Genomic DNA, 72,089 nt, shown 5'->3' with positions numbered 1-72,089 from the left:
GGTTTTCCTTACAGTTAGACTGGAGTTTAATTTAATTTTAATATACCATTCAATGTCCTTGAATGGTGCATTAGAATTCTTCATAGAAACAGAACCAACAGGATCTATGTACATCTGTATCTATATATCTATAGACAGAGGTGGTGGGGAGAGAGAGAGAAAGAGAGAGCTTTATGTTAAGGGACTGGCTCCCTCAACTGTGGGGGCTGTCAAGTCTGAAATCTACAGGGCAGGCTGGCAGGCTGAGGCCTCGGAGAATGGATGCTGCAGCTCACTTCCGAAGGCAGGGTCTGGAGGCAGAATGGGCTCTTCAGGTCTTCAGGAGGATCTCAGTCTTTTTCTGTTTTTTGTTTGTTTGTTTTTTGTTTTTTTGTTTTGAGACAGAGTTTCACTCTTTCACTCAGACTGGAATGCAATGGCGCGATCTCGGCTCACTGCAACCTCCACCTACTGGGTTCAAGCGATCCTCCTGCCTCAGCCTCCCATGTAGCTGGGATTGTAGGCACCTGGCACCACACCCGGCTAACTTTTGTATTTTTATTGGAGGCGGGGGTTTCACCATGTTGGCCAGCCTGGTCTCGAACTTCTAACCTCAGGTGATCCACCTGCCTCGGCCTTCCAAAGTGCTGGGATTACAGGTATGAGCCATCATGACGGCCCTCAGTCTTTTTCTCTTAAGACTTTTGGATTGGATGAGGCTCACCCACATTATGGAGGATCATTGCCTTCACTCAAAGTCAGATGATTTAAATGTTAATCATACCTCAAAAGTACTTCCCAGCAGCATCCAGATTGGTATTTGACCACGCATGTGGACACCATAGCCCAGCCAAGTGGAGACGTCAATTAACCTCTGTCGAGGGTGGCCACACAAGTGTGGTTCCAGACAAGAGGCAAGGGAGGGAGCAGGGGTCGTGGGTGGGAAGGAAGTTCTGTCAGTAGCAGCACCGCCCAGTTCAGGAACAGAAAGCTGCTGCCTGGTTGTTAACCTCTGAACTCCACGGCTGCTGGCCCCAAGTGGAACTGCTCCTTACTAACTGCAAACCAAACATGACATCAGCCCCTTACAGTGCAGAGGCTGCGGGGAGATAATATTTGTAGAAATTCTTTGATTTCCTGGAGAAAGGTCAGAATCTGAATTGATGGGAATATAACTTCAGAATGTGTAGACTCTTGTCGGGTGTGGTGGCTCATGCCTGTAATCCCAGCACTTTAGGAGGTTGAGGAGGGTGGATTGCTTGACTTCAGGAGTTTGAGACCAGCCTGGGTAACATGGTGAAACCCCCTCTTTAAAAAAAAAAAAAAAAAAAAAAAAAATACGAAATGGAAAATACAAAAAAAAAAAAAAAAAAAAGATAGCTGGGGTGGGTGGTGCATACCTGTAGTCCCAGCTACTAGGGGGCTGAGGCAAGAGGATCACTTGAACCCAGTAGGTTGAGACTGCAGTGAGCCAAGATGGTGTCCCTGCACTCCAACCTGGGTGACGAAGTGAGACCCTGACTCCTGTCTAAAAAAGAGAATATGTGGACACTTTAGCTGAAGGGGATACACACAAAGGAAGTGTTCAGTGTGAATTATGAGAGCCCTAGGACTCTCTGCAAGTTTTTGTTTTTGAGACAGAGTCTAGCTCTGTCGCCTAGGCTAAAGTGGCCCAGTCTCAGCTCACTGCAACCTCTCCCTCCGGGTTCAAGTGATTCTCGCCAAGCCTGGCCTGTTATGTGGTTTCTTAAGAAGCTACTCCTCCAGTTCCAACATGGTGGCTCACACCTGTAATTCCAAAACTTTGGGAGGCCAAAGTGGGCAGATCACTTGAGATGAGGAGTTCGAGACCAGCCTGGCCAACATGGCAAAACCCCATCTCTACTAAAAATACAAAAATTAGCCAGGCGTGGTGACACGCACCTGTAATCACAGTTACTGGGAAGGCTGAAGCAATAGAAGAATTGCTTGAACCTGGGAGGCAGAGGTTGAAGTGAGCCGAGATCACACCACTGCCCTCCATCCTGGGCAACGGAGTGAGACTCTGTCTTAAAAAAAAAAAAAAGCTACTCCTCCAACATTTCTTAATTATTTCCTGAGTGGTCCCTGGAGGCTCCCTCTCCCCACTCTGGGGATGCTCAAGTAGTAATAATTGTCCTGCCTTGCATTAATATTGAGCATTCCGATGGCTTCCATGAGTATGATTCCATTCTTCTTCTGTGATCTCCCTAGGACTAGCACATTCAGGTGGTCCTAAATAAGGAAGGTTTAACTGTTAAAAAAAAAATAGAAGTATATCAGCAGAATGAGTTTGATTGCAAATAACAGCAAATATCAGCTTGACACGGCTTAAGCAATAAGTGTTTGTATTTATTGGGTAGCAGCACATGCAGAAGTGCAGACAGGGGAGTGCCAAGTCATCTAAATGGAGGTGTGCTTGGGTAGCAAGCAGGGGACATGGGGACATGGACTCATGTGGCTTTGCATGATAACTGGGTTATAAGGACCAACTTTAAGCCTACATGTCAATCAGTCTATATGAGGTCGGACGGGTTTGTACTGCTCGCAGCCTCTACAGGAGCATTTATACTGGTTTCCTTTTTTTCTTTCTACCTGTAGACATCTTTAAGATAAACAAATTGAACACCATTATCTATGGTAACTTGTGCCATGCTGTCTCTGTTCCTGGAGATCAGATAGAGTCTGGAAAACAAAGAAGCACATGGTCCTGATACTAAGATATAAACATGCCAACAGCTTGCATTAGTATTTGTGGAATGGATGAGTGAGTCATGATCTATTTCCCCAAGCTTCAGCTGGGTGTGTTTTTCATGTAACCATTACTCATAAAGTGTAAAGGTCAATTAAGTTGGGAAGGAGAGATTTTTGTTATTCACGCATAGGGCACTCAGGTATGCTTCCCTGAGCTTCCCAGAGCATGGCTTTCCTGAGCTCATTCCTGCAAAGGCCGCACCTATTCATGAATGTTGACTTTGACCAGAAGGTAGAGACTGTATATGTGAATTGTGTGTGTTTGAGAGTTTACTAAGCCTCTTAAAATTTGAGCTGAGAAATTCCATAACGTGTAACTTCAAATATGTCACTGAGTTTGAGTTAACCATAATGCATAAAAATATTTCTAAGACTTGTAATTGTTTCTGTTTATCTACAGAGTTTGATGCATATGTGAGCATTTATTTACTTATCCAAAATTCAGAAGTTCCAAGAAGTATAAAAATGGCTGAACAGTGGTAAGAATTTTAGAAACCATAGAAAAAAAAGCTGACATTATTAGGGAACAAAACAAATAGACTAGGAGATAAAAATATAGTTTTGTGTTTCTGAAGCTGGCAGGGTCCCCAGTGAAAGGAAGGAGGTATCAGGATGGGAAGAATGATAACCACAGCCTCATCACACGGGAGCACGGCTGCTTCCACCAATGGGGGTGCGTGCTCACAGCTGCAGGCGCTGCACCCACAGCATGATGCTGAGACACGAGGTCAGCACGTCAAATAACTACAACTACATTATTGTGGAAGGCAGAATAATGGCAGCACCCCTCCCCACCCGCACAAGATGTCCATGTCCTAATTTCAGGAACCTGTGAATGTGTTATATGACATGGTAAAGAAGAATTAAGTTTGTAGATGGAATTAGAGTTATCCATCAGTTGACATCACAAGGGGCTTTAAAGGTGGAAGAAGGCAGAAGAGACAGGCTGGGCACGGTGGCTCACACCTGTAATGTCAGCATTTTGGGAGGCTGAGGTGGAGGACTATTTGAACCCAGCAGTTTGAGACCAGCCTGGGCAACACAGTGAGACTTCGACTCTACAAAAATAAAAAATTAACCAGGCATGGTGGTGCATGTCTGTGGTCCCAGCTACTCAGAAGGCTGAGGTGGGAGGATCACTTGGGCTCAGGAGGTTGAGGTTGCAGTGAGCTATGCCACAACTGCCTTCACCCTGGAGTGCAGAGCAAGACCCTCTCCCGCCCCCTTGCCCCCGCTAAAAATAGAGAGACAGTAAGAACAATGAGATGTGACAAGATATCGACCCTCTGTTAAGGCCACCAAAAATACAAAATACAAAAAACATACAGCCCTGCCAACACCTTGATTTTAGCCCATGTCAGACTTCTGACCTTCAGAACTGTAAGATGATAAATTTGGTTTCTTTTAAGCAGCACATTGGTGGTAATTTGCTACAACAGCAATAGAAAACTGAAAAAATTATATTAATAATTTTGAAGATGGCATATTTTTCAGGTCGAATGAATCATCATTTTGAATGAGACTTGAATCCAGAAGAAAATTTACATAAGGAAAGGACCTAACTGAAAACTTAAACATGAAAGTTCTTGGTGGCTGTGAAGGTTTTTCCTGGGACTGGAAATACCCTGGGCTCCCCTCGCCTTTGACGTCAACCTAAGTGGAGGGCCATGCCTCGAGCCTCTGGGGAGACAGGTGTCCCTATCAGGGTCTTCAGGTGCGTGCTACACTTCAGGTGTCTGCAATGACCTTACCCAGGCCTATAAGCTCCTTGGGAACAGGGAACATATTTGTCTAATTTTCAGGACCAAATGCAACATCCAGTCTCTAACTGTGGCTAAATAGATGTTTTTTGAATGAATATGTCCAGTGTCATTGATGGAATATTCTGACAAGTAGAAAGATCACAGCTGGGAAGAGGGGGTCTGGGTGGAAGCTGGGAAATGATTTTTTGATTTTTTACAGGAACAAAACTTTAGATAAAGCAAGTTTCAAATCATCTTGGCTTTGTTGTGTTTCTTTTTTCTTGTCTTTTTTTGGGATGGAGTCTCACTGCAGTGGCATGATCTCAGCTCACTGCAACCTCCAGCTCCTGGGTTCAAGCAATTCTCTGCCTCAGCCTCCCAAGTGGCTGGGATTACAGGCACCTGCCACCACACCCAGCTAATTTTTGTATTTTTGGTAGAGATAGGGTTTCACCATCTTGGCCAGGCTGGTCTTGAACTCCTGACCTTGTGATCCACTTGCCTCGGCCTCCCAAAGTGCTGGGATTGCACTTGGCCATTGTGTTTCATCTCTGCAGAATTGGACTTCTGTGCTCAATTCAATGAAAACACTCAGGGACACATAATGGGATCACAGACTTACTTTCAAAGCATGTTCCCACACATATTAACAATTGCTCAAAATTATAACATCTGTTTAAAGTTGAATCAACCTGAATTCTCTATTTACAAAAATGGAGTTTACATAAGAGAACGGAAACCATGTACAGATATTTAGCATGACACTTCTGTTTACACCATTTCGACAAATAAAAAGAAATTATTGTTCGGGTAGAAATATGCATTCCAAATCTATTTAATATGAGACCCTTCAAAATTAGGAAATGGAACAACATTTGTTTTTGAGACGGAGTCTCGCTTAGTCATGTTGCTCCGTGCAATGGTGCGATCTCGGGTCACAGCAACCTCCGCCTCCTGGGTTCAAGTGATTCTCCAGCCTCAGCCTTCCAAGTAGCTGGGATTACAGGCACGCACCATCATGCCCTGTTAATTTTTGTATTATTGTAGAGATGGGGTTTCACCATGTTGGCCAGGCTGGTCTTGAACTCCTGACCTCAAGTGATCCACCTGCCTTGGCCTTCCAAAGTGCTGGGATTATAGATGTGAACCACCACACCTGGCCAGAAATGGAACAACTCTTAATGAGTGACATGAGCTACCAAACAAAAGAACACTATGTGAATTCCAGGGTCCAGGGTCCTAGAAGTGCCTGGAGCTGACCCCCAGCTCTCCAAGTCCGTACACACGTGCCCTGGATGCTCAGGCCACAGACCCTGTTGCAATGGGAAGAGAGAATTTCCTCTTGCAGGAAAGTAGGCTACAGAGACAAAGAGTGGTGGGTGGTGGGAGAGGCTTCGACACACCCTGGGCCCAAGCCTCACTGGTGATGCTGGGAGGGTATGGGGAAAAGCCATAGGGGATTCTGGGGAAGGTCACAGGGATGGGGGTGACAGCAAGCTAAGTGGTAGCCAGTGGCGAGGTCCCTGGTGGTTGAGTTTTATTGGGAATGAAGCTGGACAGGCAGTGACCCTAAGGCCCAGCTGGTGGTGGCAGAGCTGGGAAGGGAATTTAGGGAACTCATTCCCTTGGCTCCATGCCTGGGGACACAGCACAGGAGAGGCTGGTGGGCGGGTTGACCTGCTGATGGCCCCTTTAGACCCATGTCCCAGCTAGTCCCCGGGACGCATCCCCTTGGACCTGACTCCTTGGGGTTGAATTTCCCGGACCTGCTCTTCCTCTTTCACCGGGCCAGGCTTTAGCATCTTCATCTCAAGGAACGAGGAGGTTTGGGTGACCTGCTTAGCGCCAGGGCAGGACGTACACCACCCGAGTCACATTCTGCTGGTGTCTTTAGGCAGGAAAGCTCACTTCACAAGGAGATTGTGTCACCGGAGGTGACAGAAATGAAGACATCAAAGCAGCCCTCAGGGGCATGCAGGAAGACGCAGAGGATGGCCCGCCACAGGGCCCTCCCCATCCCCCTCCCAGGTTTTACCCCAGCCACTCTACCCCCTGCCTATGGGCCGGGCGGGGGGGCGGGGGGTGTGCCACCCCTCACACTCTGGGATGTAGAACTCCACCTACCCACAAAACCCACTTCCTCAGAAGCGTTAGGGCTGCCTTGGTACCCCAACTGCAGGTGTAGGGGGTGAGACTGAGGGGGGGCAGTTAGGGCTGAAACCAGCAGGAGGGAAGCAAGCCCGCCCAGCTTCGGGTTTCTTGTGAACTGTCAGGACCTGCCTTTGGAAGTGGTCCTGAGAATGCTGGAAGAAATGAAAACGATGAAGATGACCAAGATGAAGTGAGAAAGTATGCATGAATCACAGATCTTCCTTCCCCCATGAGGTCCCCCTGTGTCTACTTAACAACAACGAGAAAAAAAGGTCACACAAGCACACTGAGAAGGGAAACGCTTTGTTTTTCTGCACTCTCTGAGCCCATCAGACGATGGAACTGCTGAGCAATCTGTTCTGCCACTCAGCATTGATGGATTTCAGGGCAGAGTAACACTTTGGAAATGGAAGTTTCTCTTCTACTCCCCAAAAGAGGAAGACACAGAATCCAAGAAAGGATCCTTGGCTCAGGAAATCACCTGCCATCGGTGGCTCGGGGCAGGTGGAGCATCAGCATCTAACCCGTGGGAAGAACTTCCCCACTGATCAATAGGCCCCTTTGCCCAATCCCCATAAGTCCCCAGAAGTTTCCAGGAGTGTCAACAGATGGGGGAGGGATCGGCCGCTCTCACCCTCCAAACTGTGAGGGTTTCTCTTCCCATTTCTCTAGGAGGCAGTGGCCACGTGGTTGCCCAAAGCAGATTTCAAAAGAGAGGCTTAGAAGAGGCTTCTGAGAGTAGCAACCCTCCCACTCAGGGTGGAACCAAGTTCAGTGAGCGCCTCTCCCCAGACAGCTGAAATTGATGCAGAGGTGAACGCCTTCTCCCTCGGAAGCAGAGCGAGAAAGATTCTTGATTACACTGAGCCTGTGGAACAGTTCCCACTGTTGAAGAGCCAAGATGTGTGTGAAGCACCTCTCAATCATTTAAGACTTGATTGTTTAAAATGAAGCTGGGCGGGTTATTCTCAGGGCAGATGTAAACATGGACCCCATTGTTCACACGGTTCCCTGGCTGGCACCACCAGCCAGGCGCTGCTGCTTCTGGGTTCCAGGTTGTCTGGCAAATCCTTCTACCCCCACCTCTCCCTTCTAGATTTTTCTGAGCTGCCACTTCCTCTCGCCCTCCAGGCAAGCAGGGCCTGAAAACCCCTCTCAGAAAGGGGTGCATCAAACTCATTTGACACACACAAATTCTCTGAGGGAGAATCCCTTGACAAGCAGGTTCTGAGGCGCTGGGGCTGGGGCTTGAGAGCCTGGGTCTCTAACACACCCAGGGGTTGCTGATGGCTGGGCCACACCTGGAGTGGCCAAGGTTTTAGAGCGTTAGTTACGGTGAGTCTCTTTCTAGCTGGGCTGTCCTCTTCATTTCTGATCAGTTTCTCAAAAGCTGCTGACTGTTTGCTGGAAGGGAGGCTGGACTCCTCCGCCCCACTTTCCACCCACGCCTTCCCTTCCCCTCCGCCCCACACCCATGTATCTGCTCCCTGGTCTGTTTCCTGTGCATCGTTAGGACGTTGCCTTCATTCATGTCACCTTTCTGTTGTTGTTGTTGTTTCTGAACTTTAGTTAAGATAACTAATTGCCACAGACAAAAACCAGCTCAAAATAATTTAATCCACACTTTGAGAGAGGGAGAAAGAAATACACCGTGCAGAGGAACCTGAGGAAAGAAGAGAATCATCCAGTCAACGACTATTCCAGGCATTTCCCTGAGAATGCAAACGTCGACCCACCTCAAGCCCTCCAGGAACTTGCCGTTTTTACCTCGTCACAGTGCAGGGTCACACCAGGAAGTACCCAAAGAACTCAGTGTGATCCTCCGGAAGCCTCACCCCTCATCTCCATCACGCTTCTGCTACACCCAGTCTTTTTCTCAGCATGAGTATTTTACATATTTCAGATCAGTGTGTAGTTTAAAATCTGCTTCTTGACATTTTTACTTAATACGTTTTTAACTGTCACTAAAAATTCCTGTAAGAAACGCCGTAGAGCGGCTTCGATTGTATGCATGCGTTGGCATTTACTTCACCGTTTCCTATTGTTGGAGACACAGAATCCAACTTAGGATTCGTTTTGTGGAACTTTTACGTTTTCTTTTTCTTTCTTTTTTTTCTTTTGAAACAGTGTTGCTCTGTCCCAGAGACTGGAGTACAGTGGCGCAATCTTGGCTCACTGCAACCTCGGCCTCCCAGGTTCAAGGATTCTCCTGCCTCAGCCTCCCTAGTAGTTGGGATTACAGGCGCCTACATGGGAGGCTGAGGCAGGAGAATCCTTGAAAATCAACCCTGCTAATTCTTGTATTTTGAGTAGAGATGGGGTTTCACTATGTTGGCCAGGCTGGTCTCGAACTCCTAATGTCAGGTGATCTGCCCGCCTCAGCCTCCTAAAGTGCTAGGATTACAGGCCTGAGCCACCAAGCCTGGCCTGTTCTGTGGAACTTTTGAAACCACAGAGATGCATGCATGCTCACATCTCATGGACACGACCCGAGTTAGATGAAGTTACCTTTCACATACGGAAGTAGGGGAGACCATGTTTTCATTTGTCCACTCACTCACTCAGCAACTTCCATCGCACAGTCCCCATGTGCCACATGTTCAGAGAAAGCTCGTTGTTCGCCTGAAGACTATTAAGAGGTTAAATATTCATCAGTCCACTTCAAGCTGGTCAGTCGTCTTTGAGCATGGGAGGTAAGAGCTAACTTTGCTGCAAACCACTCAACACAGAAACCAGCAAGAGCTTCCACATGCAGCCCCGTTCCTGGAGTAACAAACACAACATCCGCCACTGCAGACCCTGGCCCGACACAGAGCGTCCCCACATTCTTAGACGCAAGGACTAAGGAGCGGGTCAGGGTCTGTTCAGAAATTGTTTTCAGGAAGCTGGCCCTCCGAGGCCAAACAGTGGGAGGTGGAGGGGACTGGACTTGAGCAGGAAGAAACATCCTCATCCATCCTCATCCTTATGGAAATGAGTGTCCCTGTTCCCTGTCTTCATCTTCAGGTGCCTGTGGTACAAGTCCACGTGGATGCCTGCCTCAAGCTCATCCCACAGAAATGAGGCATCTTCCTCCCCTGTACTGTGGCACGTGCCAGCTGTAGCCCCCGTGGAGAGACACGTATCTCCCACCTAGTGGATCCACTTTAGCCTCCACTGTCTCTGGGTTCCTCTCTCCCTTTCTCCTCTAGGTCAGCAGGTGACAGGCTCGCCTCGCTTGTGTCTTCCAAGGAACAGAGACTCTAGCATATCTGCCCCTCAGTGGGCCAGCCTGGCCTGGCTGTCTCCTGCTCCCTCAATGGTTTCCCGGAAATACCTACTGGTAGGTGGGGGGTGGCCTAATTCTTGACAGAGACTCCTTGGTCTTTGATTCTGGTGAGCTGTGCTAGTCCCCATGCAAACACAAAGACTCTGTTACCTTTGGGGGGCCTTTTGCAGAGCCTGACAGCTGGACTGGTGATCCAGGCAAGCCTGCATTTAGCTGTGCTCTTGCCTCTAAGGACCGTTCCAATGTGGGGCCATGATTCAGCTTCTTTGAGCCTGAGAGTTTCCTCTCTACACTAGAGATAAGGATGCCCACCTCCCAGGGCTGTTTCAGTGATCGGATCTGTAAAGCATTTAGCACGATGTGTAGGAAGAACTCAGTAAATAATATGAATGCTGTAATTACTGTTATTCCTCAACAGGCTTCCAGGCCTGCCTGCCCTGAGTCCCCTTGGTCTTCCCTGTTTTATCTCCCCAGCTACAAGAGAAGTGACTTGCTCTCCACCCCTCTGTCTGTAAAAGGGATAGGCCATGCCCTGCATTTTGGTACCCAGTGTTCCACTTGGTTTACATCAGAGAAGGAAGGATAATATTAGAAAGTATATATATATATATGGGCCGGGCACGGTGGCTCACGCCTGTAATCCCAGCACTTTGGAAGGCCGAAAAACAGTAATGGTAGTCAATGAGGTGTTAGTGGCAAGACAGGTTATGGGAGGAGGGGAAGAGGAGGCTTGGCTAGCAAAGGTGGTCTTGTTATGTAGATGAAACCTCACAGGTAGCACCTCTCTGAGAGGATAGACCATGAATGTTTCTTTCAGATCTTTAAAGGTGTCAGAATCTCCTAAATTAATGTTTCCTACATCAGGAGGACTGGTTGCATTTCTGCAGATTCTCTAAAGATCTACAGATGCAGATTTCCCCCACAAAAGACAACTTTGCAGGGCCACTTCAGTCTGCCACTCCTGTGGCAGCCATCTTGAAATATGTCAAAAAGGTGTGTTTGGGGGTAAAATATTCTGATTTCCTTTAATGTGTAATGGTATATCCAGAAAACTCCGGAGAATTAACTGAACGTCTTATAGAATTAATAAGAGGTGACCACTACAATACAAACATGGGAAAGAGAACAGCTTTGCATCAGATCAGCACAGGATGGATGTGGGAGAGGAATACGGTTCTCAATCGCACCAAGTACAGAAGCTTAGAACAGCATCAGTAAGGCACACTGGAAAAAAGGAAAACTAGAAATTGTAATGAGACATACAGAATAAAACTTGAATAAGTGGAGTAATGCATCACATTCCTGATGTTGCAACAAAATAAAGTTTTCTCAAGTTACTTTATGAGTAACAAAACCCAAATAAAATCTCAAACCAACACTTCCTCTTGATAAAATCATTCTATAGTTAGCTTGAAAAAATAAATGACTGCTCAAGAGAAATGGGAATGCTTTTACACAGTTGGTGAGAATGTAAATTAGTTCAACCAGGGTGGAAGACAGTGTGGCGATTTCTCAAAGAACTAGAACCAGAAATACCATTTGACCTGGCAATCCCATTACTGGGTATGTACCCAAAGGATTATAAAAAATTCTACTATAAAGACACATGCACATGTATGTTTATTGCAGCACTGTTTACAATAGCAAAGACGTGGAATCAACCCAGATGCCCATCACTGATGGACTGGATAAAGAAAATGTGGTACATATACGCCATGGAATACTATGCAGCCTTAAAAAAAATGAGATTATGTCCCTTGCAGGAACACGGATGAAGCTGGAAGCAATCATATTCAGCAAACTAACACATGAATAGAGAACCAAACACCACATGTTCTTTCTTATCCATAAGTGGCAGTTGAACAAGGAGAACACATGGACACAGGGAGGAGAACATCACACATTGGGGCCTGTTAGAGGGTGAGGGGCAAGGGGAGGGAGAGCATTAGGACAAATGCCTAATGCATGTGGGACTTAAATCCTAGATGGCAGGTTGATAGGCGTAGCAAACCGCCATGGCACATGTATATCTATGTAAGAAATCTGCACATTTTGCACATGTATCCCAGAACTTAAAATAAAATGAAAAAGAAAATAAATGACTACAAATGTATGTGTGTATGTACGTACGTATGTATTTTAGACAGTCTCACTCTTACCCAGGCTGGAGTGCAGTGGCTTGAGCGTGGCTCACTGCAGCCTCAGCCTCCTGGGCTCAAAAAGTCCTCTTACCTCAGCTTCCCATGTAGCTGGAACCACAGGTGCACACCACCACTCCCACCTAACTTTTTAAAGGGTCTCGCCATGTTGCCCAGGCTGGTCTGGAATTCTTGGACTCAAGTGATCCTCCAACCTCAGCCTCCCGAAGTGTCAGATTACCAGAATGGGCCACCATGCCTGGCAAATAGGTGTTTTTTTTTAAAACAAAGTAAAAAAATGTTACTAAATTCTAAAACTTAATAAAAAGAAAAGAAAGTCCTCATGTTTCTCACATAGGAAAAGTCAAATCAACAGAACTAAAGACATAAGCCAGACACAGGCCAACCACATGCAATAACATATCATTTTTTAAAAGAGTCATCACAAACTAATGAATAAAGATTATTCTATAAATGGGGTGTGATAATTGACTGTTTGAGGGATAAAATTAGCTCTTCTTTCATGCCATAGGAAAACTAAGTCCCAAATGCATTTTAAAACAAGAAAACCACAGAGAATTAGAAAAAAATACTTCTGGCATATATTTAAAAACAATATAGTGGATTATATATCCACAGTACATAAAATTCATTAGAAAACAAACATGAGGGCACATTGGTAACAAATCTGAAAGACAAAGGTTAATTTCCCTAATAGAGAACCCATATAGGCTGGATAAGGAAAGGGTAGTAATATGAACTCAATGGGAAAGGGTGTCCACAGCTATGCTGGGAGGCTTCTGAGGGTCAGAAACCACTGATGTAGATGTGAACCAGCCAACTTTGCTGGAAAGAAATCCAGCAATTGGTATCAAGAGCATCTGACAAGCTCATAGCTTTTTGACTCAGTAATCCTGTTCCGGAAACGCACCCTAAGGAAAGCTGAAATGAGAACGGGGTTATGCACCCACCCCGTTGATGGCTGTGTTATTTTTATGTAGAACACATGGCAGCCGCACTAAGTGACCTTCAAGGGAATGTTTAAGTCAAGTATGAGACATCCACTAGAGGGAATAATTTTTTGAAAGCCACTTACATTTTCCTATAAAAAACTTTAGCCAAAATGTGACGATGGGTATGATACAATTTTAAGTAGAATAGAATACAGCACTGTGTAACAATGGGATTTCACGTAAGAACAAAGGCACAGGAGGAGGTGGAGGTATGTGAATGGCCCGTGCAGGTGTGTGCTGGGCCCAGAGACTATGGTGGAAATGCATGCATCTCCTTCTCCTCCTGTATATTGCTAATTTCTTCTTTTTTCAAAAACAAGTATATACTGCTTTTATCATAATCAGTAAAGAATAAAATATAATCAAGTTTGGAATATTATGGGGACAAGAACTCAAGATAATTGCTTGAGCAAAGAATGGAGTCACAGCTGGAGTTGACTGTGGGGCACGTGAGTCCACGTGTGTGTGCAGGTGTGTACAGATACACCACAGCACTCCAGATTTTAGGATGATAGAAACCTGAGCACACTCACTGGGAGTGAGCAAGATTCCATTGGGTAGGGAGAAGCTGAAAAAGAGTGCTAGGCTGGCGCAGTGGCTCATACCTGTAATCCCAGCACTTTGGGATGCCAAGGCGGGAGGATCACCTGAGGTCAGGAGTTCGAGACCAGCCTGACCAACATGGAAAAACCCTGTCTCTACTAAAAATACAAAATTAGCCGGGCGTGGTGGTGCATGTCCGTAATCCCAGCTACTTGGGAGGCTGAGGCAGGAGAATCGCTTGAACCCAGGAGATGGAGGTTGCAGTGAGCTGAGATCAGGCCATTGCACTGCAGCCTGGCAACAAGAGGGAAACTCCGTCTCAAAAAAAGAAAAAAAGAGAAAGGAAGAAAGATGATGCTAAAGAGAGAAAGACAATAAAGGCACACCCTACAGGACATGAGAAATGGAATCAAGGTTTCCTGTGGAGATATTGCCAGAGGGTTGGGACCAGAGCAACTCCATCTTGAATAGGGGCTGGGTAGAATGAGGCTGAGACCTACTGGGCTGCATTCCCAGACCATTACGTTATTCTAAGTCGCAGGACGAGATAAGAGGTCAGCACAAGATACAGTTCATAAAGACCTTGCTGCTAAAGCAGTTTGCAGTAAAGAAGCCGAGTAACACCCACCGAAACCAAGATGGCGACGAGAGTGGCCTCTGGTTGCCGTCACTGTTGCCAGCTCCATGACAGTTTACAAATGTTATGGTGACATCAGAAAGTTACCCTACATAGTCTAAAAAGGGGAGATATCAATGAACCACCCTTGTTTAGCGTATAATCAAGAAATAGTCATAAAAATGGGCAACCAGCAGCCCTCGGGACTTCTCCGGCTATGGAGTAGCCATTCTTCTATTCCTTTGTTTTCCTAACAAACTTGCTTTCACTTTACTCTATGGACTCCCCCTCAATTAGTTCTTTCTTGAAATCCAAGAACACTTTCTTGGGGTACGGATCCGGACCCCTTTCCGGTAAGAGTATCAGCCATGACCCCTGCAGGAGAAACAGTGTTTTTTTCTCCCAGAGACTAAAAAGAGATACCGATTTTCACAGACCTCTCTGTCTGTGATTTCCAAGAGCGCCTTCCATGAAGGTGCCCCCTGTCCTATCCTTCACTCTGTCCCATTGACCTTCATAGCATTCAATCCCACCTGACTTTTTATAACTGTATTCTCTGTTTCCCTCTGCCCTGGCGGCCCCAGAGTACAGAGTCCAAGAAAGGACAGGACAGCTTCGTCCATCCATCCCCTGCTGTCCCCTGCTGTCGTCTTCCGCAGCGTTGGGACGTAGGAGCACTCAGTAAGTGCTTGTTGAATAAAAATGCTTGTGTTTTCTTTCCTTTTCCTTCCCCTATTGGATTCAAACCAGGGGATTGCTGGCAAAGACTGGGAGAAACTCATGGTGGTAGTGGGGTGACTGGCCACTGCTAACCAGGCAGAAGGCTGAAACCGGTGGATTTCCTACGTTAATTTTAGGTGGAGTTAGTGTTTTCCTGGAATGGGCTGGGGGAGGCCTGCTGTTCTTTTCAGGGTCTCTGCACACCAGTGGCTGGAGCCTTTGGAGGATTCTCTTCCCAGATTTCAGAGTTCTGTTATCTCTGTCCCCAGCAGGGCTGTTTCTACTTCCTGACTCAGTGCCTCCCCACCCCTCCCTCTGACACACACCCAGAGTGCAAAAATCCATTTCCTTTGCCCGACTACGGCTTTCCAGGTCTCCACAGGCTTCACTCCTTAGTCTTAAAATCCTTTTTGATTCTTTAGCAATCTGCCTGTCTTCAGCTAAATACCACATAGGTGACTTTAATATGCATTGTGAAAATCCATCTCGAGTGCTTCCAGAATATAAAAATGTGACCAGATCCAATGGAATCATTTCAGAAGTAGGGCAATGCCGAGAGGCTATTTTTATACTCTGCATTCTGGTGGTTTGGTGACCTGCCTGTCTCCTGTTTTCCTGCCCAATGCCGATGCCGAAGGACTTGGTTCTCGGGTTTTGGGTCAGTTCATGGTGCTCGGTAGAGCCCAGCATGGCCCCGGTGAGCTTGGTGTGGGGCTTTTTTTCTACAGAGGAGCAAAGGTGGAGAAGTTTCAGGAGGCTGGTGAGCAGGGATACTGAGAGGAGGCTCCACTCTTGCAGAGCAGAGACCTGGAAGTTGCTGTGAGGGCCGCAGGAGGGCGGAGGGGTGATGAGCGGCAGAATCAGGCTCCTCCCAAGCAGGCGGGTCTGGGGAGACCACACCAGAATGCCTGTGGCTCTGCTCCCGCTAAGTCTCTGCTCCTTCTCCCTTGCATAACAGAGCCCTGGAAGTTGGCCCTGGTTGGTGTGTTAGATATAGTGAACCCCAAGTTTGTCTTCAAAGAATCAGTATGTCAGTATGTTCAGCTCTCTTATTCTGTAATTCTCTGTTTTAAAGTTTAATTTCCTTGTAGTTCACATCTGTTCCCCCGGCCCCCGGCTCCGTCCTGACTCATCCCGGTCACCTGCTTCAGTCAGTCACCTGCTGCAGTCACCTTCTTTGACCTAGGTCACCCCTGGCTACCTGCTCTGACCTGCCCATAACTGTCCTTCCCTCTAAACCACCCACCCTGCCACTCCAGCTCAGACCCCTGCTCTCTTTAAAATAGCCAATCGGGATTAGTCTAGCTTGTGCGGTCTGACCGTAGCCAATAGGGGAACAAGACAGTAGTAGGGGCAACCCCCATCTACTAAAAGGCATAAGTACCCCTTTTCCTCCTTGTCCAGGCGTGTGGCCACCATGGCTCCATCTGTGAGCCACACCCTTCTATAGAAGTAAACTGCCTTGCTGAGAGGATTTATCTTCCAGTGCTGTTTCTTTTGCAGCATCAAAGTTTTATTTCTAATACTTACGTGCACTTGGGCTGCCCCACAGGAACCCGCAGGCACTGCACAGTGTAAGGGGGAGCCCTGGAGTCCCTGTCCTGACTGTCCTGAGCCCAGACCCCACACAGACACCCAGTGGGATGGCCCAGTGGCTTGACATCCCACCACAGAGAGGCCACTCTGTGGCCAGGTCCACCTGCCCTCTCCCTCCTTGACTTGTTCTTTCTTTGTCAAGCACTTCACTGTCTTGAACTGTCAACATGTTTCTTTTACTATGACCTGCCCTCCATCCAAATGTAAGTACCACAAGGACAAGCATTTGTTTTTGTTTACTGGTGTGTCCCCAGCTCCTAGAATCACCCTTGGTATATAGTAGGTGCTCAATAAAGGTTTGTGGAGGGAAGAAAGGAAAGATCAAGGGAAGTCAAGAGAGAGAGAGAAGGGGAAAGGGTGGGGTTTGCTGGTTCCTCCTTGAATGATACCACCTGCCCTGGGAGAAGCTGAAAGCCCCGCATGCTGTCCCTCCATGGTGACAGGGACCATCCACACTGTGGCCTCTGACTCAGCTGCCTCCTTCCATGGGCATCAGCCTTGGCTCTGAGCCTTGCCCCAGCCTCTGCTCCCTGGGGGTGCTCCTGCTGACAGTACCCGAGGGAACACCGCCAGCAGAGAGTGTAAGAGGCAGACCAAGTGAGGACCTTCCCGCATGCATAACCACAGGCACCATGGCACTGCTTCTCCCAGGGGAGGAGAGGACAGGGGAAACCAGTGTCTCTTGTATTTGGCTCCCATAAATTCTCCTCATCTGTCTGCATTCATGGGCTGGGAAAGACCTCAAAACGGGCTGCAGTTCTTCTCCTTCTGTTTCGGACACATCTCTTTCAGGACCATAGCAGCTCTGCTCTTCATATCCCACGCTGGGGACAGGGATCCCTTATCTGCACTGTTTTCTCTGTCCCTAGGATGTGCGTGTCCTTTGTCAGCAGGTTCCCATCACCCAGCCCTTGCTCCCTGCACGGGTTGGTACCCAGTGAATGTGTGGTGGCTCTTCGCGGGTTGAAGAAGAGAGGGCAGAAGAAAACCTGTCTCCTCAACTTGCTTTCCTGCAGTGGCTTTTCTCAGCTTGAGTGCTTCCCTTCCCAGCTGACCACATATTAGGCCTTGCTTTGTGCTCCATCCATTCAAAACAAAGCGTCCAAATGGTGCTCCCCTTGGGGATTTACTTTAGAACAAAGACAATTTTCATTGGCACTCTTTTCTCCTGCTCCTGGGCTCCTTCCCCTTCTTGTGAACTGGGCCCCCTTCTGAAGTAAGACATGGACACCCTGAATGGAAATTGCTCGATTAATGCGCGTGCATGTCCGCACTGGTGCAGGGCACCTGCTTTTCTGGGACAATTGCCATCTGGAATCAGACGACTTCCTCATTGTGTGCCTATTTCTGGACAAAGAAGAGGAGAATTGGACGAGAAGCAGACCTCCTCTCCCACATCCTCCAGCCGCCTGGCAGGCCTAAGACACTCGCTCCAGCTCAGGTGGTTTGTGTGGCTCCAGTGAGTGGGGCAAGTGTGGCGTGTCACCCCAACCTTCTGCGTAACAGCATTAACAGATCAGACACTCAGGTCTGGCACAATATGTCCTGAAAGGCATCTCTGGGTTCCCCCTCCAGGGCCTTGGGTGCTGCCCTGCCTCCTCTCTTGATGGCTGCCTCCCCCAACCACCACCCTGCCACCACCAGAGCAGCAGAGTCCCCGTCAGTAGCTTTCAGGTGCTGGAAGGAAAGTGGGACGCCTCTCCCTGCAAGTAAGGCTACCTTTGGTCTCTTGGCTCTTGGCCAGCCAGAGGCCCATCTGTGGATAGCAGCTGTGGGGAGAGACGTGGTTTTGGAGATGGGGAGGGGAGTCAGATGCTGAGACCTCCACCAGCGTCTGCTAGTGAAGGCTTTACTACTTACAACACTCTCGTTTTCTACAATGAATAGATTATGCTATTAAAACATTAAAGTGAAACATAAATCAACTGCACAAGAAACAGGAAGCTCAAAATTTAGATTGGACCAAGTCTTTCCACCTAGGGCTGGTCTAGGGATAGAAGAAAGACTGATGTTTTTGGTGGGAGAGGAAAGGAAGGTGAGAGGGCTGTGCTGGAGAAGTCAGCACCTGTTGGGGCTGCGCAGTCAGCAGGGAGAAAGCTTGAGACTGGGGGATGAGCTAGGATAACGCTCTGGGACAGAACCTGCTTCAAGCACTCAGGTGAGCAAAGGGAGCTTGTTTGTATCGTAAACAAAACACCATACATAGAGAAGCGTAACATTTCCAAGAACAAACATTTGGAACACAGAGAATTTCAGTTCTGCTCCCAATCTTGTTATTTTAGAATGCGATAAAATATTTTCGTGTAAGGTACTGGTCTGGAGTGATTTATTTTAGAAATATCAGATTCTGTTAAGTTTTATAAATTGTTTTTAGGAGTGATTGTACAAATGGTACAATGTTTTTTATTAATCCAAGATCTAAATGCAAACACAATTTAATAAAATTAGAGACGAGGAAAACTATACATGGGGAGACCATATTACTCTTGACAGGAAATCACTGTGTATATGCAATTATATTTATATATTTATCATTGTATCTATCATATATAGGTATATGATAGATACAAATTTATATATATGATAGATACAAATTATATATATAAATTGGGGAAAGATACCATACACCTAATCAAAGGAAAAGTGATAAATTGGAAAAATATTTTCAGCACGTATGTCAGACAAAAATATTCATATGCCTATTGTACAAGATCTCACAAACTGATAAGAAAAACCCATGATCAATTACAAGACAAGGTCAAGGGGAAACAGCTCACGCTTCCCTTGACTTGGAGATTGTTCAATACCAAGGTATTCCATCCCATCCATATGAAGAGTTGGCTTCACAGGAACACTTTGAATCCTTCTTGGTAACATGAGGAGAGGCCTGGCCCAGGGCACTGGGGACCCACAGTGGGATGGAAGGGAAGACTCTTTGGAGCACCCTGACAACGGGCAAAGGGGATCTGAAGGAAAGGTTTTCAGCAATGAAGTCACGTAGGGATCAGGCATCTACCAGGAGAATGTGGCTGAGCAGGAAGCAAGTGTACATTCTGGAATGTAATTGAGAAAGTCAAAATCGGTGCTCTTGTTCCCTTGCCTGCAAAAATAATTCCCTTTCCCCCGTTCTCCTCATTTTCAGAGCCTCTGCCATTGCACCTCTGTGCCCACCTGGGCTCTCTCAGACTCTCGCTGTGGGATTATCCTCATTAGCACCTTCCCACCATCAGCATGGACAGGAGGACGCATGTGCAGGACCGCATGAGCCTAAGACGAAATGGTGGTTAGGGGTAAAATTCCCACAAGACCAATGTGTGTTTCCTACATGAGGAGGTGGCCAGGGAACGGTGGCCACAGTCAGCAGGAAGCCTGGGTGACCATGTGGCACAGTAGGGCCGGTAGGACCACCCAAGGCCATAGACAGTGCTTGTCTTTACCGATGTGATGGGCGCCCATTGCTTAGTTGATGGACCAGACAAATGCCAACACCCTTAAGCCTGCAGCACTGCCCGGCTGATTTCTCAGCAGAAGTGGCTGTGAGGTGACAACCTGTAGATTCATGGCATTCACCCATGCTCACTATCTCAGCAAGGGCACTGCTGTCTTTCCAGAGTGTAAGTCAGAGGCCCATATTCATCCTCGACATCACCCTCTCCCTACGCCTCAGAGGCAGAGTGACCACAGAGTTTATCGTCCAAACTGGACACTTGTGGGAGTAAAAGGAAGATGACTTAGTCCACGGAGGCTACTGTAACAAATGCCACCAACTGGGTGGCTCATGAACCACAGGCATTTCTTTCTTTCTTCCTTCCTTCCTTCCTTCCCTCCCTCCCTCCTTCCTTTCTCTTTCTCTCTCTTTTTTCTTCATTTCCTTCCTTTCTTCCTTCTTTCTTTCCTTTCTTCCTTCCTTCTTTCTTTCCTTCCTTCCTTCTTTCTTTCTTTTCTTTTTGACAGCATCTTGCTCTGTTGCCCAGGCTGGCATACAGTGGCATGATTATGGGTCACTGCAGCCTCGAACTCCCAGAATCAAGTGATCCTTCCACCTCTGCCTCCTGAGTAGCTGGAACTGCAAGTGCATGCCACACATCCAGCAATTTTTAAATTTTTGGTGGAGACAGGAATCTCACTATGTTGCCTGGGGGCTGGTCTCAAACTCCTGGTTTCAAGCGATCCTCTCACCTCAGACTCTCAAAGGGCCGGGAGTACAGGCGTAAGCCACCTTGCCCAGCTGACATTTATTTCTCCCAGTTCTGGAATCTGGGAAGTCCTAGATCAAGGTGCTGACAGACTTTGGGTCTGGTGGGGGCTGCTCTTGGTTCACAGACAATCATCTTTTCACAGTAACCTCACATGGCAGAAGGAACAAGAGGTCCATCTCTGGCCTCTTTTCTAAAGACACTAATCCTATTCATGGGGGCTCTGCACTCATGACTTCATCACCTTCCAAAAGCTCCATCTCCAAACACAGCTCCTTGTTGATTAGGTTTCAACATATAAATTTTGTGGGAACACAAACATTTGGACCCTAGCAGAGTAATAATAAATGGTTACGTTGTAGCTACAGGTAACTGTAGACTGTTTCAGCAAATCAAGGTGTAAGGTTGCCCAAATCAGAGCCAAACCATCACATGGATCTGTGAACTTTGCCTTAGAAAAATCTCTCAAATCTATCCCTTTTTCTCCACTGCCACCAACACCACCACCACCTCCATCCCAATAACCATCATTTCTTTCCTGGACTGATGTCCACCCAGGCTTGTACCGGTTTCCAACCAAGTGATTATTTCAGATGCAAATCTGACCATGACAGTTTCTACTTCACCACTTTCAATACCCTCCAAGACTCCTCTTTACTCTTAGGATACAATTGGAAGAAACTGAAAGGTCTTAATGCCTGTTTCCTTCACAAGGATGCCTCCCAGTGAAGACAGAGACCCTGACTATTTGCTCACCATGTTACCTTTAGCATCTGCTGTGTACCAGTGCTCATTAAGTATCAACTAAATGACCGAATGAGTGAACCGATGAATGAAGCCATCATGTTTCCTGGGCCTGCAGTCTCTGCTGTAATGGAGAAGACTGCTTAATGTGCATGATGAACTCATGTGTATTGAGTGTACACGTAATAAAAATACCCCTTATCTAAAGCTACAATTTTGCGTCCACGGATGGCATCCCCTGTCATGTGTCTACACTGTTCTTGTTTCCACTGAACTTTCGGTAAGAATTTGGCTATTTGTATGGTATCTTCCGCTTTCCCCTCCCCTCAAATTGGTTATTTAGTTCCATAGCTTTAAGGGATTATTTGAATTCAAACAAAACGATAAGCTCCTACTTTTGTTTCATTCTTTGAAAAGCAAATTCTAGATTTCACAGGAAAAAAAAAATGTATTTATCTTCCAGTTAGCTTTCTAAAGGGAGAGCTAGCAGGAAGTAAAGGAGGTGAAAATTACCAACATTCCATTTTTATTTAATTCATGTTACACAGACATAGTAGCATTTCAACAGACGAACAAATGCTACTATTATGTACGAAGCTTAACAATACAAGGTGTTATTATCAGAAATCTGCGTAACATTTCTAGAAGAAATAAAAGCTACTTTCTAACTCCAGACCACCCATTTCAATAATAGCAGCATTTGCTGAGGCGGCTTGATCGTATGCCCATGTGGTTAAGGAGCACGCATGTGTTCTTAAACACCAAATGCTTTCACAGTTTTGCGGGAGCGAGGGAACAGAATTCAGCAAAAATGTGTATCTAACTAATGCATGGTTTTGGCTCCAAGGTAAAATATACTGTCATGAAAACCATTTAAGAATAATAGCTTACATGCTTTTGATAGGAAATGTTTTGGGCTATGATTCTTGACATATCATGTTCAAATTAGCTATGGAAATAGCTGCACATGTGCTGGGGTGTTTTCCCCCGTGAGGGTCAAAACCTTTTCTTGTTGAAAACGTACGAGTTACTCTGTACCTCTAGCCATGGCAACAACCCATAAACACCAAAAGACGAGGCAGAGCCAAGCAGAGGCCGATGGCTCCGGGTTCCTGCAGATCTGTCCTTGTTGTTCGTCTCCTGTCCAGACGTCACAGCCGTTAGTACCTGCAGGTGCCACCAGATTGAGACAATGAGCCCATAAGCGTCTGAGCCCGTAAGCGTCATCATCAAAAAGCACAGCAAATGCAGGCTGAAGAAGCAAACTCTGTAACTGACAATTATAGTAGGCTGAATAATGACCCCCAGAGAACCAGGTACTAACTCCCGCGTCCCATCAATGTTACCTTATATGGAAAATAGGTCTTTGCAGGTATGATTAGGTTAAGGGTTTTGAGATGGGGAGATTATCCTGGGTTAGCCTGGTAGTCCCTAAATGTAATCACAAAGGTCCTTATAAAAGAGATAGGGCCGGGCACCGTGGCTCATGCCTGTAATCCCAGCACTTTGGGAGGCCGAGGTGGGCGGATCACCTGAGGTTGGGAGTTCGAGACCAGCCTGACCAACATGGAGAAACTCCGTCTCTACTAAAAATACAAAATTAGGTGGGCATGGTGGCGTTTGCTTGTAATCCCAGCTACTGAGGAGGCTGAGGCAGGAGAATCACTTGAACCCAGGGGCGGAGGTTGCAGTGAGCTGAGATCGAACCATTGCACTCCAGCCTGGGCAACGAAAGCAAAACTCCATCTCAAAATAAATAAATGCATAAAGTAAAATACAAAATAAAAGAGAGACAGAAGGAGATTCAACACACAAGAGAGGAGAAGGTGATGTGACCACACAGGGAGAAATCGGAGTGATGTGATCACAAGCCACGGGATGCAGCAGCCCCCAGGACCTGAAAGAGGCGAGAGATGGATTCTCCCCTAGATCTTCAGGAGGAAGCGCTGCCCAACCCACGCCTTGATTTTGGCCCAGTGAAACTGATTTTGGATATCTGGTCTCCAAACTATGAGAGAAGAAATTTCTGTTGCTTTTTAGCCCATCAAGTTGGCGATGATTTGTTACAGCAGCCACAGGGAACAAATACAGCAACTCACCAAGGCAAGACTCTGAGATTGCAAGCAAGGGAAATCGTCTCAGGCTAACTTTAGCAGGAAAGCAACTCACAGGACATTGACTGAAGGACGCAAAGAATCAAGGATGTTCAGAAGGACAGGGCCAGGCATCTAGACAGAAGGTTCCACTGGTGATGTTGTTAGGGAAGCTGCACCAGAATGAGGCAAGCTCCAACAACATGTTCCTGCCTAATAGAGACACTTCTACATGCAGGCACCCTGCAAAGACCCTTCCATACCTTCTAATCCTCACAAAAGCTTGTCATGGCAGTTAGTGACGGAAGAGAATCTTAGGACTCTGAGTCTTACAGCATCAGATCTTTTCCCATTGCATCAACATGCCTCCTTCTAGAAGTGCAAATAAGATCTCCTTCACATTGAGCTTCGAGACACAGAAAACAGTGAGCTGAGATTTCATGAAATGTCCTAAAGCCCAGTTCTCTATATTAAGATGACTTAATACTGCAGAAGAGAACCTTGGGCTTCAGGGGCTTTTCGCATTCGTGGCTCCATTCTTGCCATGGGTCTTACACCTTTTTGTAGGATCAGGGCTCTTGTAAGATCTCAGGCATTTTTGAGCATGTTAGGGTAGTGCCTCTGTAGGTAGAGTTTCACCTACAATTCATTAATTTTGTAAATATATATTTTGTAAATTAATTTTGTAAATTATATATAAAATATATAGTATATAATCATATATACTCATATATGTTATATATGTATATATAATTATATATACATATATACATATATTATATACATAATTTATATTATATTAAAAATCTATTAAAATAAATTTGTAATTTGTATGTGCGTTCTGGTTTTTCTACCTCCTCCTTCTGTTAGCAAACACAAATATACTTTATTATAGAAAAAAACTACAGAGTTAAAGACTGATATTGAGAGTTTACATTCTGATATATTGCCTTTGTATTAAATCTCATTATAATGGAAACACACAAGCAAGCTCCCCCAGCTAACACTCCCTGTGCCTGCCCCATGCAAGTCAGCAGCCCGGGGTATATGAATCACCCCACAAGAGGTTCACGCCACGGCACCACTGCAAACTAAACAAATTCTTTCCACATTAGACTTCGGGTTAAAAAAAGAAGTTGGGTTCTAAAGGAGAGAGATATAATTTTGAAAGGAACACTAGAAGGAAAATAAAAAGGAAGTGAGACCTCAGTCAACCACGTGCTGGACGAGCCTGCCAGGCTTCCTTCCTCCATCCTTCTGCTGTGGCTGCTTACCAGTGGGGGCTTTCCACAGAAGGCTGTGGGTCCAGGACTGCGGCAGGACTTACAGACCTCACCGGAGTGTGGCCAAGGACAGAGGTTCTCTGTACTAGAGAGAAGCCTTGTCTAGTATCGAGCTCTAAGTCCTGTACTAAATGCTCCCTGACAGAGGGTAGGGCTGGGGAGGGTGTAAAACAAAACATTATTCTGACACTTTTTAAAATGGTCTGTAAGACTTCATTCAGGACAATTGCAATTGGTGTCCACACCATCACAACAGGGGAGCGCCATCAGGCTCAACTCTAGATAAAAGAATAAGGAGCCAGCTGTGGTGGCTCACACCTATAATCCCAGCACTTTGGGAGGCCGAGGTGGGAGGATCACATAAGGTCAGGAGTTCAGGACCAATCTTGCCAACATGATGAAACCCTATCTCTACAAAAAATACAAATATTAGCCAGGGGTGGTGGCGGGTGCCTGTAATAGACCGAGCTACTAGGGAGGCTGAGGCAGGAGAATCACTTGAACCCAAAAGGCTGAGGTTGCAGTGAACAGAGATTGGGCCACTGCACTCCCACCTGGGCGACAGAGCGAGACTCTGTCTCAAAAAATATATATAAAATTAAATTTTTTTAAGAAAAAAGAGGGACTCCATGTTTGGATCCCCTTCCATGAACACTCTTGTGGAAGCTGCTTTTCTCGTTCCTGGATTTTTCCCTCTGGAGTTCCCTTCCACACTCTCTCGTGGAAGCCGGCCTTCCCCTCCTAAACTCCATCTCTCTCTCTATTCCCTTCCACTCAGTGTGGAAGCTGCTTTCCTCTCCTGGATTCCATCTTTCTGGATTCTCTCACTCAGTGTGAGAGTTAGCTGTTTCTCTCTCCTTCTCCTTTTTCTCTAAATAAATCATTTTCTACAAGAGAAAACAAGGGGAGACTTATAGCAGGTTGAGGGGGTTCAGCAGATGAAGGCGACATCAGGGCAGGGGTTCTTGCTAAACTGGTTTAAGCGGATTCTTGTTGAAGGCAGGCCAGGGTGATCTGATATCAGGGGTCAGGGGTTCTCTATAAACTGGCAGCAGGATCCCTGCTGAAACTGAGCTTTGCGGGCCCAGCAAGGAAGGTACCAAGGTCGAGGGCTTGAAGGAGCCTGACTGAAGTCTGGTCAAAAAGGAGAGCGTCTGTGTCCGGGGTTATGTGGGTTTTTCCTTCATGTTCCTTTGAAGAGTGTGCCCATCTTCCAGGACTTCCTCTTTCTGTTTAAGTTACCATTTACTGTGGCTTCAAATGTGCTTTATGCAGCCGCAAAGGCAGAGGAAGACACAGTGCTGGCCCAGAATGGCTAATGATGTGGCCGTCTCAGATGACGGGTCCGGGGAGAGGAGGCGAGACGGGCCCTGCGGGTGTGGAGCGGCCCTGAAGCTTCTTCCCTCCACCCAGACCGCTGCTCCTGCGCTAAACCAAAGCCCTGCGTATCAGAGTCTATGCTCCTGGGAAGGTGCGCAGTACCTGGCGGCACATGGCCTTGGGGGGGCTTCCACGAGGTTTGCTATTAGAAGTTCAGGAAAATTTCATCTTGGAGTAGAAGAATGAGGATGGACTAGGCTAAATGGTGTCCTGCCACCCAGAACCTCAGAATGTGATCTTCTTTGGAAATAGGCTCTTTTGACATTCTCGCAGATGAAGTCTTCCTGGATTTAGAGGGAGTCATAAATTCAGTGACTGGTGTCGTTATAAGAAGACCACAGGAAGCCACAGGGATGCACTGAGAGGATGCCATGTGACCACGGAGACAGAGCCTGGAGTGAAGCCTCTATGAGCCAAAGACAGCCAAGAATCCTGGCACCACCAGAAGCCAGGAGAGAGCCGGAACATTCTCCTGGAGCTTCTGGAAGGAACCTAGCCTGCCCACACCTTGATTTGGGACTTCTGGCCTTCACGACTCCAGGAGAAGAGCTTGTGTTGTTCGAGGACACCCAGTTTGTGGTCATTTGTTAAAGCAGCCCTAGGACACTAATCCACAGCGTGGCCACATGCCTGGGCTGGGTCCCAGGGCAGTGCTGACTCCTCACTTTACCTTGTGTCACAGCAAAGCCCAAAGCCAGGGAGAGATGGTCAAACCGCAACGGCTCTCACTTCTGAGCATCATAATCAAAGCCTAAGACGGCGCCATTTACCTAAATCGGACAGCCTACAGAATCATCCAGTCTGAAACAAGAAACGACAAGTGTTTTAGCCATGGGAATTATAGGGTAGGGGAGATCCTTCCCCTTAGCTATTCAGTGGTCGAAATTTCCTTTGCAGCAGAAAATTTAAGTGTTGGGTTGAATGTTTAATGTTTGTAACATTAGGATGCCCTAGTCTCCACCTACTGATTTAAAAAGTAAAAGAGGCCTGGTACAGTGGCTCACACCTGTAACCCTAACGCTTTGGGAGGCTAAGGTAGGCAGATCATGAGGTCAGGAGTTCGAGACCAGCCTGGCCAACATAGTGAAACCCTGTCTCTACTAAAAATCCAAAAATTAGCCCAGTGTGGTGGCACACACCTGTAATCCCAGCTTCTCAGGAGGCTGAGGCGGGAGCATTGCTTGAACCCGGGCGGCAGAAGTCGTAGTGAGCTGAGACCATGCCATTGCACTCCAGCCTGGGTGACAGAGTAAGACTCTGTCTCAAAAAAAAAGAGTAACAGAAATCCTTACAGGAACAGCAGCAGGATCACTGATTCCTGAGAGCAGCTTCCTGACACCCCCACCTTAGCACCCTTGGGTTCAGTCATGGTTCAGCTGTGTCTTTTGATGGGTCGCAAGGAAAAGAACAGTGTCAGCGGACAAGGTGGGTTAACCTCCTACTAACGGAAGCCCTTTCATCAGCTCCCCTCCCATCTCCAACCTGCCCCCAACTGCTGGCCGTTTCTAACCCATCTCTTTGCAAATAAAAACTATCACAATCAGATCTGGGTGTGCCATTTTTCTAGTTGTGTATACAAGAGGGTGGGAGTTCAGGGGTTGCAATTCTTCTTTTCAGAAACCTGATAAGCTTTTCTGAAACACCAGCCTTCCAGAAGCTTCTGCGTAGTGCCTGTTAATCCTCTATTGAGAGCTGATAATGAGATGTATTTTTTTTCTTTAAATAAATAAAAGGATAATTTTTTCTTTTCTTTTTTTCTTGGCCTCCAGTGTCTATGCAAGTTATTTTTCGGTCCATTAAAATGAATCATTGTTTACCATGTTAGTTTTCACATTTCACAAAATAATGAACAATGGCCTTTTCTTTGTCAAAGAAGAGGGGCTTCTCTCCTCGGGCAATCGTGGTCAGAAGATAAGCCTTTCACAGAGTTCCACACACTTCTGTCTTTTCACACATGTGCTATGTTTATTTTCTGACTCAAGTCTCCAAAACAAACGCCATGGCCGCTGCTGAAATAGATCACATGTTGCCACCGCACAAGCCAGACCAAACCACAGTGGCGGCTTCCTTTTTCAATTGTGACCACCTCGGATGGGTCCTGAGTGCTGAGCCAAAGCTCTGTTTTCCTTTCCTTCTTCTTTCTTTTTCTTTCTTTCTTTCTTTTAATCTTTTCAAAATTCCTTTGAGGCAGGTAGGGGTAAACCCTCAACTCACTGAGGAAATGCATGTTGATGACGAGGATTGATAGAGAAGGGTGGGAAAAGGAGAGTCTCAGGGGCGCTTTTTGTGCTTCATTAAAAGGTCACAAAGGCCTCTGCATTCTCTCCCTCCAAGGGTCTAAACCTGAATGTCTTTTTATCTGCTTCATCAAGCTCTGCACGTCCAGTCGGGCAGTGAGGGAGCTCTGTGTAGCTCCCGAGCACTTGAAATGGGGCTGGTGGGAATTGAGGAGTTCTGTAAGTAAAAACAGGTTTAGCACAAGTAAATAAATGGATTAAAAATATCATCAATAACATTTTAAAATTGGTGATAACTTGACATGCAACGTATTTGTGTATTTGCTTGCTGATTTATTCCCTGACTTGCCCGACTGGGACCCCAGACTGCTAGAAAACGTATCTCCCTAAGTACCGCCAGGAATGCTAATCCCATGACATTCCACAGGAAACAAAAGGCGCTGGGGTCAAACTGAGAAAAGCTGCAGCAGAGTTCCACCGGGGATCTGAAAAGACCTGAGCCTATAAAAGGCTCCCGAGCCCTGCAATACAGACAGGCATCTAACTTTGTTAATATGTTAATATGGCATTTCAGAAATCCTTGACCACAGGACTCCTGCCCCCTCTGGCTTTTTTAATGCTGGCCTACTCCCAATTAACCTCTCAAGAAACTGCCATTCAGGACTTGTATAGCTGCAATGGAAAGGAAAACACGGGGCAAAGCTCTGGACCCATAGTCCAAAGGGAAGGACTCCTTTTAATCCAGTGGGTTATACAAGGGCATTTTGGGAACTCTTATCTGGGAACTGCAAAGGCCTTTCTTTCATTTCTTTCTTTTTTTTTTTCTTTTTGAGACAGAGTTTTGCTCTGTGGCCCAGGCTGGAGTACAGTGGCACAATCCTGGCTTACTGCAACCTCCTCCTACCGGGTTCAAGCTATTCTCTTGCCTCAGCCTCCAGAGTAGCTGGGATTACGGGCACCCAGCACCACACCCAGCTAATTTCTGTATTTTAGTAGAGATGGGGTTTCACCATGTTGGCCAGGCTGGTCTCAAACTCCTGACCTCAAGCCATCCACTTGCCTCAGCCTCCCAAAGTGCTGGGATTATAGGCGTGAGCCACCGCATCTGGACTTGCAATGGCCTTTTTATCTTACAAACATGTACTCATGCGTGGAGGACCCAGCTGCAGGGAGAGACACTCCAACCAGGTCCAGTCTCCTTACCTGCACATTTCCTCCTTTTAAATAAAGCAGCTTGAAACCAATGAGATATGTGCTCTGACAATAAAGAGCGAAGGGGAGAATAGAGTTTGGTGTTGAAGATCATTTTGTTGGCTCAACATCTTTTTCAACAAACAAGCCATAGGCTGTGTAAATGGAGATGAACATCTCATTCGTCTCATAATGAATCTTCAGCCCGAACCTCTGTGGGCTGGAGAGACAGGGGCTTGAAGGTTGGCTACACTTCCATCTTCAGTGCAGTGGGAGGGAAGATGGCTGACGATGGGGCTGAGGAGAACGGGTTGAATTTGGTGAGGGCATGCAGGTGCAGGGCGCCTTGACTGATTTCTGAGCCCAGGATGCTCTGCCAGCATTTCCCACATCCCCAAAGAAGACCTGAAGGAAGAGTTCTTCCCTTTCCAGTGCCTGGAGAAAGGGAGGTGAGTCTTGAGGAGAAGTCGGTGCACTCTTTTGAGTGAAGGAATGGAAACTTATTGTTTGAATTCCTTTCTTTCTTTCTCTCTCTCTTTCTTTCTTTCTTTCTTTCTTTCTTTCTTTCTTTCTTTCTTTCTTTCTTTCTTTGACAGACTCTTACTCTGTTGCCCAGCCTGGAGTGCAGTGGCATGATCTCACCTCACTGCAACTTCTGCCTCCCAGATTCAAGCAATTCTCCCGTCTCAGCCTGCTGAGTAGCTGGGAATACAGGCATGCACCACTACACCTGGCTAATTTTTGTATTTTTAGTAGAGACGGGGATTCACCATATTGGTCAGGCTGGTCTCGAACTCCTGACCTTAGGTGATCCACCTGCCTCAGCCTCCCAAAGTGCTGGGATTACAGGCGTGAGCCACCACAGCTGGCCTTGAATTCCTTTTTCGTAGCCTGATGTTTGCTTGGGTTTTGAGAACAAAAACCAAAAAGACACAACCCATGCCTCCCTGACAAAAACTTGGTTTTATATTTGTTAAGTACAATTCTTGAAAGAGAGAGGATAAAAAGCACATTTTATAGGATTCATTTTTTACCTTTTTAATGCATATGCACATGTATATTTAAGAAAAAAATTCCATTAGTTGACTTTTTACTTGCCCAAGATCTGAATAGCATTGAAAGACGAAAGACCACCATGATTCTCTTTGACAAACATACACACATATGAACTCACTGTTCCTTCACGTCTGATTTATTATGCTAATTGGCTTTGGGCAGCCTCTCACAAACATGTCTATAGAAAGTCCCTTGTGCAATTCTCAGTCTCTTAATTACACAGACTCGTCTTTGGAGTCTGAATAAAATAGGTGAATGCATTTTCCTCCCGTAGACGCTGCACTCAGGCTCCTGCTGTTGGCCGCGAGATGTGTCAAAGCTTCACCACCCCACCCAGGAGGCTGACTAGTTTACTTTGGCGGCATGTCATCTCCAGCCCCACGTTCATGCCTTCACATTGTCTAAGACTGGGCACCCAATGGCCTTTGGACTTACAACTTTTCTTTCCTCAGAAAGTGTCTCCGCATGGCCCTTCCTAGGGGCGATCCAGCAGCACGCACTCACAGGGCTGCCTCAGCCTCCTGGTCCTAGCTTTTTGCATCTGCATGCCATTTCAGCCACCCACGTTCATGGCCAAACCGGGGAACTCGTGATGGATCGAATGGCACTAGCACTGAACGTCCTGCTCATTCTCCATAGATAACATCAACCACAGGGGAAGTAGAATCTAATTAGTTCTTATGAGGTGCAGTCAACAGCAAGAGGGCAGAGCCCTGGTGGTCCCTGTATTGGGTTCCCCTGTTAAGAGCTTGCAGGGAAGGCCAGATGAAATTCTTGAATCACTTCTTGTTATTGTCTTGACGTTTGCTGTGACCTGCTAATGGCCTGGAGAGCAGAGTCCCTGCCTCGTTCTGGGTTTGCTCATGGCTGATGGAGTTCCTTGCATGGATTTGGGCGTCCTTGGTATCTAGATCATTGCTGGGACCTGATTCAAAATCCTGGAAGAAAGGTCCTTGGCTGCCGTCTCCTCCTGGCTCTGTTGTTTTCTAGGTAAACACAGCTGGGAGCAGAGTGAAGGTGGGGATTGAGAACCAAATAGCCTGTTACATGATGTTGACTTTTGTGCTGTGCTTTTCAGCTTCCTGGGACCCAAGGGTCCATTCCAAAGGGATCGATTAAAAAATTTAATCTCAGAGTTTATGAATCAAACCCAAAATACAAGGATATGCAGGTCCTAAGAAAGCTAGCTCCTCAAATTCTAACTCATAAGAAAACTATTTGCACCAGGATGAGGGTGAATTTGTCTCTTGTGATTCATAGCATTTGCCTGACAACTGAACCAGCTTTCAGCCAGAGCTCACTCAAAGGTTGAACTACAGATAGAAGCTTGGGGGATGATTATAAAATCATGACATATAGGGCTTTATGTTCCCAAGAGGGCATTTAATCCCCCATAATGGATCAATTGTTCTTATTCTTCTTGAAGAATTTTTCTGCTCCTAGAACCAGGTCTGATCCAACACCTAGAATCAGAATGTTCTCTATCTTTGGCAAAGCTAGCTGCAAAGTCTTACTGTTACTTTTTTTTTTGTCTGTAGACTCAATGTCAACTGCTGGTTATTTCAATTCATAAGTTAGCAAATATCTTTCTGTGTGTGTGTGTGTGTGTGTGTGTGTGTGTGTGTGGCGGGAGGGGGGAGAGATTGAGAGTAGGCTTTACTGATGCACTTATAACTGGAACTCTTTCCTTGCCTCTTAGACCTCAGCTGTCTGCAGAGTCCCCTTAAGTAACTGACCAAAAATAACCGGCCTTGTTACTCACTACCATGCCTGTGTTTTTTTTTCTTATCATGAACCACGATGAGCTTGTTTGCCTGCTCCTTTTCTACCTCAACCCTCAACCTCCATGAAGGCAGAGATCTGCTTTCTTTTATTTTTTTTCTTTTGAGGCGGAGTCATGCTCTGTCACCCAGGCTGGAGTGCAGTGGTGTGATCTCAGCTCACTGCAACCTCCACATCCTGGGTTTCAAGCAATTCTCCTACCTCAGCCTCCCGAGTAGCTGGGACTACAGGCACCTGCCACCACGCCTGGGTAATTTTTTTGTATTTTTAGTAGAGACGGAGGTTTCACCATGTTGGCCAGGCTGGTCTGGAGCTCCTGAACTTAGTTGATCCACCCACCTTGGCCTCTCAAAGTGCTTTACAGGCGTGAGCCACTGTGCATGACTGAGATCTGCTTTCTTTATTCTGTTTAATCCGTGTCCAATACAGTGCCTGGCCTAACTCAAAAGCTATTTATCAAATGCACAAAATGTACATATGAGACATTTCACAGGAAAAGTGGCTTGGTAGGATTTGGTAAATGAAGAGGCTAGATCTATTAAGGCTCTCACCAAGCAAGGTGGGATTCTCAGAGACAGGACACTAGGGAAAGGCTGGGAGGGTTTCTTCAGGAACGTGAGGAATTTTGTAGATATTTGGCATCTCCACCCTCGTGGTGAGTAGCCAGAAAGAAACAGCCCCATGGGAGACAGAGGACAAGAACAAAGAGAAGACAGCCAGAATTGAGAAAGTGGCCGGTGAAGCCACGTGAGCAGGTGCACTTTCACAGGGGCAGAGGGTGAACAATATCAATCAAGAGCATGGGTGAACGCCAAGACAGCCTCAAGAGAAACAGACAAGAACCGAGCCCCGGAAAAGCGGCACGTCAGGCCCCGGCTCTGGGGACGGGGTAAGCCCATCCGAGCGCCTGCATGGCTCTCAGACTACATAGACTCTTGAACCCCCTAGTTTACCCTCACCCCAAACCCCTGGTAATTGGCATCTAACTGTGCCTTCTTAGTCCAGCATTTCCTCCACTTCCCGTATGGCTAGAACTTTGAATTAAAACAACCATGTTCTTTTTTTTTTTTTTTTTTTTTTTTGATGGAGTCTCGCTCTGTTGCTAGGCTGGACTACAAGGGCACGATCTGGTCTCACTGCAAACTCTGCCTCTCAGGTTCACTAGATTCTCCTTCCTTAGCCTCCTGAGTAGCTGGGACTACAGACATGTGCCACCACGCACAGCTAATTTTTGTAATTTTAGTAGAGACAGGGTTTCACCATGTTGGCTAGGATGGTCTTGATCTCTTGACCTCGTGATTTGCCTGTCTCGGCCTCCCAAAGTGCTGGGATTACAGGCGTGAGACAGCACTCCTGGTCAAAACAACCATGTTCTAAGGATGCCAAACATCCGTCTATTGTCTATAGGATTCGTTACTCTCTGGTTTCCTAGCAATCTCTGGGGAGAGAATATAGTAAAATCAGAATGACATGCAATTATTTCAATAATGAAACCACATTTTGAGGAGTTCACTAAACTAAATGAAGAATCTAAGCTGGTCTATTAACTATAAGCAGACTTTACACGTGAAAAACGGATTGTTTTCTGGATGATTGACACTGAATTCAACTTGGATGGTGAGCTAACATCCAGGAGAGCTAGTTACCTTGATTTTAATATACCCCAGAGACTGGACTTCCAGTCCTGTCAACTCAGTAGACTCAACTAAAGTTAATTTTCCGCAGCTACAAACATCTACAAATGTTAGATAAAATATGACGTTTCTTTAAAATACATAGCTGAATTAACAAAGACAGAGACCCTCAGATGCTAGAAATGAAGAGAAAATTAAAAGCCATACCAACATAGTGTGTGTCAAACGTACAGTCATCAGGGCTGGGAGTAGGGAGTTATCTGACCCAGAAATAGAGTTTTAAGTTAGCATCCACATGAAGACAGGAGAGGAGGTTTGGGGTAGAGAGTTGGAACGAAGACCTTTACATAAAGCTGACATCTTTGAAACTCAGTACCTTCAATGAAGAGGAAACAAAACCAACCCACTGATGTGTTGCTACCCAGGGCTCAGAAAAGAAAAAAAAAGTCTGAATTTAAATTATTTGTGTGGGACAGGAAACTCCAATAAGCTTGCAACATATAAATTGACCCTAGGTTGATAATGCCCCTGTAGCAAATCAAGATATTGAGGTAACAAAATTATCTTTTTTTTTTTCTTCTTTTTTTGAGACAGAGTCTTGCTCTGTCACCAGATGGAGTCTCACTCTGTTGCCAGGCTGGTGTGCGATGGTGCAATCTTGGCGCACTGCAACCTCCACCTCCCGGGTGAAAGCAATTCTCCTGCCTCAGCCTCCCAAGTAGCTGGGACCACAGGACTGCACCACCATGCCTGGATAATTACTGTATTTTTAGTAGAGATGGGTTTTCACCATGTTGGCCAGGATGATCTCAATCTCTTGATCTTTTGATCTGCCCAGCTCAGCCTCCCAAAGTGCTGGGATTACAGTTGTGAGCCACCACGCCTGGCCAAAATTATCTTAAAAGATTAAAAAAAAAGTATGTTTAAAGTTATGAAAGTGATTTCAAAGAAGAAATAGAAAATGTAAGGAAAAACAACACGTAATGAAGACAGAACAGATGACAAAAGGAACAACTAGAAGCATGAGGGATAGTTTGAATTAAGGAGACACTGAATAGATTTAGTTATGCTCTCTATTTTTTGTCATTAGATATCATTAGTTTATTATAAAAGAGAGATATGTAAGTTATTTACTTGATGAAAGATTTCAGAACTTCAGTGGAATGGGGAGCTTCACGTTGATGTCATTTCAATAGCGACTTATTTCAGTTTACATGCTTTCCAAGAATGTCACCATTTCTTTTTTATTTATTTATTTTTTGAGACAGAGTCTCGCTCTGTTGCTCAGCCTGGAGTGCAGTGGTGCAGTCTCAGCTCACTGCAACCTCCGCCTCCTGGGTTCAAACCATTCTCCTGTCTCAGCCTCCCAGGTAGCTGGGATTATAGGTGCACACTACTATGCTGGGCTAATTTTTGTTTATTTAGTAAGGACAGGGTTTCACCATGTTGGCCAGGCTGGCCTTGAACTCCTGACCTCAGGTGCTCTGCTTGCCTTGACCACCCAAAGTGTTGGGATTACAAGCGTGAGCCACTGTGCCCAGCCAGATTGTTACCATCTCTGAATAAGAAATAATCCTTGTCATCTAGAACTACTTTGCCGCCTCCATATTTTGGAAGAAGAACTTTACCTCCAACTCTCACGCTAACTTGTTGGTTGAATCTCTCCACCCTTTCCTTTGGAATCTGATTCAAAAGTCATTACTGTTGCTTGTAATACTTATCCTTGAGATTTTTCTGGAAACATAATGCCTCCTTTGGTTACAGTTATGGCAGCACTCCTTTCAACAAATACTCCTCAAAGAGCAGAAGAAACTTTCTAAATGCTTGTCCTGACACTCCCTCCGCTGCAGACTCGTGCTCTGCTCTCTTGCAGTGCCACAAGGAGAGATCCCTCCATTCTTAATTTATAGTGACATCCTCCTTTGTTTTTTTTGTTGTTGTTGTTTCATAAAAGGTCTCATTAAAAAACAACAACAAAACAAAACAAAACAAAACAGTGAAATGTTTAACTTTTTTTTTTTTTTAATTTTACTCTAAGTTCTGGAATAGATACCTGTGCAGAAAGTGCAGGTTTGTCATAGAGGTATACATGGGCCATTGTGGTTTGCTGCACCCATCAACTCATCATCTAGGTTTTAAGCCCTACACACATGCATTAGGTATTTGTCCTCATGCTCTCCCACCCCTTGTCCCCCACTCCTTGACAGGCCCCAGGGTGTGATGTTCCCCTTCCTGTGTTCATGTATTCTCATTGTTCAGCTCCTACTTAAGAGAGTGTTGAACATTTTACAGGGTTGAATAATGTTCCATCAAAATTCATGTCTACCTGGGACCTCAAAATGTGGCCTTTACACACAGGATCTTTGCAGATGTAATTGAGCAAAGATGAGGCCATACTGGATTGGGGTGGGTCCCCATCCAGTGACTGGTGTCCTTATAAGGAGGCCATGGGAAGACACAGAACATAGAAACACAGAACTACGGAACAGAAAGCCATGTGATGACAGGGGCAGAGAGGGGAGCAATACGGCTGCAAGCCAAGAAATGCCAAGGACTGCTGGTATAGGGGTCCAGAGAACTTTCCTTCCACCCTCCGAAGGTGTGATAATTTGAGTCTCTGAAATAAACGTCACAGTACACAGATAAACAGGAGAAAAGGCACACACGTTTATTACATCCATAACGCAAGGGAGTCCCACAAAATATGAGACTCAAAGAAGGGGCAGGTGGTTGAAGCTTAGGTAGCATTTTAAGCTACAGAAAGAAATGGGGCCTTGGGGCTTCTGGCGGGGGGAGTTGGCAACAGGTTATGGAAGGTGAGGAGAAGAAATATTTAGTATATTGTGAATTAAAGGCTGTCTTGTTAGGCAAGTTTTCTCTCAGGTGGCAGCCCTGAGGAAAAACGGGAACACTCTGTTGCAATCTCTGGACTCTGTCTGGGGCTGCTAATATGCTCTTTCCCAGATCTGTCTTTAGGCTGATAAGAAGGCCTCAGAGAAAGCTTCTGCTTGCATCTGCTATTTGCTTTACTGATGTAGATAGATGTAAATTTCTTTTACAAAAGGACAGCTTTTTAGAGCTATTTCTGTCTCTGCAGCTTCTCTGAATAGCTATCTCAATATATGCCAAAAAAGTATATTTTGGGGTGGCATATTTTGGTCTCCCACACTGGCAACCACCAAAAGCTCGGATTCTTCCTTAGAGATTCAGAGGCTGCGTGATCCTGCAGACACCTTGATTTTAGATGTTCAGCCTTCAAAACTGAGAGAAGATAACTTTCTGTTGCTTTAAGTCACTCAGTTTGTGGTACTATGCTATAGCAGTTCCAGAAAACTAATACAAACATACATTAAAAAAAAAAAATTCAGAAGGAGGAAACAGAGAGGTTTCAAGCAAGGCAATATTTGAAGAACATATAACTGAGAATTTTTCAGGTTAGACAAAAGACAAGAATCAACAAATTTCAAGTTGTCAAATTTGGCAAATAAAAATATAGAAATTCCAGTCAAATTTGAATTTTAGATAAACAAAAAATAATTTTTAATACAAGTATGTTCTATGCAATATTTGACTCATACTTACCTAATTCAAATTTAACTGGGCTGCCTGTGATTCGTCTGGCAACCCTACTCAAAGTGGACAATCAGAGAGTCCTGAACAGGACACATGAAAATAAACATATCCTAAATGAATCACCTTGAAACTACTGAGCAATAATAACAATTAAAAAAAACCTTTAAAAACCACCACAGAAGCCAAAACAATGGATGACAGCAGATTTATTTTAACGATAATAGAAACCAAAGAGAAATGGAATCAGAAGCTCGAAGGGCCAGGGAAGAGCTGTCAAATACATTCAGATAAATTATCATTCAAGAGTAAGGACAAACTAAAATATTTTATTACTAGGCCAGGTGCAGTGGCTCAGGCCTATAATCCCAGCACTTTGGGAAGACAAGGCCGGCAGATTGCTTGAGGTCAAGAGTTCAAGATCAGTCTGGCCAACATGGTGAAACCCCATCTCTACTAAAAATACAAAAATTAGCCAGGCATGGCAGTGCACACCAGTAGTCCCAACTACTCAGGAGGCTGAGGCAGGAAATTGCTTGAACCTGGGAGACAGAGGTTGCAGTGAGCCGAGATCACACCACTGCATTCCAGCCTGGGAGACAGAGAGACTCCATCTCAAAAAGAAAAAATTATAACAAAGGCAGAATATTTTCCATTCATAGACTTTGATTTGAAGGATCATTGATTGATATACTAGGGAGTAATGGCAAGGAGAGAAATTGCTGGGCATGTGGTTAAGTTTAAATATGGCTGCAGGTGGTCTTATAGATGGCTCCTCAGTGGCATCAGCTCCTTGATATTCATGCCTGTGTATAATCTCTCCTTGAGTGTGGACTTGCTTCTGACATATATAATGCAGCAGAAGTAATGGGAGGTCACTCCTAAGGTTAGATTATAAAAAGCCTTTGGATTCCATCTTGCCTGCTTGATCTCTCTTTCCTCTCTTTCTCTCCTTCCCCCTAGTCCTCACACTCAGATCACCCATGCTGGGGAAAGCAAGCTGCCCTGTTGAGATCAGCCCTGTGGAGAGGCCCGCATGACCTGAGGAGGAGCTGTGCCCTCAGCCCAACTGCTCACAAATAACTGGATTTTGCCAAACTACACGAACGAGCTTGGAATCAGATGCTTCAGCTCCACTTGAGCCTCGAGATGGCTGCAGCCCTGGCTGACAGCTTGACCACAGTCTCATGAGAGGCTCTAAGCCAGAACCACCCAGATAAGCAGCTCCCAGGTTTCAGATCCACAGAAACTGAGATAATAAATGTTTGTTGTTTTAAGCTGCTAAGCTTTGGGGTAATTCATTATGCAGCAATAACTAACTAATACAAATGTCATTTATAAACAGTAACAGTAGCAATGACTAATGCTGGATAGTTTAATATGAGAGATACAGCAAGTGATTTGAGCAATGTGTTCTAAATTCCTTGTATTATTGAGGAAGGTAGAGATATCAGTTTATTTTAGAATTGTTAAGTCAGGAGATATATATAAGCTTTAAGAATAACCAGTGAAGAAATAAAAAACTTACTTCCAAACCAGTGGAGAGGGGGGAGAAAGAGATAAGGAAAATCAGCAATTCAAGATAAGAGATAAAAGGGAGAAAAATGGAAGCACAGGAAAAGCGTAGTGAAAAGGGTAAATAAGCTGTTAAAAATTAAAAGACATATCTCATATTCTATACATTCTGGAGCATATCAGTTTCTCCTTTGCACCACTCAGAGGAACTTCTAAAATACAGTCTGCTCGTACATTGTATTCTTTTGAGGAAAGAGCAGGCTGACAGCCGTCAGAACTGACGATGTAATTAAATTTGCTATGGCCAATTTGAAGCTTGGAGCAGGGGAGAAAGACTTGTGGATAAAGTCAAGAATTGGCCACAACACTCTCTAGCTTTGTGACCTTGGGCAATCATCTTAGTTTCTCGTTTGTAAAAAGGAGGGTAATTCTTGCCTTAACCTCTCTGCTGGATATTTGTGATACTCATAAAAGAACAAATATGGAAAAGGAGACTATAGTTTAGATATAATTTGTTTGGCCCCACCAGGTGTCATGTTGAAATCTGATCCCTGATGGCACCTCACAGGCAGAAGATGGGGCCTAATGGGAGGTGCTGGGGTCATGGGGCGGATCCGTCACAAATGGCTTGCTGCCTTCTTCTAGGTAATGAGTGAGGCCCCGCTCTGTCAGTTCCCACAAGAGTTCTCCCGAGAGCTGGTTGTTAAAAACAGCCTGGCATCGTCCTCTACTCTGTCTTGCTTTCTCCATGCGACTTCTGCACACCAGCTCCCCTTCAGCTTCCACCACGATAGGAAGCAGCCTGAAGCCCTCATCAGAAGCAGATGCTGGCACCACGTTTCCTGTACAGCCTGCAGAACCTCAAGCCAAATAAATCTACTTTCTTTATAAACCCAGCCTCAGGTATTCCTCTACAGCAATACAAAAATAGACCGAAATAAGGCACACAGTGACGTTCCATACAGGCCAGGCGTGGTGGCTCACTCCTGTAATCCCAGCAATTTGGGAGGCCGAGGCAGGAGGATTGCTTGAGCCCAGGAGTTCAAGATCAGCCTAGGCAACATAGTAAGACCCCATTTCTACTACACATTTTAAAATTAGCTGGGCATGGTGGTGCACACTCTGGCCCCAGCTACTTGGGAGGCTGTGGTGGGAGGATTGCTTGAGCCAAGGAGTTACGGGCTGCCGTGAGTGAAGACTGTGCCACTGCATCCACTCCAGCCTGGGAAACAGAGACCCTGCCTCTAAAAAAAATTAAATTAAATAAATAAAAGGATAAGACAAAAACAAGAAAAGTTTCATTAAAAAATCTAAGTTATCTATAATACAATCTCGTGTTTATTGCTAGGAGCTGAATAGCAATCTATGATATTTTTCAGTCTCAGTTTTACTTACAGTTAAATAGCACCCTGGCCATATCAGGCTACCTTAGGCCCAGTTTTAAATCAAATGCCATTTTCATCTCTTTGTGTCTCAGATTCCCAGGAATTTGTGGTACAAGACTGCAGTTTACTAATTCTTGTGTCATTCATTCATCGTTTAATAATCTACCTGCAGAGCGTGCTAAATCCACGGGATAGGGATGAGAAGGTAAGTGTGAGAAGGGGTCAGCTCCCCGCACACACACACACCGCTTCCAGCAGACCCCATCCTGACACTGAGGAGGGCCAGGCTGGGGGACGGGGCGGGGATATTCTCCCTCACAAATCCTAGCATTCCTCCTCCCAAGTCTACATGTTCCAGGCTGTTTAAAAGATCATCAAAGACGCTGGAAACTTGATTTGCTTGTTTATCCACAAGTGTGAGCCTCAGTATATCCTAAATTTTCTTAGACTCTCTTCTTCCTATTAGTTGGCTAAATTCCCCTGAGAATTTATCAAGATGGACTCGTTTGGCAGCTTGTGTCCCCACACAGCCTGAAGCAGCTGGCACCTCGCCTCCACACCCCCGGTCCCGTCATCAATAAATCGAACCTGCCTTCTGGTGAGCATAGTTGGCCAGTGATTGCCTGTGCGGTGGAACCCTCTCTGTGACTGGATGGGCCTCCTGGAAGGAACCGAAGGGGGCGGGGTAACCTCAAAGAATTCAGACATTCAGTTAGGGTGGATGGTCCCGAACTTCACATCGTATCACCTTGATACAAAGCTTTTTAACGGGAAAAGCTGGCTGCAACTACCACCAAAACTCACATGTAAGAAACTAATGGTCCAGAAATGCTTTAGTTATAAAGTATGAAGAAAAAAATACTCAAAAATTCAACTTCAAAAAAGTTCACTCTTATAAGAGGGTTAAGTTCCTCTGAAGATTTTAAATGAGGTCATATATGCAAAGTACATCAAACAGTGCCTGGATCATTGTCAGCATACAAATATAAGCTTTTGGTATTATCAACTTGCCACTTGCAATATTTCCTGGACTCCTTATATAACACACACACACACACACACACACACACACACACACACACACTGAATTTTGTTTTTCTTTCTACTCAAATTTGCAACTTGTTTATAAGCACCAAATTCCTATTCGATTTTTAAGGAAATTCTGTATCTTTTAGAGAACATAAGACTTAAGCTTTTTGTTTCTTTAAAATACATAGATTTAAACCAGCTTGTTATGGCATATAACCTCAGTAGTAATTTTAAATTTGTAATAGCAGGGATAGGAGGAATATAGGACCCACCTAGTTCATATATGAGTGTACGTGTAGGAGTTAATAACTGAAGGTTGGGTTTCTTTATAGTAGGACTTCTCTAGAACTTAAAAATCGAATTTCCCTGTTAACCCTTAAAATCAACCCTTAGAGTTAACCCTTAAAATCAACTTGATGCAGAGCAGAAACATAACCACTGCGTTGGATGAACCGGTGAGAAGTCGCTGTACCTTCTTACTGTGCAGTCCAGGACTGCTTCTGGGAGAGCACCACTTGAATTGCTCATCCACGAAACAACACAGGAGGACACTCAATGGTCAGGATCATACAAATTTCCAATCCGCTTGACTGGTATGGCTTTTGGTATAAACCAGCCCGTTGGCATTATAGTCTTGATCCTTTCTGGGTCCCTAAAAAGATGGCGTTCCTGAACCTCCAGGGAAGAGGGTCACATTCTTGACTCCACTTGTTTCACCATGTGGGGCCCAGCCTGGCTACCAGCCAGCCTATCCAGGAAGCACATTGCACACTCTGGAGCAAGACAGCCCCCAAACTCAATCACTCATCTTCATGGATACGCCGCTGGCCGACACACCCACGTTTCCGCCTCATCTCCAAAGCTCTGATGAGGGCAACATTTGCACCTTCACTCAACCTTACCACTTTGGACTGTGATCCTCTTAGGGCCACAGCAAGTGCACGTCTTAGCCAGATGGGTGTGGCCTCACAGCAGGACTTGGCCACAGCTCCTGTGGCTGCATCTGTCCTTATGACTGAGCTCTTTCCACAGACCACAGGAACACGTTTATCTTGCTTCAATCAGCAGCTTCCCCCTGGACAGCCTTCCAGGCTTCCACTGTGGCATGCCCCCTTATCCCTCTGCCCTAGGGTTCAATAGTTGCCATTTCCAACTGGTCCTTTGGGTGTGCCCTAGAGGGCATTCCCTGGGTCTACTCAAGCTTCCAACTTAAGAATGTTGTGCAGACATCACTCTGGTTGCTCAAGGTTGAGCTGTAAACTTTTATCAACAAGTCATCTGATAACCCTGAACTCTAGCCCAATGACCTGGAGAAGATGAAAGCCAGCTGCATTGCCCAAGGTGAAAAAGAGACACAGACTAGCAGAAAGACACACAGTGAATAACGCCATTGAAGGAACAGATGCATGAGAAGATGAGAGCTGGTGATGCCAGCCAGATGTGGCCATGGGTTGATGTTTCCTCTGGCCAGTAGTTCCAATGGCACCTCCTCCTGAGGGCTTTCCAGGATGCTCAAATCTAAGAATGCCATTCTCTGAGCTGGCACCTCTCACACCTCTGTCCATTTTCAGAGACTGTGCACATGATGTGGTTTCAGAATTGACTTGTTTTTCTGCCCGCACCCTCCTCCAGCTCTCAGGCTCAGGGCCCTGGGGCCTGTGCCTGGTCCATCCTTCCACTCCAAATACCAAGTACAGTGCTTGGAGCATGGTGGCAGATCTCTAAAATTGTATTTGAGTGAAATCTGTTCCTAAGGATTGCTTTCCAGTGAGACCTACCTTCAGACTCTCCCAGACCCCATTCCTCATACGAGACTTTCCTCTGACCACATTTGACTTCCTCTTGCTCCTGGAAGGAGCACAGGCAGGGACGTCAGTTCATTATAAGGCTGACTTTTCTAAGCCTCATAAAACCGTGGGCTTACAGATGCCACCCTGAGAAGATACTCTTGGGCTCAACCTGTCTGTGCTCATTTCTAACTTCCTTAGGTTTCCTTGTGTTAGGAAAGGCATTCTCTATTTGGGTTGAATTTCTAAAGTTTACCACTCAAAAGTATTACTTTTCAGGTCCCCAAATGGTCTAGGCAAATACATGTTCACATCAGCCACAGTCTTCTAGGAAAAATTCTCCTAAAGTATTATTAAAAATCTGCTCCTTGATGAGTAATCACTTGCTTTCTGTTTCCCTCTTCTCATAACTGTTTACTGTGCTCCGAATGTTTGCCAACAGCGCAGGTGGGAGCCATTCTGCAGCACGGGAGGCTTATTATTCACATGCATTTCCACCGTGCAGTTGAGAACTGATGATATCATGACAGTGATATTTCTGTGGTTTCTATGAGCAGGCACAGAATGGATGGAAGCGATACACTAAGCTCATCAAACCAGACCCAGGCAAATGCAGCCCTCAGGTCACCACGGGCAGCTCTCTTCTGCTGGTGTCTGCAAAGCATTCTAAGAGCCTGGCTTGAAAACGCTTAAAAGTGCAAGGTGTAAGTTTTCAGAGCAAAATTAATCCACCCAGTCTGCACAAATATCTCCAAGATCTTCTGCGGAACAATTGACATGTAAGTCATCATCATAAAAGTAAATCAGCTGTGTCCCTGCAACACAGTCAGAGATGAGGTGCTAACTTCTTGAAGTCGTTGCATGAGTTTTCTATGGCTGCTGTAACAAAGCATCACGTTACTGGCTTAAGCAACCTGAATCTGTTAAAAGTCCAACGCAGGTCTCACTGAGCTAGCATTGAGGTGTCAGCAGGCCTGTGTTCCTTCTGGAGATTGCCGAGGAGAAGCTGTTTCCTTATCTTTTCCAGATTCTAGGAGGCACCCACATTCTTTGGCTTGGAGTCCCTCCTCCGCCTTCAAAGCCAGTGATGGTGCCTTCCCCTGCCTTCCTTCCAGAGTCCCCTCTTCCTCTCCAGCTGTGCTGCCCTTTTCTCCTTGTAGGATTCTTAAACATGAGGTCCATTTAGACAATTCAGGATAATCTCTCCATTTTAAAGTCTATTAGTTACCTTATTTTTATCCACAGTATTAATTCCCCTTTCTATGTAACGTAACACACTCACAGGTTTTAGGGTCTGTGACAGGGACCCGTTTGTGGGGGCTATTCTTCTGTGGACCAGTGGTGTCCTACTTCTATCTCACCCACTGCCCAGCAGTGCTGGAGCAAGGTGGCAGGTGCCAGTTAGCCTGGAAGGTGGAGAAGGTGTTTGCATCTGAATCCGGCCTCAGCACTTGCCAGCGTGTGCCCTTGGGCGAGTGACTGCTCTTCCCCGTGTGTTAGTTTGGATTCCCAGGGTTCGGGGTACAAGGCGTTTATTTTGGAAGTGATTCCAGGAAGCACTGTGAGGGTGTGGGGACATTCATTAGGGCAGAAAGCTAAAGAGGAATAACCTATGAGTAGGTAGCCACTGTGGGCAGTGGGGCTCAGGCCTGCTAGGGACCCTCAGAATTGTCCTGCTGCAGAGCACAGATGCCCTGGATTCCTCAATTCCTCCCCATCAATGACTGAGGGCTGCTCCCCAAACCCGTGTCCTGCCCTGCTGTGGGCTGAGCCTGCTCCCAGGGCCAGAGGACATCCTGAGGCAAAAAGTGACACAGAAAACTGTCCCCAATTGGCAGGTGGCTCTGGGCAAGCTGAGTAGACATGGGCGGGGCAATGCTAGCAACCGCCACGTTCTCTGAGCCTCAGTTTCCTCAGCTGTAACCACAGGAGGATAATGATACTATGTACCTACATTGGCGTCATTGTGAGTGTTAACTGGGACAATACAAGCTGATTAATTCACCATAGTACCTGTTACACACTAGGCACCCAAGAAGGCATGCCACGGTGAGGTTATTGTTCTACCAGCTTCCTGGCTTTGCGGCCTCCTGCTCTGTTTTTTCACCTGTGACCTGTCAGAATTCATTCATTCATGCCTCTTACCCCAGGGGAGTCAGGGACAGTGAGAGAAGCTAGGGCACAGAGTGACACAGCAGACACCATCCCCGCTCGTGGCCCTTCTGAGCCTGCTCTGAGAGACAGATGGCAGCCAAACAATTCTACAAGTGACAAGAAGATGCAGCTGGGAAGCGGCTGAGAACAGGGGGGTGCGCGATGTTGGAGGGCATGCCAGGGCGGGAATGGTGGGGAGGGTTGGAGGACTTCTGTTAGCAAGTTGAGGCTGCTTGAGAGCCTGAGAGGGATCCCTGAAGACAAAAGAAGGAGAGCGCTTGGGGCAGCAGCAGCACGTGCAGAGGACCCGGGGCAGGAAGGAGCCAAGTGAAATCAAGGAACCGCACCAAGGAAGGGGGGGTGTGGCTTGAGCAAGAAGGGCAAAGAGGGGCGGGCACAGGATGGCCCAAGGAGTGGTCAAGGTCCTGGCATCTCAGGTCAAGTTCAGTCTTATCCAAGGAACCATGAGAAGTACTGACGTTGGACTCATGCTCTGGAAGGTTCCTTCCAGCCTGCTCCAAGTTGTAGCGGGTAACACAACATCTAAATATCTGCCTATCATGCAAGATGGAAGGAAGGGATGCTTTGTTTCATTTTGTGATTAATCTTAGATTATTTTGCCAACTATTCTAATCATTTTCTTACCTAGCTCAAAGCCCTGGAACGATCTGAAATCAATCAGCCAATCAATCATTTTTGTAAAGGAATACAAGAAAGCAGACAGCAGAGTGCCCTATTCAATGTTTAGCTCAGCATTTGGTGGGTGGACATTCACAGCTTCACCATGGGGTGAAGGGGAGGCTCTGCTGATGGGGAAGGGCAGCCCCATGGGCACAGACTGTCCTCGTGCTGTCTTATTTCTGACCCTGTACCACAACTGGGGTGCCTGTGTGTTGTGCTTGGTCAGGTGGGTCCATTATCACATTATCTTTGTCCCAGTTCAATTCAACTCCAATCAAGTCTGTAACCTTTAACTGAGCAGCCTACTACTGTAGGGTCACAGTGCCTTTCCACAGGGCCTGGAAACTCAGAACGAACCACAGCTTTACCTTACATCCTGGTGGATTCTCAAGAATGTTCTGGCCAGATAGTAAGGAGAGCTGTTTACTCATTATAATGCCACATGACCATCAGGTGAACAATCTGGAAAGAGCCCTGTGGGCCAGAAGGAAGGGGAGCCCCTCAGGGACAAATGTGTGCAGCCAGCATTGCAGTCCACAGCTTTAAGCTAGACCTCTGAATGCTCTGGTGTGCTTTGTGGACGTACCAAGAACGTACTGGTACTACAGATGAAATGGACCTGACAGAGTTCATTCATTCATGCCTCCCGCCCCTGGGGAGTCAGGCACAGTGTGAGAAGCTAGGGCACTGAGTGACACAGCAGATACCATCCCCACTCGCGTGGCCCTTCTGAGCCTGCTCTGAGAGACAGACGGCAGCCAAACAATTCTACAAGTGACAAGAAGATGCAGCTGGGAAGGCTCTGAGAGACAGTGGTACACGATGTATACATGTTGTGTTAGGGGCTGCCTGTTTGTGTTCCAACACCACATTCGTACGTTAAAGCTCTCATGAATTTCCAGTGTAATGCTAGATAGAGATGGGGACTTTAGGAGGTAATTGGGTTTAGATGAGGTCATGAGAGTGGGGTTCCTATGATGAAATTAGTATCCTTATAAGAAGAGGAAGAGGGACCAGAGCTGTCCTGCCCTCTCCTCCGTGTGAGGGCACAGCTAGAAGCCAGGAAGAGAGCCCTCGCCAGGAACCCGATCAGCTGGTGCCTTGATCCTGCACTTCCAGCCTCCAGGACTGTAAGCAAAAAAGGTCTGCAGTTAAGCCACCCAGTCAATGGCGTTTTGTTATCGAAGTCTGAGCTGACTCATACATACGGATACATACAACTGCCGGGATTCTTCTGAGAGATGAGATTCTGTTTTATTAGAGAGGCTCATTCTGCTATGACTCAACTTTGTAATCTCTCTTCTGTGGCTCCCTGTTATCTCTGTGATGCTGGAGGTAACAGGATCTGCGAGACAAATGCAGAATCAGGCTTGCTAGGGCAGTCAGTGTTCCCAGTCCCCCGACACCAGGGCTGCCTCCCCATCAATGCCTTTAAGGGAATACGGTTTGGGATATAACCACGGCCAGGCTGCCATGCCACGCCTATGGATGCTGACCTCAGCCTTCCACGACTGTCTTCCAGGATGCCTCTCTGAAAAGGAGCAAGGGCTGAGGTTGCCAGTGATGACATGTGCCGTGTAGGGGATGGTGGGGTTCCCTGGGCCTTGTGGGAGTTTCCCAGGATGCCCTTCCCATTCTACACTATTGCTGGTGAACTTCTGTGGTCCTGAGGTGTCCACACGTGGAGCGGCAGCCACCGCAGCCATGAAGGGGACCGAGCATGACAGGGCCATCGCTTTCTGAACCAGAGCAGCAGCATCCAGAGATTCCAGAGGATGAGGCTCACTGGGAAATCTCTCTAAGTCAAAATGTTTCCTGTCCCAGGCCCCAATCCAGACCGACTGTAAAAGCCTGATAATGTACATGCTTAGCAAGCATCCAGGAGACACGTAGAAGCAGGTACGCTTTGGAAACACTGACTGGGCATCCCTCCACACCAACTTTTCTACATTTGCAGCTACACGTATTTTATAAAACTCCATTGTTTCCATCCAAAGCAGCCCAGAGGCCACAGGCCTGATTTTCCAGCTGTCACCCACATAAGCTTCTCTAGGCCTTGCTGGAGAAGATACTGGTGTGTCCTCCTGGAGTAACTCGTTCTCTGATGTCTGTGCTCCCAGGAGCTTAGGGGACCCCGACTCTGCCCGCGGCCCCTCAGGTCCCCATCCTGCCCTATGATAGAAGGTTCTGCTTCTCACCACTGCCCTTCCCCACTCCCCCGCACCCCACCCACCCCTCACTCTCTCCCTGTAGCTTTGCTCCACCACCAACACAGCTATTTGGTGACCTACATTGAAACTAGTGCATGTTCTGGGCACTGGTTATACCAAGAGGATGCATGCCAGCTGCAGAACTCCTGCTGCTCCAGGGAAGACAAGCACATAGCAACAGGCCAGGACTCTGCAGGACAAACAGGCAGGTCCAGGGCCACATGGGAACTACCCATCCTATTTGGGAAGGAAAGGGATGGGGACGATCCAGAGACCTGACACAGAATTTGTTTGGGGAACGTAGTTACTAGTAATGTTCAGTGATTCTTAACTTTATTTGATTGCAACCAAATGCATTACGTGCCCATGCTTTGCCAAGTCATGAGATAAGGATGCAGAGACAAATGAGATACCATCTTTGAGGGGCTTACAGGCTAGAGAGGGAGAGAGACTCAGACAGAGAACATCTCTGTGAGACATGGTCAGGGCCCTGATGGGCCTGTGAGCCTGCCCCTGGACACCTGAGGGGCTGTGTTGATGTCTGCCTTGACTCTTCCCTGAGAGGGCGTTCATTCCTTCAAGGAAGGAAACTCATCATGCCTGTCTTTGTTCCCTCTCAGAATCCTGAAACAATTACTATGCCTGAAGGAGAGGTGGAAGAAACTCATATTAAATATGGCGCTCACCTGAAAGAGTTAGAAATGAACATTTGGGAAGGAATGGATATCTTCTGATGTAAATTTATTATTCCTAGCTTCTAAGTATCCTCAGAATTATTAAAACATATATTCTACAAGTTTTACTCAAAATGAATTAGCTTTAGATTTGAGCTGCTGACAGAGTAATGACAGAGAATAGTTAAAACAGGTTTGTCTGGTCATAAATATTTTACTTGCTAGGCTCAGCAAGCTGCGGGTAGACACTTGCCCTTATAAGTAAGTATCGATTAAATTCTAGTCTGGAATCAGGACGCATAATTGATGGTTTGATGATTTGAGAAATCACACTCTGCAAATGAAAACAGAAGATCCTTGAGTAACTTTGAAGGATGCACTTATTTTATACCAAAACTCATGGGGAAGCAGGGTCGTCATATGAGTCAGCTAGACGCAAGGTTACATCGGAGAATCTGGCAGAATGGGTCTTCATGACTGCACAGAAACACAGAATTCTTCCCAAGAAACACAGAATTTTAGAGCAGGAAGTTTCCCTGGGCTCATGTAGTCTAGCTTCATGCTAAGGCATGTGTCATTCTCTAATACCAAACTTATGACCTTTGTGAACACTTCTATTTTTCAAACTTTTATTTCCGAATGGGACAAGAGAAGGCAAACACTGAACAAGCACATCTCAAACTTAGATTTTTTTATTTTTATTTTTATTTTCTATTTTTACTTTTGAGATGGAGTCTTGCTCTTGTTGCACAGGATGGAGTATGATAGCACAATCTTGGCTCACCACAACCTCCACCTCCTGGGTTCAAGCAATTCTCCTGCCTCAACCTCCTGAGTAGCTGGGATTACAGGCATGTGCTACCATGCTCAGCTAATTTTGTATTTTTATTAGAGATGGGGTTTCTCCATGTTGGCCAGGCTGGTCTCGAACTCCCGACCTCAGGTGATCCGCCTGCCTTGGTCTCCCAAAGTGCTGGGATTACAGGTGTGAGCCATGGCACCTGGCCCAAACTTAGACTTTTTAGTCCAAATCTTACGCATCCCCTTACCCATCAAATAACCATCGCACAAAGGATGTCTACTACCGGCATCCACAGTGACCTAGCTGTAAGAATTTTCTGTTGGCGCTCAATAGGATACAAATTCAGGACATTTCAAGACTAATAAAGAAGTTGTGGATCTGGCAAAACACATTCTTTCAGCTCTCCTTTTTGAGTTTCGCAAGAATCTAGTTTTGAGGAGCAAACCTGCTATAGCGTCCACACAGACTCAGAAGCCAGGGACGAGACACTGTGATGGTCTGAACTTCAGCAAGACTTGTGGGTTGGGAGGAAACTAGACTGGCAAGGGTGCATTGACACCCACAGGGAATTAATTAGATGACCAAACAAGGTCTCTCTGAGTCTGTCCAGGTGCCGCCTGCCTGTGGCCTCCTGGGTAATCTGGGGCCTGTGTCTCAGCCACATGCTAATAATATCTTTATTCTCTTTATATCAACAGAATCAGGAGTGATGAGGGACCCTTCTCTTCAGGCTGTGTTAAACTCGACCACACAACTCTATTTTAGCAACCACATGTAGCTGAGCTGGGAAGAGATAGAGACGCTGATTGTGTAGTAACAGAGGCCGCGGGTCATGGTGATTTCCAGGACAGAACTCTGAAGAAGCCATCCTGCTCAGGGATCAAGTTCAAGCTCCTAAGGAAACGTGCAGCTCCAGAATTCTATGCTTCTGTGCAGTTACAGAGACCCATTCTGCCAGATTCTCCAGCATGACCTTTGCATCTGACTCATACGCAACATGCTTCCCCTAGTTCTGGTACAAAATAAATGCATCCTTCTACGCTACTCAAGTGATTCTGTCTTCATTTGCAGAGTGTGATTTCTCAAATCATCAATCCATCTTTTGTGTGTCCTGATTCCAGACTAGTGCTCTCACAGAACAGACAGGGATAATTTGCATCTTTTATGTAAAAAATAACAATAAACACTATAAGAAAGTGCTCCTTGGACTTAAAACACCACGTGCCTGTGAAAGCCCGGGTAACTCAGGACACGGGAATGGGTAGGGGAGGCTCCTGTTCCTCTGCCAGCCTGGGCACAGAGTCTTGAGTGTAGGGAAGAAAGGAGGCTCCGTTTCCCAGGGTGGTCTGAGCCTGCATTAAAGGTTGTAGGATCATCAGAAGCCAGGAGGGTCTTGGTCACCTCCAGACAAACACCGAGCAGACGCTCAGCCTGCTTTGAGGAACTGAAAACCAAATTCTTTTGTGGATGGGCCTTCAAGCCACTTGGGAGAACGCAAATGAGCCTTTCCAGGGAGAACACTGGGCGCCTACGCTGTTGTCTAGAGGCCGTCTCACTGCTCTCGAGAGATACTGAGGGGCAGATCTAGGGCAAAGGCAGTGTCATTACCTCCTGGGGAAGCCTAACCCCGGGGCCAGCTATGTAATTTGTGGGGCCATGGGCAAAGTAAAAAACACGAGGCCCTTGTTTGAAAGTTATTAAGAATTTCTAGAGAGCAACAGTGAAACACTCAACTCAGCATTTCGGCCTGCGTTTGTTTCCTGGAGCTGCTGTAACCAATTGCCACAAACGGCCACTTCAGACAACAGAAACATGTAGTCTCATGGCTCCGGATCCCAGAGATTCAAAATTAAGGGGTTGGCAGTATTGGCATCTTCTGCAGGCTCTGCAGGAGAAACTGTTCCATGCTCTCCCCTAGTGTCTGGTGGCTGCTGGCATCCCTGGTTTCCTTGGCTGGTGGCTGCATCACGCTGATATCTACCACTTTTTTTTTTCCCCTCCTGTCATCCAGGCTGGAGTACAATGGCTCGATCTCGGTTCACTGCAACTTCTGCCTCCTGGGTTCAGGCAATTCTCCTGCCTCAGCCACCCAAGCAGCTGAGATTACAGGTGCCCACCACCATGCCCAGCTAATTCTTGTATTTGTAGTAGAGATGGGGATTTCACCAAATTGGCCAGATGGTCTCAAATTCCTGACCTCAGGTGATTTATCCACCTTTGCCTCTCTAAGTGCTGGGGTTACGGGCGTGAGCTACTGTGCCCGGCCTCTACCTCCATTTTTATATTGCTTTTCTCTGTGTGTGGTTTTGTGTCTCAAATCTCCCTCCCCTGGGTTTTATGAGATCCCAGTCATTGACTTGAGAGCCCATTCTAACTCCAGGATTATCTCATCTCAAGATCCTTAACTTAAGTTCGTCTGCAAAGATCCTGTTTCTAAATGAGATCACATCCAAAGGTACTGGGAATCAGGACAGAGACATATCTTTTGAGGGGCCACCATTCAATCCACTACACAGCCCTTCTGAGCACAATGATCTGGGCACCTGCACAGGTGGCATGCCCATGAAGTGGACACTGCCTAAGTTCCTGGAAATCTCAGCTCTACAGGGGATTAGATCAGAGGCCATGCCATGAGTCCCTTATTTCCAGCCTATGACCTCTTGTAGAATCAATTTCTTCTCTCCAGCCCCAGCCCTTGGCCTTTCCAGGCAGCATGGGTCTAATAGCTGTCAGGGAAGGTCCGTGGTTGCCTGGATCCCAGTGGGTCTGACAAGCCAGGATGACACAGACTCACATCCCACCAGAGGGAGGACACCATCTCTCTCTGGAGGTTGCTCTTCTTGTAGGACAGAGGGTGCATTGCTGATTCTTTATATATGACATGTGGGCTCCTTTTGTCCATTACATTACTAAGCCACCCTGGCCCAGGAAACCCCAGGCTTGAAATTACCCCCCAAGTCTGGAGCATGATCTTTCTAAGGTAGTGCTGCTCCCATCCAGAGCCTCTTTGCCCTGGGCTTTCTCTGCCTTCATATCTGGTAACCTGGACCTAACCTGAAGCCATAATTGACCCCCACCCCAGAACCCTTTACCCTCGAGCTCTGGGCATCCCTGCCTGATGCACCCATGCCAGGAGAAGCAGCATGAAGCTTGCTATACTCTCAGTGCACTGCCCTCCTTCCCTCCACCGCCCTCCTTCCTTCCAGACTCTGCCTGTCTGCCAGCCTCCATGCATGGCTGCACTCCACAGATGCCCTGGCCACCGGCTGTCATGCAGCTGATCCCTAGCTGGGACTCACCGGGACCACCATGCTGCTTGTTACTATTGAAATCCATCCATGCCAAGTTGGCCAATAGCCCCTGCTTGATGTCCCCTCTCCTACTCGGGGACCACAGAGGTAACACTTGGCCACGCGGAGGCCTCCAGGACCCTGCCCCAGTGGCACTGGTGACCTCTGCTTGGATTGGCTGATGCCTGCAGTGGGCAGAGTAATGGCCCTGAGGATGTCTACATGTGTATTAGACCATTCTTGGGCTGCTGTAAAGAAATTCTTGAGGCTGGGTAATTTATAAAGAGGTTTAATTGGCTCATTGTTCTGTAGACCATACAGAAACATAGTGCCAGCATCTGCTTGGCTTCTTGGGAGGCCCAGGAAGCTTCCAATCATGGTGAAAGGTGAAGGGGGAGCAGATGTCCAACATGGCAGGAATGGGAGCAAGAGAGAGAGAGTGGGAGAGGCGCCATATGCCTTGAACAACCAGATGTCCTATGCACTCACTCATGACCAAGGGGATGGCACAAGCCACTCATGAGGGACTCTCCCCCGTGACCCAGACACCTCTGGCCAGGCTCCACCTCCAACACTGGGGATCACATTTCCACATGAGATTTAGGTGGAGACAAACATCCAAACTGTATCAACATCCCAATCCCCAGAACATGTGGCTATGTGGGCTCACATGGCAGTGTCTTACCCTGGAGGCGATCCTGGACTGTCTGGGGGTAGGGAGCAATGTAGTCACCAAGAGGTGACTCTGACCCTCCTGACTCTCTCTTATGAAGATCCAGCTGGGCATCAGCTGGATCCGCTTCTCTGACTCTTATGAGAGTCGAGAGGGTCAGAGTCGGAGAAGCGGATGTGACAATGGAAGCAGAAGTTGGATTTGAGGAAGGAGCCAGGAGTCAAGGATGCAGGTGACCCCTTGAGCTGGAAAGGGTGTAGGACGAACGCTCCCCTGCAGGCTCCAGAAGGAACCAGCCCTGCTGCCATCTTGGATTTAGCCCAGTGAGACTGATTTGGGGACATCTGACCTTCAGCATCGTGAGATAATAAGTTTGTGCTGGCTCAAGCCAATCAGCTTGTGGCAGCTTGTCACAGCAGCAACAGGGAATGGATACAAGGCCCACGCCATATGCGTTGTTAAACATTTTGAATATCACCCTTGTTCTCATCCATTCATTCCCAGCAGGCCCTCCCATGGGCAACCTGAGCCTGTGCCTGGAAGATTATAGCTGGGATTGGCCAAAGCAGCACAAGGGCAAATTAAGAGCCAAGATGCAGTGTCAAATAGACTGGGGTTCAAATCCCAGGGGAAGCCACAGACCCTCTCCAAGCCTCAGCGCGGCATCTGCCAGAGCAGATAACAATTCCTACCCACGCTATGGATTTTCTAGTATCCTCCCCTCTTCTTGTTCTAAGAGACCCAACTTTCATGGGGCGGACACATGCCCTAGATGGACCACCCTCTGGCCACAGGGATCAACCCAGAACTGGGCCCTGTAAACAAGTAAGACACAGGAGTCTTTCTCTAGAATTTTTCGAAGTGGACAATTGAAGAACTCTTGTGATAGGAGGGGAAGCTGTGGGCTTTCTTGCTATATGTAGACCTTTCCACTGCAAATGAGAAAAAAGCCAACATCGAGAAGGAAGCCGAGATGGGGTGTGTGACGATGGTGACCTGCTTCTGTTTTCTAGTCCCCGGGCCCCTCGGGATGCCTCGGTTTCTGTAATTCTCCTCCAATTATCTGAGCAACCCCACCGTACTTCCAATCATTCCATATTTTGAATTTGACCTAGTTTGGTTTTTGTGACTGAGAGACCTGACTCATCTATTGCCTCCCGGAGCTGCTGCGAAGATGAAATGAAATAAAAATACAAAGTGTCTAGCATGTTCTTGAACATAATATGGCCTCAATAAATGATGGCTTTTACTATTATTACACTAAACTTCCTGGGGATTCCCTGACACCCTGTGCCTCAGGGAGGTCTGACGTCAGCAGCTTTCAAAGGCTCCTTAGCATCTACTCCTCTTCTCTTTGCCTCCATAAGGTCAGGCCTCCAAGCCCACTGGCCTCAGTGCTGCCCCCGTGGCCCAGTCCTACTGCCAACCCCAACCATTTCCAGAACCTTCCTGACCATATCATTATTCTCTCCTGCTCCCGCCGGCCTCTGCCTTCATGCTAGTGACCTTGATCACGGACACGTGGCCTGCCGGGATGACCAGGCCAGATGCTGAGTTAGCAGCAGGTGCTCCCATGGCCCACAGAGAAGCTGCAAGTAACCTCCCGTAGCTTCTCCTCTGGGGAATACCCACTATCTTCAGGACTGGATAAGAGAGACCATTGCTAGCATCCTACTAGAACAGAGGCGTCCAGGTTTCTAGGAGGCTTAAATGATCAGAAATCCACAGCAGCACAGGAAGGACACAGAGATAGTTATTGATTAGGAAGGGGAATGGAGGGGGTCCATGCTCAATGTTCAACTATTGGAAGAGAATCAAATTGGGTCAAGTGCATCCTTCTTCACACGCATTTTCCTTTCGTCAATAATCTTTCATAATCGTGTTATAACAAGTGAAATTAAATTAGAAAAACTCGAAATGATATAATGAGGTCCATTCCATTCCAATTTCAATGAGTAACTGTAACTTGGCTGTAACCAGCACCACCAGGAATATCAAGTGTGGACCCCACACACCTTCCATTCTTGGCAGTTCAGCTACTTTGAGCAAAATGATTTTTGACAAGGGTATCAGGGGGGCCACTCATTTAGCACCCCCAGAGGGTCAGGGCAGCCTGCCCGTGTCCCTCTGCTTGGGGAATAAGTTCTCTGCCTTTCCATTAGTTGGTGCTTCGAATTGGATTCCCAAAAACACAAACACACAGACTAACAGGGACAAAAAGAGGCCGGGCGCGGTGGTTCACGGCTGTAATTCCAGCACTTTGGAAGGCCAAGCTCAGTGGATCACTTGAGGTCAGGAGTTCAAAATCAGCCAGGCCAACATGGTGAAACCCCATCTCTACTAAAAATGCAACAACAACAAAAAAAATAGCTGGTGTGAGGCAGGAGAATCCTTGAACCCGGGAGGCAGAGGTTGCAGTGAGCCAAGACTGCGCCATTGCACTCCGGCCTGGGCGACACAGCCAGATTCTGTCTTGGAGAGAGAGAGAGAGAGAGAGAGAGAGAGAGAGAGGGAGAGAGAGAGAGAGAGCACCACCATAGCAGTGTGCTGTTCCTCAGGCAAAGTGCATGTCAAGACAGGGTTCTCTGCCAAAGGCTCACAGGATGACATCTTGTCCGTACTCCGTCCAGATACAGTCGGCCCTCCGTATCCTCCTGCTTCACATCTGAGGATTCAACCAGCTGCATATCAAAAATATTTGGGAAAAAGAAACAACAAAAACTAACAATATAATAATAAAAGTAATGCAAATAAAAAATACAGCATAACAACTACTTATATAGCATTTACATTGTACCAAGCATTATAAGGCCTCTAGAGACAATTCCTTATAATATAGGAGGATGTGTATACGTTATTTGCAAATACTACAACATTTTATATAATGGATTAGCCTCTGCAGATTGTGGTATCTCAGGGGGTATCCTGGGACCAGCTCTCTGCAGACATTGAGGGATGACTGTAATTTACAATGAGAGATACATAGAATGGACTTGGGCCAGATAGAGCCTCCCAGCTTACAGAGCTCTGTCAATATTTCAGTAATTTGTTTGGGGGTATGCCTCTTCTGACTGGTTTCTGTAGGGGGTGGAATGGTGGCCTCCTAAAAGGTATACCCACCCAAAACCTCTGGATGAGATCTTCTTTGGAAAAAAATGTATTTGAAGATGTAATGAAGTTAAGAATCTTGACATGAGGTCATCTTGGATTTCGAACAGGCGCTGAATGCATTGACCAGTGTCCTAGTGAAAGAAGAAAAGGGGAGAGACAGACAGGGAGAAGGTCAGAGACCGGGGTGATGCTTAAGCTGAGGAATGCCAAGGGCTGCCGGAAGCCCACAGGAGCTGGAGAGAGCCTGGAGCAGCGTCTCCCCCAGAACCTCCAGAAGCAACCAGCCCTGACCACACCTTGATTTCAGACTTCTAGCCTCAGGAACTGTGAGAGGATACATCTCTGTTGTACCCAGTGTGTGGTCATTGCTATGGCAGCCACAGGTAGTGAATGCACCTCCCACAACAAGCTCTCAATGCCCCCGACCCCAGCACCTGCTCTCATCTTAGTGTCCTTTGTGCTGCAATATAGTCATACATGCCTGCCAGCAAAATTTAAGTTTGAAATAAACTCAATGCTTGCCTGATGCTGACCTCTGAGAGGCATTGCCCTCGATGCCAAAAGATTAAGAGGACCTGGAAAGACCTGGAAGTGCCAGTGGGCAGTGCACTGTCACAAAAAGTAGGAAATAAGCCAGACGTGGGGACTTAGGCCTATAATCCCGGCACTTTGGGATTGAATTCCCAAGGAGTTCAAGACTGGCCTGAGAAAGATGACAAGACCCTGTCTCTGCAAAAAATTAAAAAGTTAGCTGGGTGTGGTGGCACATGCTTGTAGTCCCGGCTACTCAGGAGGCTGAGGTAGGAGGATGGCTTGAGCCCAGGAAGTCGAGGTGGCTGTCAGCTATGATCACGCCACTTCAATCCTGCCTGGGCCACAAAGAACACCCCTGCCTCTAAAGAAGAAAAAAAATGTTTTCAAAGTAAGAAGTAGAAGATGATAGAACAAGACCCCTGAAAACATAGGCCCAGAAATTGGAGAAAATTTTGCATGCATAGGCTCATTCATTGTCACCAACCGTGTAATAACCAGAAGCTTGCCTGGCATGGTGGGTTCTTGTGGTGGTGGGTGGAGTGAGTAGGTATTCAACGCTAATCATGCTGAGCTTTGCTATGTCAACAGATAAACTCTGAAGTCTCAGTGGCGCAACACAACAGAGGTTTTTATCTAGCTCGCATCACAGTTGGCTGGAGACTGAGCAGAGTGACTCTAGGAAGAAATGACTCAGACTTCCAGGCAGTTCTCATCTTGCCCCTCAGTTATCTTTTATTTATTTATTTACTTATTTATTTGTTTATTGAGACAGAGTCTCTCTCTGTTGCCCAGGCTGGAGTGCAGTGGCACTATCTCAGCTCACTGCAACCTCTGCCTCCTGGGTTCAAGTGATTCTCTGCCTCAGCCCCCTAAGTAGTTGGGACTGCAGGTGCACTCCACCATGCCCTGCTATATTTTGTATTTTTATTAGAGATGAGATTTCACCATGTTGGCCAGGCCAGTCTCAAACTCTTGACCTCGAGTGATCCATTCGCCTCAACCTCCTAAAGTGCCGGAATTACAAATGTGAGCCACTGCGCCTGGCCTCCCTCAGTTATCTTAGAATTCATTGCTCTCCACTCGGGCAGAGGGGAATGGAAGTATGGAGAACTGCCATTCTCTTGGAACTGCCCTTTTTCCCTCTAGTTACACTGGCAAGAGTCAGTGGCATGATCCCACCTCAATCCATGGGGCTGAGAAAGGGGAGACGTGTGAGTGTGCAGGGGCGCAGGGAGATTCTGCCTCAGTGAGTGTGGAAGGGACCAGGAGGGGCTGTGCCATCGGGTGTAGGTACTGACTGCCAGCTTCTTTTGAGACTGGACATTGTCTTGGGTCATGCATGCAGCTATTCCGAGGTCCAAGTATCTTAAGATTCTGGAAAAAAAAAAAAAGGAAAGTCATGGCTACTTAGAGATGTCCTTGACGCCTGACAAAAAGTCTCATGAATATGTGAGGCCACACCAGCAACCAACTGGTATTGCTGTTTCCCTTCCAACCCCATGTGCTGGCAGAGGCCATTGCAAGAGCCACTTGATGGAGGCAGAGCCGCTCATTTTCCAGGTGCTCTCCTGGTGAGGGCACGCGTCTCCCTTCTGTAGCGTTCACTCTACACTGGGTTCAGCAAGGGTAAGTGCAAGGGCAGCCCGTGATGCAGTGCATCTGTCGTCTACGATACGGAAACCATGGCTTCGTTCCTTGCTACTCAAGCTGTGGTCCTCAGACCAGCAGCATCAGCATCACCAGGCAGCTTGTTGACAGTACAGAAATTTGGGCCCCACCTGAGCCTAATAAACAAGACTTGGTGTTTTTTTTTAGCAAGTGCCCCCAGTGAGTTCTCCTATGCATATTACAGTTTGAGAAGCAGAGATCTATAGAATGTGTTAATTCCAGAGCAAGCTGATAAGAATGGTAGATTAATGTCTAACTTGAATGGTGTTGATCATAATTCCAAAGGGGAACCAGACAGACAAGAGTTAATCTGAATTTAAGAAGAACCAGACACAAAGACGGACGTGCACAGCAGGGAAGAACAACTTGGAAACTCAAGAACCCTTTTCACAGTCTATTGAGTCCTTGGCTGAATTATAATGATGAATGAGTTCCTTATAGGAGTACGAGAGTGCAAATGTGCACACAGGTAGACATTCACATGCTTTCATTTGGCAAAGCACCTGAAATCGGGATCAGCATTCTGACTTTACTGTAAGACAAACTGCAAAGTCACAGCCTGCAACATGGAGTGCTGTTCTGAAATCAGTGCATATTTCTGGGAATGTGAAAACCTAAGATCTGAAAGATGAAAGAAGAAACGTTAGAGATCATCCGTCAATGGCACCAGGCTGTGGTTTTTGTTTTTTGTTTGCTTTTTTCTCCCAGCCCTGTTCAACCCTTGAGTCTTACCAGAGGAACCCTCTAATGTGATTTAGTACTCAAGAGCCCAACTGTAGCAATTAAAGTGGATAACAGAAACTCAAACAAGCCCTCATTAATAACTTAATTAAATCTGCCTGGGATATCATTTTCCTTGGCTGTTCAAATTTAGTCGTATAAGAATGGCATTCTCTACTGGGTACAAAAAAGTAAATACTGATATCACTTACCATTCTCATCAGGTTGACTAGAAAGGAATCCGTTCCCAAGGATCTTTCAAGATGGCAAGTAAGATACTATGTTCGGGTGGGTTTTTTCTTTTCCTATTGATTGATTGATTGATTGATTGATAGAGTCTCGCCCTGTCGCCCAGACTGGAGTACAGTGGCGCGATCTCGGCTCACTGCAACCTCCACCTCCTGGGTTCAAGTGATTCTCCTGCCTCAGTCTCTTGAGTAGCTGGGATTACAGACATGCGCCACCATGCCCAGCTAATTTTTGTATTTTTAGTAGAGACAGAGTTTTGCCATGTTTGCCAGGCTGGCCTCGAACTCCTGATCTCAGGTGATCCATCCGCCTTGGCCTCCCAAAGTTCTGGGATTACAGGCATGAGCCAACATACCCAGCCTCTTTTTCAATTTTCAAACTTGAGATATAATTCACATAATAGGAGATTCATGTTTTTAAAAGTCAGTGTTGTGATTTTGAGTGCATTCACAATGTTGTGTAGTCGTCATCACTGTCTAGTTCTAGAACATTTTCATCACCCAAAAAAGAAACCCTGTGCCCACTGCCATCAATCTCTCCCACACACAACCCCTCCAAGTCCCTGCCCACCACTCATCTACTTTCTGTCTCTCTGATTTGCCAGTTGCGGACATTTCCTATAAATGGCATCATACAGTATATGTTCTTTAGTGTCTGGTTTTTTTCATTTAGCATGATGTTTGCTAGGTTGATCTGTGCTGCAGCATGTGAGTACTTCATTCCTTTTTATGGCTGAATAATATTCTGCTGGACAGATATACTGCATTTTGTGTATCCCCTCATTAGTTGATGGACATTTGGGTGTTTCCATGTTGGGGCTATTATGAATAACGTTCCATGAACATACATGTATGAGTTTTTCTGTAAACACATACTTTCAACTCTCTTGTGTGGAGACCTAGTCGAGGAGTTGATGGGTCCATTGGGAATTCTGTTTAATTTTTTGAGGAATAGCCAAATTGTTTCCACAGATGCTGCCCCATTTAACATCTCATCAGTAATGCATGAGGGTTACCAATGGTTGTTTTCTTGGTTTTTGTTTTTCTATTTTAAAATTGTGGCCATCTTCAGGGGTGTAAAATGGTGTCTCATTGTGGTTTTATTTATAATCCAGAAATGACTAATGATGTTGAGCGTTTTTTCGTGTGTTTATTGGCCATTTGTATATCTTCTTTGGAGACATGTCTATTCAAATCTTTGCCCATTTTAAATTAAGTTGTCTTTGTTGCTGAAGGTAGTATTTTTTTGTGTCATAATTAGTTAAATTAGCTAAAGATAAATGATTTTTACTCATATGATTACCTTTAGCAAAGACATTTTCACCTGGCAAAATATATGAGACAACCTAATGGCTGTCTTACGTGCTGGGTTTCTATTGCCACATCTATAAACGTTCTCTTGAGATGAACAGTAACCTTACTGAATTGAACAGGGAGAAATTCATGATGAGGATTAACTTGACTTGCTCACAAAATGATGTCATAGGCCAGGTGCAGTGGCTCACGCCTGTAATTCCAACACTTTGGGAGGCTGAGGCAGGCAGATCACCTGAGGTCAGGAGTTCGAGACCAGCCTGACCAACATAAAGAAACCCTGTCTCTACTAAAAATACAAAAAAAAAAAAATTAGCTGGGCATGGTGGCGCGTGCCTGTAATCCCAGCTACTCAGGAGGCTGAGGCAGGAGAATTGCCTGAACCCAGGAGGCGGAGGTTGCGGTGAGCCGAGATCGCGCCATTGAACTTCAGCCTGGGTAACAAGAGCGAAACTCCATCTCAAAAAAAAAAAAAAAAGAAAAAAGAAAAGAAACCCTGTCTTTACTAGAAATACAAAATTAGCTGGGTATGGTGGCGCATGCCTGTAATCCCAGCTACTCAGGAGCCTGAGGCAGGAGAGTTGCTCGAACCTGGGAGGCAGATGTTGCAGTGAGCAGAGATCGCACCGTTATACTCCAGCCTGGGCAAAAAGACTGAAACTTCGTCCAACTCCCCCCGCCCAAAAAAAAGATGTTATATTCACTATCATTACTAACAAGAGAAGTGATCTCCATGTCTTAGTTTTAGCATTTCCATATAAAATAGTAGAATCTTATTTGCACTTATATTTTGAGCAAATTTTCCTATCTTGTTTCCAATCTTGTTGAAGAATTAACATCCCACCAAGGTTTAGGGGGCTGTCACAAATGTCACATACACAGTTCCTTCAGGAGCATCTGTGTCTCGTGATAGGTTATTCTTAGTACTTGGAGCTCTGTGAGGCAGATCCTATGCACCGTTTAAATATAGGGAAACAGGCTGAGAGAGTGTGAGATAATTTGCTCAAGGTCACGCAGCTAATAAGTGACAGGAATGGAATGAAAATATTGTTCACTTATTTAGCATCTTCTACATAGGTGGACTCAGAAGTTAAGAAAATGACCCTGGGTCACATAAAAGTTATCAGCTTGAGCTACAGTTTGAATGTACACAGGCCTGATTCCAAAACTGCTACCTGCTCTGAGGTTACACCGTCTCTCCTGGCATTTTTGTTAATTCATACCATATTTCTCGTTTGAAGTAAAAATCCATCTAAGCATGGTGACATGCATATCTCTGCCTTGTCTCCTCACTGTGGGATTTGAATTACCTCACTCCTGGGATAGCAGGCTTATTTTTCTGCATTCAAATATTTATGCCAATATGTTATATGTCAAGATAGCTTTTTTCCTTTCTTTCTTTTTTTTTCAGATGGAGTCTCATTCTGTTGCCCAGGCTGGAGTGCAATGCGTGATCTTGGCTCACTGCAACCTCTGCCTCCCAGGTTCAAGTGATTCTCCTGCCTTAGCCTCCTGGAGAGCTGGGATTACAGGCATGCACCACCATGCCCAGCTAATTTTTGTATTTTTATTAGAGACAGGATTTTGCCATGTTGGTCAGTCTGGTCTCAAACTCTTGACCTCAGGTGATCCAACTGCCTCGGCCTCCCAAAGTGCTGGGATTATAGGCGTGAGCCACCACACCCGGCCAATATAGCATTTTAGCATGGATTTTTACCCTGAAACTCAGCTATAAAACATTATGTAATATCAACAAGATGAAAGCTCCCTGTGAATGTAGGAGGCTGAATGGAAAGCCGGTGCAGGACCAGGCGTAATAAGTGAACAGGCAGCTGTCCCCGGTGCATTCTGTGACGACTTCCCCATAGTTTGTGGTTTCCCGGTATCTCAAAGCTAATTAAACTTTGAGATTCAGATTCATGAGGTCTCAATTCACAGAAACTGTGAGTTACGGTTGAACGGCATCCCCTGCAAAGGACTGACGTCTTAACCCCTCGTACAGTGAATGAGAACTTATTTGGAAATAGGGTCTTTGGGGATGATCAAATTTTGATGGGGTGACTAGGTGAGCCCTGTTCCAACATGATCATGTCCTCACAAAAAGGTGAAATTTAGACACTGAGACATGCACACAGGGAGAATGTCATGTGAGGGTTGGGGTGATGCTGCCACAAACAGGAAAAACAAAGATTGCCAGAACCTGGGGGAGAGGCCTGGAACACACACTCCGGTGGCCTCAGAAGGAACCAACCTTGCTGACACCTCTGTCTCAGACTTTCAGCCTTCACAACCAGGAGACAACACAGTTCTGTTGCCAAAGCCCCTTTGTGGCACGTTGCTATGGCAACCCTGGGAAACTAACACACTAACTCACAAACCAAAACATCAGCAGGGTTAATTTGCAGTTAGAGTTGTACCTGCCAAGGGGGCTTTTATTTGTGTCTGCTGTCTAGGCCTTCCACCCCACGTAGGAAAACCATGGCAGACACGGGTGGCCACACTGGCCTTTGAGTGAGGTCCCTGCCGCCAGCATGTCTTGGGGTCCCCTATTTTCCATGCTTTCTTGGCTGGCCTGGGCCCTGTGGGTTTCACCATCCTTATGTGAATCCATTGGCTGCTTTGTCCAGATCTAACTCTGGCCAGGACAGTAGTCTGTCTCTTTAAGTTTCCTTTTCATACACTGATATTCGTCCACAACAAATCGACATTAGAGTTTGACTCTTACAGGTGAGCCATATTTTCACTGGGGAGGGTGTCTTCTGTTGCTTCCAGTTTTCTGATTATTTCTTCTGAAAACCAAGGGTTATTCATCATCCAATAAATTAGTATTCCTAAGTGTCAGGCCCCGTGCTAGGCTCTGGGGATTCAGAAATCAATGCGCCGGATAGAACTCTCTGCCTCCACGGTGTTTTCATTCTAGTAGGGCGTGGTCGGCAGAATAATGGTCCCCCAAATGCTCATGTCTTCATTGCTGAAACCTGTGAATATGTTACCCTACATGGCAAAAAGAACGCCGTGGATGTGAGTAAGCTGAGGACCTTGAGGCGGGGAGTTTGTCCTGGATTATTTGGGTGGGTCCAATGTCTTCGTAAGGGTTCTTATAAGAGAAAGGACAGAGCTGGAGAGAGGTTTGAAGGTGCTATGCGGCTGGCTTTGAAGATATTAGGTTGGCGCAAAAGTAATGGTTTTGTTACCAGTAGTAACTGCAATTACTTTTGCACCAACCTAATAAAAGGGGGGCCATGAGTCAAGGAACGTGGGCAGCCTCTAGAAGCTGGAGGTGGTGAGGCACAGGCTCTCCCCTGGAGCTGCAGAAGGATGAACCCCTGCGGACACCTGGATTTGAGGCCTTCGGATCCCTAGAACAGTAAGAGAATACACTTGTGTTATTTGGGGCCACCAAGTTTGTGGCCATTTTTTACAGTAGCAATGGGAAATGAACACATAGGAGAGGCAGACAATGAACAAATAATTGAAGAAACTGCATATTACGTCAGTGGAATTATGTTCCATGGAGAGCAATGACGCGGAGAAGGGAGAGAGTGAGGGGTGGGAGTTACAATTTAAAACGAGGCTGGGAAGGCCTGGCCCAGAGGGGATGCTGGAGCAAAGACACGAAGGAAAGGAAGGATGGAGCCGGGCAGTCCCCTGGGGGACAAGTGTCCTAGGAAGAGGGGACTGCCAGTGCAAAGACCTCCTGCATGGTTCCTTGACCTCCGTGCTATTGACATTCTGGGTCAGATCATGATCTGGAGGGCTGTCCTGGGCATTGTAGGATGTTGAGGTGGCCTTTACCCACCTGATGCCTGTAGCCCCCTCCCATTAGTTGTGACACCCAATCATGTCTCAGGACATTGCCGTTGCACCTGGAGGACAAAATCACCCATGATTGACAGCAGTTGCTTTAAAGGGACCAGGGAAACATGGCAGGCACAACATCTTCTGGGGTGCTGGCATGATACAAAGCCAAGCTCTGGCAACTCCCGAGGAATGAATGAATGCTCTGATGTTTGCATTCAGGGAATAGCAGCATCAGCCTCACTGGGAACTTACTAGAAAAGCAGAATCCCGTGACACACCGCAGCCCCACCAAATCAGGATGTACACTGCAACAGAATCCCCAGATGGCAGTAAGTATGCACATCAGATTTCAAAGGCGCTGGTTCAGAGATCTCTGTGCCGTCCTTCTCAGCTGCAATGGTGGTGGACGCTCCACCAATTAGGAGTCAGATATCCTGGGGTACCCACCTGAGTTTCCAGCTCAGGGCTGTGTAGAGCTGCCTCAGGGCAGGTGTACAAGCTTTGAGGTCAGACTGTCTGGGTTCAAATCCTCACTCTTTGTAGTAGCACTGTGACCATGGCAAGGCACCCAGCACCTCTCAGCCTGTTTCTGTATCTCTGTAATGAGGCTAACGATAAAACGTCTCTACTCCATGATGTTTATTGTCAGGGGTAAGTAGGACAGCCCATCTAACATGTTTGGCTCACGGCTTGGCACTCCAAAAGTGGCCAACCTTTGTTTTTAAGATTGTCTATCTGTCTATCTGTCTGTCTGTCTATCCAAAGGAGGCAGATGGTGCAGGCAGGAAGTACACGCCTACCTTGCAGTGCTTCAGAGAGGATTAAATGAGATGACTGTCAAGTGCCCAATTCAGCGTCTAGTATAAAACAAACACTCCATGAATGCTAGTAATTAATATTATCAGAATATTTCTTTTGAGAAAATGAGCGGTGGGAAAGGGCTTAACAATGGACGATGTTCTCAGCTGCTTACTCCGAATTACACTCTTACGGCCAGAACGTCCTTGGCTCCTTGGCAGTAATTGTCAAACCAAGATGGGAGCAGTCAGTCCTCCCACTCCCTGAGCCTGGGCCAAGCAAGGCAAGTTTCCAGCTGCTTGTGACCTGTTAGCACACACAGAGGCGGTGGAGAGGTTTGTCTCACGTGGCAGCTCTTGTGGGAGCTCTTACTGTTTTTGCAACATCAGAGTTGGTGATGGTGTCTGAAGGATAGCTGAAATCCCAAGCCCTGAGTTCAGGTTGTCCTGGGGCTGGTTATTTCAGCAGTTCAATGATATTTTCTAACACCCAGGTTCCTTTCATATTTCCTTTCTGCCATCCTTAGTGTGTGGGTTGGCTCTCCTCATGGTATCAGGATGGCTGCAGTCACTCCAGGCATCACATCTTCATTGAAATTCAGAGGTAGCAAAGGAGAGCCATATGGTCTCTATGTCTCATTTTACAACATATTTTTTTTTTCTAAAGCCCATCCACTCTCTCCTCTACAAAAAGCCTTTCCCTTCATCCTCATTGGTTTTAATTGTGACATGGCCTATCCTAAGCAAATTGCAGGCAACAGGAATGGTTGATTTTATGGTTGATACAAATTTCTTAAAGCTGGGGATAGGGTAGTCTTTTCTGAGTACATAACCATGAGATAGAAGGTGCCATCCAAGCAAAACCAGGGTTCTGCCAGCGAGATGATAAGATATTGATCTGTAGAGGTTACCTGCAGTATCTCCTTCTGAGGCCTTCACCCCAAATCAGACCTTTTAATCTCTGATTCCAGCATCCAATTATCCATACAACCAGAAGCAGGAAGAACAGAATTAAGATACGGCCTGGATTTCAGGGGGAAGTGGTCATTCTCAATACTTCTGCAGGAAATTCTTCACTCTATGACAGCAACCAGATTGCAGGCAGACCACACAACTCCCCTTAGGTTGATGGGGCCCTGGTTTAGAACCCTGAGCTGGGCCCACACCAAGATTCCCATCCATCCCAGGAGTTCTGGGCTGAGACACCCAAGAAAGGCTCCAGGAGAGACAGCCAGTATCAGATAAAAAGGGGATTCTGGGATGGCATAGCATCAGACACTCAGATAATCCCGGGGTTCTTTGAACCCTGTGTTTCTCATGTGCAAGAGCAGACACAGAGGAGTCAGGCTCCCAAAATATCTGCTGAACATTGAGAAGTGGGTGGAGCCAGGTGGCGTCACTAATGTTTGGGGTCAGCAGTTTCAGCCATCATGCTGATCATGATGATCAGCCTCTCGAAAACCTGCAACACTAGCATTGCCTCCAGGAGTCAGGGCAGGACAGGAAGTGGAGGAGGCTGAGGACATGTAGATAACGAACCTCCCTCCCTGCCCCAGGAAATCTCAGAAAGAGCTGGAGAAGGATTTTGAGGGGGGCAGAATGATTCACATTGCAGGTAGTAATATGCTTTGGGAACACACCTTGCTTCCGGTTCTACTCCAAGGATGGTGTAACTTGCACTGGTGGATTTGGTTACATTTGTGACTTTCTCTTTGGTAAAGTGATGGATGCTTTACACTGGAGTCAAGCACCTCACTTGACCGTTTAGACCTGACTCACCTACTAGAACATCAGCCCTCTGAGGACAAGCACGCTTTGCCTATATTACAGTCTCCCCAATATTGTGGGTGTCACAATTGGTTGTGCATCTTGTTTTTGGAAGCCTTTTTTACACAATGAACACAGCATCCCAGCACACTTCAAATTACATAGCAATGCGAAGTTTCATTCATGTAATAATGGATTCAAACACATATTTATGAAATAAATTGTTGCAATTATCATTACTTACCATGATCCTTTTAAATGTTCCAATTGTAGTTTTTTTAGTTGTTCTGAGGCATAGGCAGTTGAAATTAACTGCACAGAGTTAGCATTGAAGGAAATGGAAACACCCAGGAGTAGCCATTAGAAGAAGGAGAATTCTGCAAACCACAGATAGAGCAGGTTGTTCTCCCCCACAGTCACTTACTGGAAACTTCCACTAAAGGTTCTATGCCCAGAATCTCTCAAGGAGAGATGTTTTCCCTCAGGAAGTCTCCTTTGGTTTACTCTCCATGAGCTGGAAGTCTGCTTATCAGTGAAAATGAAGAGGGAGCACCAGGGCTGTTCGGCCTGTCTGTGAAAAACAGACCAGCAGAATTCCCCTACAAGTGGGAGTGGGCACCCTGCCATCGGCGGGGAGAAGGGGTCACAGCCGAAGCATCATATGCATCCCTGCTGTGTGTGCGTCTTGCTTTGCAGCTTGCATGGGGTTTTCCCATCTAGTGTTTCATTTTACGTTTCAAGCAATCCTGAGAAGTAGGCAGGACGGGGATTCTCAGCCTCAGCCTGTGCTTGAGGGGTCTGCAGTTGAGAGGGGTTAGCTAGATGGCTCATTCAGGATCACATCCCCAAATGCAGACCCACTGACACCTGACACTCCTCCCTGTCCAACCTGTGTGGGGTAGGCATTGTTCCCGAAAGAAACACTCCTGAAAGGAAAACTGAAAATAAAATTATTCAGGGACAGAATCTGAAACAAGAGGGATCGTCTTCTAGACACTGGGATGTGCTCTCCAAGGAGAGAAGGCAAGGTGCTGTGCAGGGACGCTGGCGGAGCCCGGCGGTGGGGTAGTGGGGGTAAAGAGGTCACTCTTTCTGTCATCAGCATGAGGGTGGTGATAAGGCTGGCACCACAAACCCTCCTTCCTTGTCTTCCTAGATACAGAGACCCAGTTTTTTTGTTGTTGTTTGTTTGTTTTTGTGAGACAGAGTCTCGCTCTGTCACCCAGGCTGGAGTACAATGGCACGATCTCAGCTCACTGCAACCTCTGTCTCCAGGGTTCAAGCAATTCTCCTGCGTCAGCCTCCTGAGTAACTGGGATTACAGGCATGTGCCACCACGCCTTGCTAATTTTTGTATTTTTAGTGGAGATGGGGTTTCACCATATTGGCCAGGCTGGTCTCAAACTCCTGACCTGCGGTGATTCACCTGCCTTGGTCTCCCAAAGTGCTGAGACTACAGGCATGAGCCACCACACCTGGCCCAAAGCCCCAGATTTTTTAAACTGCAGAACCTTCCTGATCCAAGAGCAGCAGATTAGTGGCGCCTTCATGAGCCCAGCCCTTGCGCTGAAGGGATCTGGGGCTTAAAATAGTTCCACACTTGCAGAAGATTAGCTAATCAATCTCCTCTGAACCTTGGTTTCCTCATCTGTAAGTGCAAATAAAATTAGTTGATTTCTTGGGACTTTGGGAGGAAAAATTATCAAGCATGTGAAGCACTTAGCATGGCGCCTAGCATATACTAAGCACTCCAGAAAGGCTGCGATGTCTATTACCATGATCATCCAGGACTAACAAGGACTATGAACCAGGCTGTGCTTAATGTTACTAGCTAGAGTAATTTTAATTAACAAATGCAAACGAGATGCTTGTCTTCTAAAAGGCACGCTATAAAAACAACTTTAAAATCGCTTGTTTAGGTTACTTCTTTCATACCATGCTGCCATACTCTATGTAGAATGCAGTCACAGTTACACTCTTCATCAGGAGCAGTTCCTGCCCAGATTTGCATGTAAGGTGGTACCATTCAAAGAAAGCCACTGCATATTCTGAAAACTTAGGTGGAGTAAGTAACATAGACCTTTCATTCTCACTTCTCATCTTGGGGGAGAAACAGCAGGCTACTTTCTCAGAAACCCTCACATTGCAAGTTCCTCTCTGAAACTGATGCAGTCCCACGCTTAAGTTCAGAACTGGTGCAAAACAAATGTATAAAATGCTCCAATGTCTTGTGCAAGTTCTATTTTAAACGAGATTCAGCTGAGCCAGGGAGAGCCAGAAGGAGAGGGCTGTTTTAAGGATAAGTGAACATATACAAGACAGCCGAATGAGGAGAGAAGAGAAATGTCTGCATATCAACTGAGATGGCGGATTCCTTCCTGGCAGGCAAATGCCAGGCTGTGGGCATCAGACCTACGTCAGGACGCAAAGCAGAGGAGAGGTTATTCATCTGGGCAGCCAGAGAGCTGCTAAATCAAGGACTAGCAAGTTCTGCATGCGTTCTCTTCTTACTTTTTTCAAGTCAAACCTTTTATCTTCACACCAGCCGTATGCACACAGTTTTGTCCTTCCTTGCTACCACGACTGTGACATTAAAACAGTCTGTAACGCTGGTCACAGGATTGTTCCAAGAACCCAATCTCTGGAGACAAGCATAAAGGCACAACACGGTAAGGCCAGGCATCCCTGGTCTACCAAACACTTAGAAATGAAGAATCAAAACCGTGAAGAAAAAGTTCAGACTGGGGGAAATAGGATGGTGGTTCAGGATTAGCACCAACCTCCTCAGTTACTAGTGGTCAGAGTGATGGGGCCATTTGGAGTCAATTTTCTAGAAAACATAAAATGATTGATGTCGTCTAAGTATCAGACGTCCCTTGGCTCCCCAAGAATGTATTTGTTGAATCAAGGTTAAGTTAAGGCTACCCCATAAAGCAAGGGTTTTGGTCTTTGTTTCTTTTGATTCTCAGTATTTTTACTCCTGTGGAGCCACAGTAGTTCCTACATGGTTTTTCAGCTGTTTTTTTAGGTTTCAGAAATAGCATCTGTGCCCTTTTGACATAATCTAGGTCCCAATAATTAGTTCCTGCAGCAATGTGAATCAAAGTCAAGCCATGCTCATTTTTAAAGAAAAACCTCTAAACCCACAAATGTGTTCACCAATGTGTAAGTTTCAACATGCTTGATTGGAGCAATGATTCATCTCACAACACTGATCTGGAAGAATAATAATATTTTGTCTATTTTCATTTAAATATTTAATAGGAGATAGTAATTTTATTTAATGCCTATTTTAAAGTGTATGGCTAAAACTAATTGACAGAAATTAAGTCATTCAGCCAATGTTTACTGAGCAGCTACTAAATGCTCAGTACTAGGCTAGACACCAGCAATTAAAGAAGGTCTACTCCCTGCTTTGAGGGGCTCACAGGCTAGTGATACGGGATGTATGAAAGTAATGGCTTCAAGAATCTGGCAGCCTGTTTGACACCTAATTCAGCTTGTCGTACCTTTGGAGGAGAAGACCACCTGCGTTGATCAGAGAGTCTCCAGCTGCTTGTTTTCACTCCACTCTGGCTCCAGCCCAGAGTCAGCAGCCTAGGTTTTAGCGGGATGAGGATACCAAGAAGTGTGGCTAAAAGGGAGGCTGCAAGGACCTGATTTAAAGGCCTGCAGGAGGGTTAGGTTATCACACGTTCCACATCTTGTTGGCAGCCCATGACAACACGTTGAAAGCTACTCAGCACTTGCTGTGTGCAAAGCATGGGCCTAAGTGCTTCACCTGTATTATCCTGCTTCATCCTCCCAACAACGCTTTGAGGTACCATTATGATCCCATTTTACATATGAGGAAACTGAGGCTCAGAGGGAAAGGACTTGAGCAAAATCACAGGGCCCTAAGCACTTGAGTCAGAATTTGGAACTGGCTCTTTTGGGCTCCATGCTTAAGAGACCCCACACCCCTCTCAGGTCTTAACCATCACTTAGTCACGATTAAGCCTGTCGCTTCCCAGCTGTCAGGTGCCTCCAAGCGCTACCCATTGCACCCATTCAAGGTTCTATTGGTTCTGGCCCAATCACTTTTTTCTCTAGAAAGTGGACCTTTTCCCTGCAGAATCTACAGAGTGTGAGGGTCTTCCCACACCTGTTATTTAAGAGAACTCAAGCCTTGGACTCAAAAATCATAGACTCAGCCCAGGTACTGAGCAGAGACACAGCCAAGATA

The sequence above is a fragment of the Aotus nancymaae genome, unplaced genomic scaffold (assembly GCF_030222135.1).
Source record: "Aotus nancymaae isolate 86718 unplaced genomic scaffold, 86718_ANA_hifiasm-v0.15.2.pri h1tg000008l, whole genome shotgun sequence".
Classification (NCBI taxonomy): Eukaryota; Metazoa; Chordata; class Mammalia; order Primates; family Aotidae; genus Aotus; species Aotus nancymaae.
Note: the sequence above shows the minus strand (reverse complement) of the source record.